The sequence below is a fragment of the Aquarana catesbeiana genome, linkage group LG13 (genome assembly GCF_042186555.1).
Source record: "Aquarana catesbeiana isolate 2022-GZ linkage group LG13, ASM4218655v1, whole genome shotgun sequence".
Taxonomy (NCBI): Eukaryota; Metazoa; Chordata; class Amphibia; order Anura; family Ranidae; genus Aquarana; species Aquarana catesbeiana.
This window is the reverse complement of record NC_133336.1, coordinates 176,959,017-177,031,105: the sequence shown is the minus strand read 5'-3', so window position 1 is coordinate 177,031,105 and position 72,089 is coordinate 176,959,017. Positions and strand designations below refer to the sequence as shown.

General features: G+C 41.3%; 1 long non-coding RNA gene across 1 annotated transcript; it reads left to right on the top strand.

The window, feature by feature from the left end:
* The first annotated feature begins 22,972 nt into the window (after positions 1 to 22,972).
* On the top strand, positions 22,973 to 57,360 carry LOC141117514 (uncharacterized). Its single transcript, XR_012237169.1, has 4 exons — positions 22,973 to 23,271; positions 36,702 to 36,821; positions 52,626 to 52,669; positions 57,163 to 57,360. It is a non-coding gene; the product is annotated as an uncharacterized lncRNA (long non-coding RNA).
* The last annotated feature ends 14,729 nt before the right edge of the window (positions 57,361 to 72,089 follow it).

Below are 72,089 nucleotides of genomic sequence, written 5' to 3'. Positions count from 1 at the left end.
CTATTTTAAAGGAATCTGATTTGTATTCAGCGTATTTTATGTATGCTTGTGGATTATCGTATAATGCACCAATCCATCTCATGAAATGCGGCCCGAAACCCCACTTTTGAAGGAAATAAGTTAAATGTGACCAGGAAACGGAATCAAATGCTTTCTTTTTTTTTTATTCTTTATTTATCAGAATTTTATCATATACAAAAAAGAAGAGAGAAAACATCTTTTACTCCTAACTTCATAGCAGGGGTAATACTAAGCAAATTGAATACAGTGCTATACTCCCTCTTACCACCCAGTTCCTCCCCTAATTGACCCTGCCTTATCGCCCCTCCCTCCCGAAACCACTCTTCCCCCCAATCCCTACAACCTTCTCACCTCACTATATTCCTTGGTTAGTTTGAACATTTTCCACTTTTCTCATCTTTTGTTGAATCCCTCTGTTCCTCCTTCTTCAGAAAATCTAAGTCCTTCCATAATATGTATTTCGTCTATTTTATCGAACCATTCTCTTATTTTTGGGCTATCTACTTCCTTCCATTTTTTCGGGATCAGGCTCTTTGCTGCATTAATCAGATGTATCAACATTGAGTTTCTGTATTCTTTCAGTGGGGTGTCAACCCCATGGAATAGACATATCCAAGGGTCCTCGGGCAGCTCTATACTGTAATCTCTTTTATGTACCTTAATATTTCCTTCCAATATGTCTTGATCTTGGGGCAGCTCCACCAAATATGGGCCATAGATCCTGTTTGTTTACATCCCCTCCAGCATTCCATTGTTTGCCCCGTTTGATATTTTCCTCCTATGTCCAGGGTCCTATACCACCTAGTTAAACATTTCTAATTCATTTCCATCATTCTGGTGTTTACAAATGATCCGTGTACCAGTCTCAAAAATTTCCCTACCTCTTGATTCTTCCCCCGTTGTCGGGACTTCCAGCTCATTTCCCTCCGCAAGAATTTTATATATCCACGAGATACTCCCCCGCGCTAATTCCGTATCACATAATCGCTCCATTGCTGTCAAGTCTTCCCCTACTCTCACCGGGTGTGGCAATGCCGTTACGAACAAAGTGCCTGAGCTGAAAGTACCGCCATTCATTCATTTCGAACAAATCTTTTTTCACTTTTAATTCTTGCAGTAAGCTGATTTTCCCCATATGTGTTATGTGTCACAATTGTACATTATCTTTCTTAATCCAGTTTCCCTCTATTGAACTTTTACCTGGTGCAAAATAATTATTCTCTTTTAGTGCCATTAGTGGAGAGTTATATTCCCATTTATTCTGTTTGTGCAACAAATCCCATACCCTCATAACATTTTTAGTCAATGTAAATGTATTAACCCCTAGTGCCCCATATTGTGGTGGTGTCCATATATTCCTCCCTAAATTTGTGTTCGCTGTGGTGTGCTTTATTTTTTCCCATCTTTTCTCGCTCTTTAGCTTAGGAAAGAAGTGAAATGTTATTCAATGGCCAAGTCAATAACCTGACCTAAATCCAATTGAGCATTCATTTCACTTGCTGAAGACAAAACTGAAGGGAAAATGCCCCAAGAACAAGCAGGAACTGAAAACAGTTGCAGTAGAGGCCTGGAAGAGCATCACCAGGGAAGAAACCCAGCATCTGGTGATGTCTATGCGTTCCAGACTTCAGGCTGTAATTGATTGCAAAGGATTTGCAACCAAGTATTAAAAAAGTGAAACTTTGATGGATGATTGTTAATCTGTCCCATTATTTTTCAAAAGTGGGAGGCACAAATACAAATTGTTTTAATTCCTACACCGTTCACCTGATTTGGATGTAAATACCCTCAAATTAAAGCTGAAAGTCTGCAGTTAAAGCACATCTTGTTCATTTAATTTCAAATCCATTGTGGTGGTGTATAGAGCCAAAAAGATTAGAATTGTGTCGATGTCCCAATATTTATGGACCTGACTGTATGTAAATGGGTAGCATCTGAAATTTATACAATATTTTGGGTAAGTAATCATCTTTAGGGCATTAATCCGACCAATCCAGGACAAGGGTCTTGTTGCTGTTCTCCTTATTTCTACTTTTAAATCCTCCAACAAAGGTATATAGTTTGCCTGGTAAATTTTCCCCAAGGATGCGGTTAATTTTACCCCTAAGTACTTTATTTCCATCTTCCTCCAGGGAAACTGAAATTCCTGCTGGAGTCATGCTCTTCTTTTAAGGTAATGTTTATGTTTAATACCCCCAATTTACTTGGGTTAATCTTGAATTTGGATAGGTCCCCGTATTCCTTTAAAGCTTTCAATAGGTTGGTCAAAGAGATGCAGGGATTAGAGATATAGAATAAAATATCGTCTAAAAACGCAGCTAATTTGTGTGTCTCCTCTCCTACCTTTACGCCCCCTATATCCACGTTTCCCCTCACCGTCGCCAAAAGTGGTTCCAACGCCAACACAAATAATAACGGCGACAGAGGACAACCTTGTCTCGTCCCATTATACATCCTAAAGGGGTTGACAATGTTCCATTTACCTTTATGGCCGCAGTGGGGCTCTTAAAAAGTACTTGTATCCAGTCCATCAACCTTGGGCCTATCCCCATACTTTCCAAGGCTCCCATCATGAATCCCCAGTCTACCCTGTTGAAAGCTTTCTCAGCATCAATCGACAGGAGTAGACTGGGGGTTCTCCCCTCTCTTATTTTCTGGAGCCGCAAGAGCGATCTCGAAGTACACTCCATTCCCCACAACTTCCCTTTGAGAAAGAGGAACCTTCCCTCTGGGTCACATAATCTATCCTCCAGGGAGAAACGGACCTCTCTGTCTATTCCAATAGCTACCCCCTTTGATTTATTTGTCTTCGAGTCACCGTAGTATCACACAGGGTACTGTGGGGAGTACAGTTTGACTTTTGTTTCATGTGACATGTGTGTCTCCTGGAGAAAAACCACCCCTGCCCCATAGTGCTCAATCTCTTTCAGAATTTAGTGTCTCTTAGTTGGCGTGTTTAACCCTCTGACATTGTAATTCAAAAAATGAATTGTCATATTAGGTTAAGAAGTGCCCACTGTTTTCCTAAAGGTGGGTTCAGTGCCCATGTTTGAGGTCGTATTCTGGAAGGTCTAGGTCTCCTACCTCCCACTGTCCTAAAATCTCCCGCCCCTCCCTCCCTTCGCACCCCCCCTCCACCCCTCTCCCCCATCCCCTCCGAAGGGAAGGAGTGGCAGGAGCGGGCACATGGAGAAGGCCCCAATCCCCCCATGAACCTCGAGCCTCCCCACTTCATCTGATCATGTTTTACATTTTGAAACCCTCTTCCCCTCCCCCCACCTCCCCTGCCCCCCAGTCTCCTTAAATTCCTAATTTTCCTTTTAAATTTCTTTAGCAATTCTTTATGATCTCTGCCACTGTCCTTCTTCTCCTGACGTTCTTCCTTTTTCTTGCCATCTGGGGACATTTGGAACTGGGATATCTAATTTTTTGCAGAAATCTTGAAAATCTTCCATAAACTTTAGCCTCGCTGTTCTTCCTTCCTTGTGGGCTATTAATGCTGCTGGAAATCCCCTAACATTTGATGTTAGCCTCTCTCAATTGTTCCAGTAGAGGTTTTAATTGTCGTCTTTGTGCCAAGGTTCCTGCCGATAAGTCACCTGCCGATAAACACCTGGAGATCCGTCCTCTCATACTGCAATGGGGGCATTCCTCTGAGTTTACTCCATATTTTAGCTTTGTGCTCGTACTGGTGGAATTTGACGATTACATCTCGGGGAACATCTTCTTTCAAGCCTGGGGGTTTTCTGACCCTATGCGCTCGGTCGACCTTTAAGTCGTCTCCTTCACCTCTACCGAGAACTAGGTTAAATATTTTTTTCATTTTTTTCTCTAGATCTTCCCTGTTCTGTTCAGGTAGTGCTGTAACCCTCAGGTTTTGGCATCTATTTTGATTTTCTTGGTCTTCCAGCTTATATAGGATATCCCTGTGCTCTGTTTGGAGTTTTCTTATTTGTGTTTTTAGTTCTGATATTTCTTGGGCTTGTTTTACTGTTTTTTCTTCTGCTTCTTCAACTCTCCTCAGTAGATGGCCCATATCCGTCCTTACATTAGTAATCTCACTTTTAATCAAATTTTCCAGTTTCGCAAGCATTTCCATCATTTCCATTTTAGTTGGCATTTGAGACATATTCCTTTGTTCTTCCATTTTACTTGCCACAAATTCCTTTTCTGTTCCAATATCTTCCCTGGGTTTATCCCCTTGGGCCCCCTTTTGTTTTGCAGACTCTTTCTTTTTCTCTTTTGTTCCTTGTTGCTTTTTTTCCACTCCTGGGCTTGGGTTGGTCTGTAGGTTGGTCTCCTCTTACATGAACCCCCCAAGGGAAATATTGCACTTGTTGTGGGGATATACTCTTTAAACACAGTCCTTATCCCCCCTCCTCCCAACTTTTTGACTTTCAAAAAAGGGGTTTGCGTCTACTATGAGACCACCTGCATCTTCAAGCAATCACAGAGTCCGCTTTTAGTATGGAGACCAAGGCGAAACACCAGTAGAGGTATGTCTGATCAGCAGAGGTACCCAAAACAAAGTCCTTCAGACTCTTTACCATGACCTCCAGAATGTAATTATTTTGTATACCCCAGGTAAAAAGGAACAGGAAAGAAAGAAGAAGATTCTAGCACTTTATCCTCACTTTAGCGTTTTCAATAAACAGCCTATCTACAGATTGCTTCCTTATATATTTGCAAAAATACATATGGTTTGTATCCCTCTGGCTGAGCATTAACCAACAAGTGACAGTTCAAGAGGACATTTACCTGGGGGGAGGTGATTCATCAATACACCATCCAGTCGCTTGTTGCCAATCCTCCGGAGGAACTCTTACTTCTACTCCGTAGCTTCTGGTTCATATGTGTGACTCCAGGAGTGTCCTGGTCCGCTCGTTAAGCAGTCCCCACACTTCTCAAGCAGCTACCGCTGTACTTCTGTCTCTCCCCAGGTCTTATACCTTGCTGAGGGTTTTCAAGGAAAGTGGAGGGGGAGGGGGGGTATCCAGCTCGAGCCGGTCCAGGCGGGCCCGCAGTGCACTCCTCCGCTCGGTTCTCGTACACCGCTCCTCCCACCAGCCCGCTCCAGTCCATCGTTCCTGAACAGTGGGTATCAGGGGCTTTCATCTGCCGGGGCTTGGTGGTCTCTCACCCCGCTCTGCTCCCGCTGGTTCGCTTGAGCCTCCTCCATACACTCTCACAGGCGCCGCTGTCCGGCCCCTCCCCTATCACGTGCGGATCACGTCAGCATCACTCGGGCTACTGGCTACTGCTGTAGCCATCAAAGGCTTTCTTGATATTGAGCGAGAGAAAGCAGGATGGGATGCTGCGAGTTTTAGCAATATGGGCTAATAAGACTGCTCGACGGATGTTGTCATTGGCTTGATGTGTAGGCATAAATCCTACCTGGTCATGGTGTATGAGTTTACCAATGATTTTATTGAGGCGATTAGCTAATATTTTAATATCGAGGTTTAAAAGGGATATAGGACGATAGTTTGAACAGGGGGATTCATCAGAATGGGGTTTCGGGATCATGCAGTTGGTTGCCATTAAAGATTCCTGTCTGAAGGATTGGCCATCTAATAGAGTATTGAAGGCGTCTGCCAACATAGGGGATAATGTTTCTGAAAGGTTTGATAATATAAGGCAGAGTATCCGTCAGGCCCAGGTCTCTTGTTCTTTTTTTAACTCTTTAATTTTGGCCACATCATCAACTAATATGGGTTCATCGAGTTGTTTTTTTTGGTCATTGGATAACTCGGGTAGATGTATTTGGGAAAAGAGGGTATCTGCTGTTTTAGAGCAGAAGTTGTTAGTTGTGAGTATTAGGAGACTAAGTGAGAGCGAAAATATCGTACAATTTTGACAGGGTTACAATTGTAGGTATTTGTAGATAATTTGATCCTAATTGGTTTGATTGGTTTATTAAAGTGGTTGTAAACCCTTACAGACCACTTTGACCTAGAGGTAAGCCTAGATTAAGGCTTACCTGTAGGTCCAAGTAATATCTCCTAAACCTACACGGTTCAGGAGATATTTGCAAAAAGACAGGCACTGCTGTCTACGGCTCAGGCGCACTGAGCATGCCGCTGCTAATGGAGATATGCCGTTAGCGGCGGCTCCCGTGCGCATGCGCGGGAGTGACATCATCGCGGCTCCGGCCAATCACAGCGGAAATATATAAAAATATATAGAACCGGCAGCCTGTAGCGCTGTTCTATATATTTTTATATATTTTACATATGTTTTGGGGTAGCACTGTTAGCTATACCTAACTTGGAGTATATATCCTTTTGGTACTTTTTCTCTTGGTACCTTGTTGCTGAATTATTATAGCCAGTGGTACTGGACTGTAGTAGTTTTTTATTGGAAGACTTTTTATGTTGCAATAAAATTTTTAATTTAATTACTACACTATGGGAGTCCACTATTTTTCCTTTTGGAGTGATCGAGTTCCACTTCCTTATGAATGCTGAAGACTACCCCGGGAACCCCAGTGACCACGCTGATAAGGAGATCGTAGAGGCCATATCTATATGCACATTGCCCTTAGGGGTGATTGGATTTGGTGAGTGGGGACCCTTGAGGGGGAGCACTGAGTCAGCAGGATATTGAGAGCACTCAAGTCACGTTTTTGAATATTCTTTTCACTGCGTTGGAGACTACTTTATTATTGACTTTTATTACGGACGATTAATTAATTTTGTTTTTTATGGACTACTAATTAAGCCATTTTGAATAATTTTATGAACTAAAATCACTGAAGTGTATTGTTTATGTATCACTAATTGTTGCATGTATGCTGATAGGTGTACACACATGTGAGTCACATTTTGGTACTTATAGGGATACTATTTATTGTACAATTCCACACACGATGAGTGTATAATTCTGGGTTGGTTACACATATTTGTGTTATTACCATCAGTATAATTAACTACTCACTGTGGAGAGATTGCACACGCAACAGCACACTTGGTTTTTTTATATATATATATAAATCTTCAATTTGGTGGGGGACCCCCCGCTGTGGAGCTAGCATATTGGCCCTCCTTTACCATGTAATTAGCCTCTATTCTTACACTCAATTATGCCCACTACAATCAACTATAGGGAGCACCATTACCCCATTTACCTATCCATTTATCTTTGAAGTACCCCTAGGGGAGCTTCTTTAGGGGGCAGCATACCTATATATTGTCTTAAGCGCAGTCATTACACCATATACATCGAGCCAGGAAGGTACAGTGGGGCACATGGGAGTACTGTGGGCGGGGGAGAGCCTTTATCAGAGAGACATCTTGAAGATGTAATATTGTGTTGGCCACCGGGCTCTCTGAAAACATAATATTAATTTCTAAGAAGAAAAAAATCTTAAAGGGGTAGGGTGTTGGGTATGTAATAGATCTGTATTTTGAGAGCTCATGTGTTATAATAGAGAACCATTAAGGATGTGGGAGGGGGAGGGAAGGGGAACGGGGGGGGGGGGATAATCACCAGGGAGAAAGCAAAAATAAGCAATCTTACAAAGGTGGTCAGGGTAGGCGTGGGTTCTCTAATCAAATCCAAGTACCAGAAGTAAGGGGGTTACATGAATATTATCTTATAAGAATTTGCTAATAGAGAAATTATCATCAAATAACTTGATAATAACGAAAAAGTCAAACTATGAAGGAAACTTAACTGTCGGCATTTGTAAGGAGGGCAAAAGATGTAAAGGGAAAATGATTAGGCCCACATGGAGCTTATCTGTGACCTAAAGGAGACTCTTGGAATGCCCAATCAGGTTTCCTAAAACCTGTCATAGATGTTAATCTCTAAGAGAAATAATGTAGGAACGTTCAGAGGAATAGAACATAGTCAATCCATAGAATCTTCCTGGTGCAGGGGAGGGGATCCAAATCAACCTCTCTTGTGGGAATGTTGATTGTCGATTTTCCTCAAAGATAGGGAAGAGTTATTCAGCGAAAATTTGATAATTATGTCCCTGGGCTGCTGCTAGAAGTTGCTCTTTTGTTCTATAGTAATGGAATTTTGTGATTATATCGCGTGGGGGGCCATCCATTTTTCTGGGTGTAAGGGCCCTATGAATTCTATCCATTTCAAGACGTTCAATTGGTATGCCTGGTTGGAGTTCCTGGAATAATTCAGTTATTGTAGCATTAATGTCAGTAATACTTTCAGGGATTCCTCTGATACGTAGATTGGAGCGTCTGGCTCAGTTTTCAAAATCTTCCAATCTGGTTTGCAGCGTCAGATTCTCTTCTTTTAAGTTATCAATTTCAGTCATAAAATCTTGTGTAGTGTTTTCCATCTCCTCTACCTTGAGTTCTAAAGTAGCTGTACAGTTACCAAGCTCTCTAATTTCCTTAGTCAGGCTGTTAGTGATATGTTCAGAAGTTTGTTTCAAAGCTTTGTGTAACATTTGTTCAAATTGTTTCAACAAAGCTGGGGGAGTGAAAGAGTTTTGAGAGATATCTTGTGAGATTATTGTTTCTGAATCTGATACATCCACAGAGTCAGCCAGGAGTGCCTTCTGTTTGTGGGAGTGCGCTGAGGTAACAGAGGCTGAGGGGACTGACGCCATTTTGGCTGAAGCGTCTGTCCCTCCTTATGTGAGGTATTTTTACCTTTGAAGCGGCTTCCTCCTAACACCATAATGATTTAAAAAGCTGCTCTGTTGTCTCAGGTGATAGTGAGAGAGAAGAAGACAGTGTTGGATCCGGCGGGAATTTTCTTTACCGCGGCTCTCCTCACCCACAGAGTGGAGCTCTAGCTAGGCATAGCCACCAGGCTAGGCTTCGTGCATGCGCCCCCAGCACAGCAAAATTCAAGCCTACCATGAAACAACCATTCTGTTGTCAACCCTCTAAAGTTTGTTACTCCTTGCAGCTAAACTATCCAGCACAATTAAATTAGTCTTCTGTTAGACTCTCACTGGCAGTTCATGGTAGCTTCCACTACTAAATATTGATTATAAGCCAACCTAAAAACCCTAGAGGCATGCAGCAGCTGAAAAGTTGGTGAAATTTAGAGAAAACTAGAATGAGATAAAGAAGGCAAAATAAGTTGTATGTATTTATAGAAGGGCAGGGTAATGGATCTCATGTTTAGGATTAGCGCTTAAGGAGACCAGAAGCCAAAATTGGGGCATCGACCAGTGGGGTAGACAAACAGTGATAAACAAAAGAATGCTAAATGCTAGTCACTGTCTCCCCGTCACCTACCCAAAGGTCCATGTTATATAAAATGTATAAACAATATAACGCACAGACAGAGACCGAGATCTGGAATAGCAATTTTCCTGATTAGAAAATTCTAATTAGTTACAAAATCTGTAGCTAAAGTAAGACTCAAATGCACAATTAACATTATAGCACTAACTAATTTGATTTTTGGAGATTTAGGGTGACCATAAACATAAATTTCCAGTATTCAACGGGCAGGAATTTTATTTGTCATGGAACAAGTTGTACCAGTGCTGAGACCTGATGCAATTCTCACCTGATAGTGACATATCCATGTGCTATACTGTGAAGCACAGAAAAGATAAATGTTTATTACTTAATTATATTGCTTTTTTTATCATGATACTGAACAATCTCCTAACAAATTGCTTGGATGAGGAAATGAGCGGCACAGAAAAAGTTGGATGAAGAAACAAAGTCCAGAAACTAGATGACAAGACTTCCATTGATTCCTTCCTGACTATGTTGTTCAAATATCTGACTATCTAACCCCTTAGGGCTGCCATGGTCACATGCAAACCATGGCAGCCCATGGTTGGAGTAGAGATTAAAGAAATCCTAAGCAAGTATTAAGGTTCATACTTATGCACCTCACCTACATTTTTCATCCAGAAAGCATTAGTGGGCTTTAGGATGCCCAAATTCTTCTGTTACAATGTTGAATCTCCTATTATATGAAAGATATATCTTAACGGGGGATTGTAAATTTTGCGGTAATCCACAAAATTCAAACAAATGAAACAATGAACCATTACAGTATATGTTATCTGGACTTTGTCCCTGTGTTCTCTTGAAATTTTTGTTGGACATTTTAAAATGCAGAGGAACACTGATCTGCACTGCTGATGAAGGTCCCTGTATGAAGGTCCCTGGATGAAGTCCCTGGTTGTTGTGGTCTTCTAAGCGTGGTCAATTTTTTTTTTTCATAAAATGCCTGGAGATTACAATGTCCTATTTCCTCAAAAGAGTCTCCCTTTCTCTCCATTGTCTTGTGCTGAGATGGAAAAATAAAAAGGAAACATTTGGTTTGGTTTCATAGGCAAGACCATTGATTCCCTTTGACATTTTGATAAAATATGTGAAATTTAAGTTCTCTTATTTGATTCCTTTTAGCTAAAAATACAATTGAAAGTGTTCATTAAAAGTGTTAACCAGTTCTCACCCGGCCCATAGTAATTTGATGGCCGACTTTCATCGTTCTGGGTGGGTGTCATGTGACTTCCTCCTTGAACAAGCCTTGCACGCAATCGTGTGGCCATGCTCTGGGCATGGTCTGTCACTGGCTGTGTCCACCTGACACAGCCGATTACTGATCGGTGTACAGGTCCACTGCCATTATCATGAGATCGCTGTGACCAATCACAGCAGATAAAATGACAGTTGTAAACAATGAAGGGCTTCCTTTTATGCCAATCACTGTTACAATTGTGTCGTTAGCTGTGATTGGTCACAGTGATTACATGGTACACACAGGGCCAATCACAGCCCATCTGTACCATGTGATTAGCTGTGGCCAATTACAGCTAATCACAACAAAAAAACTGTGGCCATGCTCTGGGCATGGTCTGTCACTGGCTGTGTCCACCTGACACAGCCGATTACTGATCGGTGTACAGGTCCACTGCCATTATCATGAGATCGCTGTGACCAATCACAGCAGATAAAATGACAGTTGTAAACAATGAAGGGCTTCCTTTTATGCCAATCACTGTTACAATTGTGTCGTTAGCTGTGATTGGTCACAGTGATTACATGGTACACACAGGGCCAATCACAGCCCATCTGTACCATGTGATTAGCTGTGGCCAATTACAGCTAATCACAACAAAAAAACTGAATGAATCTAAGCAACCATAGTTTGTAAAATGAAAAAAAAATCCTGATCCCTTCCCCAGAGTAGTAAAATGTTACTATGGTAACATAATATTGCTCTGGTCACAGCATGTTAAAAAAAATATTAAAAAAAGAAAACAATGTAAAAAAAAAAATATATATATATTTTTGGTACTGTCACTAGTCAGTGTCCCTTATCACCGACACACCAGCTATATGATGACACAGTACTGCACTGGTAACAATATTTTTTTTTTTTAAATTGCAAACATTTTTTTTTTCTTCATTTTCCAAAAAATTATGACAAGAAATTAAAACTGCCATGCCTCTTACTAAATACCTTGGACTGTCTACTTTCCAAAAAGGGGTCCTTTGGAGGATATCTGTACTGTCATGCAAACAAAGAAAGACATGTTTTTTTTTCAACACTTTTGGTCTTTTTTAATTTATTTAGCAATGGTGATTGTATACCACCAAAAGAAAGCTCTATTTGTGTGAGCAAAATGAAATTCTTGCATGATCGCGCAATTGTCATTCAAAGTGTGACAGTGCGAAAAGCTGAAAATTGGCCAGGGCAGGAAGGGGGTAAAAGTGCCTGATATTGAAGTGATTAAATATGTAGAAAAAATATCTGTTGAACCTTCCAGAAATATAGTAAGCTGATATATTCCTATATGCCCTATCTCAAACAGCATTATCAGCCATGTCCAGATTACTTCTCTGAGCCACAGGACTTCTTATAGCGTTGCTCCTCCATAGATTCAGTACAGTGCCATCACCATAGGATGGGAAGGGTGTTGCTGGCAGGATCACTAGGTGAAAATAAAGGAAAGAAGTCTGAAATAAAGAAAACTAATGGAGCCAGTACATAGAAGTACTGTTAAGGAACAATATATAACATTTTTGTTCTTTGGTCTGGCTACACTTAAAGTGATGAATATAGCTTTCCTAGGTAGGTTTACTCAAAATAGGTTGACTTAAAAATCTTATTGTGATGAACATCAATCACATTAATTCCCTGAGCTAACTTTTACCACTATTTAATTAAAGCTCAGGTTGCTACTAGGAAAGCAAATAGGTACATTTAACATATACTGTATAGCTTATCTTGCAGTACCTGCCACCACAAAGGATACTAGGCTCTTTTCATAAACGTAACACACAAGGATGAGGGTCCCTATTAAAAATGACAGCTATTTTAACCACTTCAGCTCTGGAAGATATACCCCCTTCATGACCAGGCCATTTTTTGCGATGAGACACTGCGTTAATTTAATTTAATATTGCGCAGTCATGCGATGCGGTACCCAAATAAAATCTATGTAATTGTTTCCCCCACAAATAGAGCTTTCTTTTGGTGGTAATAGATCACCTCTGTGTTTTTTTTTTTTTTTTTTGCGCTATAAACAAAAAAAACTATATTTATTACTTTCTGCTATAAAACACATCCAATAAAAAAAATTTGAAAAATCAGAATTCTTCATAAATTTAGGCCAATATGTATTCTGATACAGATTTTTGGTAAAAAAAATCCCAATAAGATATTGAATGGTTTGCGCAAAAGTTATAGCATCTAAAACTTTGCGATAGATTTGTGGATTTTTTTTTTTTTTTATTAGTAATGGTGGTGATCAGCGACCTATAGCGGGACAAATTGGACACTAAGTGACACTTTTTTGGGGACCAGTGACACTAATACAGTGATCAGTGCTTAAAATATCCACTGTCACTGTACTAATGACACTGGCTGGGCAGGGCTTAACATCAGGGGCGATCAAAGGGTTAACTGTGTGCTTTGTCTGTGCTTGTGTAAACTGTGTGGGAAGTGCTTGTACTATGGGAAGGCAGAGTTCAGTGTTCCTGCTTTGCAGGGACACAGGATCACACCCTTCCCTCATCACAGAATGGTGAAACCACTGACAACAAAAGTGAGTACCGAATTGGGCCCAATTAGCCATTTTCCCTCCCTGGTGTCATGTGACTCGTTAGTGTTACAAGGTCTCGGGTATGAATGGGGAGCAGGTGTGTTAAATTTGGTGTTATCACTCTCATTCTCTCATACTGGTCACTGGAAGTTCAACATGGCACCTCATGGGAAAGAACTCTCTGAAGACCTGAAAAAAAGAATTGTTGCTCTACAACATGGCCTAGACTATAAAAAGATTGCCAAGACCCTGAAATTGAGCTGCAGCACGGTGGCCAAGACCATACAGCGGTTTAACAGGACAGGTTCGCCATGGTCGACCAAAGAAGTTGAGTGTGCATGCTCAGCGTCATATCCAGAGATTGTCTTTGGGAAATAGACGTATGAGTGCTGCCAGCATTGCTGCAGAGGTTGAAGGGGTGGGGGGTCAGCCTGTCAGTGCTCAGACCATACGCCACACACTGCATCAAATTGGTCTGCATGGTTGTCATCCCAGAAGGAAGCCTCTTCTAAAGATGATGCACAAGAAAGCCCGCAAAACGGTTTGCTGAAGACAAGCAGACTAAGGACATGGATTACTGGAACCATGTCCTGTGGTCTGATGAGAACAAAATAAACTTATTTGGTTCAGATGGTGTCAAGCGTGTGTGGCGGCAACCAGGTGAGGAGTACAAAGACAAGTGTGTGTTGCCTACAGTCAAGCGTGGTGGTGGGAGTGTCATGGTCTGGGGCTACATGAGTACTGCCGGCACTGGGGAGCTACAGTTCATTGAGGGAACCATGAATGCCAACATGTACTGTGACATACTGAAGCAGAGCATGATCCCCTCCCTTTGGAGACTGGGCCGCAGGGCAGTATTCCAACATGATAATGACCCCAAACACACCTCCAAGATAACCACTGCCTTGCTAAAGAAGCTGATAGTAAAGGTGATGGACTGGACAAGCATGTCTCCAGACCTAAACCCTATTGAGCATCTGTGGGGCATCCTCAAATGGAAGGTGGTGAAGCGCAAGGTCTCTAACATCCACCAGCTCCATGATGTTGTCATGGAGGAGTGGAAGAGGACTCCAGGGGCAACCTGTGAAGCTCTGGTGAACTCCATGCCCAAGAGGGTTAAGGCAGTGATGGAAAATAATGGTAGCCACACAAAATATTGACACTTTGGGCCCAATTTGGAAATTTTTTACTTAGGGGTGTACTCACTTTTGTTGCCAGCGGTTTAGACATTAATGGCTGTGTGTTGAGTTATTTTGAGGGGACAGTAAATTTACACTGTTATACAAGCTGTACACTCACTACTTTACATTGTAGCAAAGTGTCATTTCTTCAGTGTTGTAACATGAAAAGACAGAAGAAAAGATTTACAGAAATGTGAGGGGTGTACTCACTTCTGTGAGATACTGTATATGCAAAGCCAGAAAAATGCGAATTTGAACAACAGAGTATACCGTTTTTGGGACTAATTATTTCAGTTGAAGGCATTAAAATGGACCCTCAAAAGATTTCCGCTACCCTTGAGTGGCTTGTTCCTGAGCATATAGACCTGGGACAAAGTACACAAAACTGGTTGCCTTGTCCCGTATGTTTAACGACCCCAAAGTACCTACTTCTCCAGATACTCTCCTGCCGGCTGAAAATTTTCTCTTATTACAGGAATATCTTTTAGGCTAAATTAAGCAAGCTTCTGTTGAAAGTCCCCCTCCTGCAGAAGCACGGTTGCTAACAAAAGACGGTCTGTTCTGGCTCAATGATAAAAACTTCATTCCAGAAAGTCTACGGGTCACAATACTTGAGCTCTGCCATGATCATGTACTAGCCGGGCACTTTGGCGCATCCAAAATTACTGATCTTGTGCAACGCACATTCTGGTGGCTGCAAGTTGCAAAGGACCGCAAAAAATACGTGGAGTCATGTACCATCTGTACTCGCAAAAAAAGTAATAGAACCAGGGCTTGGGGCTTGCTCAAACCTTTGCCTGCCCCAGAGAGACCTTGGAAATTAATCTCCATGGACTTTATTGTTGAGCTTCCCCCCTCAGAAGGCCATACTGCCATCTTCGTAGTAGTGGATCGGCTGTCCAAGATGGCACATTTCATTCCCTTGAAAGGAACATCCTCGGCACCTGAAACTGCACAAGTTTTTATCAGGGAAATTGTTAGACCTCATGGAGTACCAGCCAACATCATTTCGGATAGGGGAGTTCAATTTACCTCTCGGTTCTGGAGAGCCCTATGCAGTTCCCTTGGTATCGATTTATCTTTTTCTTCTGCATACCACCCTCAGACGAATGGGCAAACAGAGAGGACTAACCAGACTCTCAAGCAGTGCATCCGCTGTTTTTCCTCCTTTTCTCAGGACGACTGGTTCTTTCTGTTGCCGCTGGCCGAGTTCACTTATAACAATTCCACCCACTCTACCATTAAGCAGACCCTGTTCTTCGCCAACTATGGTTACCACCCATCATGTCTGCCCAACTCTGTTCCCGAATGTTCTGTACTGCACTAATAAATTGTTGCAAGAAACCATGACCAGAGCACAAGGTCTTAACAAAGACATTTCATAAAGAGACGGGGGGAATTGATTCTGGAACCTGGAGACCAGGTATGGCTGTCTACAATTAATCTTCGACTTGCTTGCCCTTCAAAGAAATTGGGCCCTAAGTATTTGGGTCCTTTCTCAGTAAAGAGAAGAATCAATGAGGTGGCCTACGAACTGGAACTGCCAGAATCACTTCGGGTACACTCCGTTTTTCATGTTTCACTCCTAAAGCCGGCTGTTTCCAACCCCTTCACAGGATGAGCTACAGGTCCCCCCGCTCCTATAGTGGTCAATGGTGAGGAAAAGTTTGAAGTGGAGGCGATAATGGATTGCAAGAAGAGAAATAACCAGTGTTCAATACCTCATCAAATGGAAGGGGTACGGTTCCGAGGAAAACTCGTGGGAGCCTGAAGGTAACATTCACTCCAAAAATCTGATCCAGTCTTTCAAGAAATCCCATCCTGAAAAAATGGCCCGGTTGGGCATCCAGAGGCTGCCCCTTGGGGGGGCAATGTCAGGAAAGGCTGGCTGGGAACAGTGGTTCCTCACCTGCCTGTGCGCGCCTGCAGACGTCTAGACGCTTGCGCGTGCATTCGCCTGGGAGCGTGTGCACGCAAGGTTACCGGCGCCAGACAGGCTATTTAAACACAGCTCTCCCCTCAGCCCTTGCTGCCTGATCGACAGCGTTCCTGTGCCCTATTTGTTGACTTGATCTGATCCTGTGTTTACCCAGCTTGACTTGTGACCTTCTCTCCCTTCTGCCTGCCTCTGACCTTCAGCTTGTCCACGACTCTGCTTCTGCTTCAACCTCTGGTCCATCCATGCCTGCCTGCTACTGACCCAGCTTGCCTTGTGACTCCGCTCCTGTCTTCTGCACTTGTTACTGTACTGACCGTCTGGTGTGACCCGGCTTGCCTGACCCTTCTGTGCATCATCTCCAGTGCACCTTACCTGCTCCTGTGTGATTCGTGGTTCCAGCTGGTTCCTGTCTCCTGCTGCCAAGACCTGCTGATCCAGTTACAGCTCCTTGAAGGCTTCCAGATCCATCCACCGGCTGTTGATCCTGCCAGGCACTTGTGCTACCTTAGACTCCCATGCCTCCTGTTTCCTCTATCAGGGGCCGCGAGTCAGGGATGCAAGAGAGGTCTCCTTCTGTATTCCAGGCTCATCACTGGGTACGTGACAGAGCCTGTATCCCTACTGTGGAAACAACAGTCTCTCCCCACCTTAACCTAATGGTTTGGCAGGGTGAATGATATACAATGCATGAAACAACTGACCTTTTCCCCTGGAACAAATTTGAGAGACACAAGACCAGGTGGCTGTATTGGGACCTAGTCTACTTCTCTGATAAATACACTTAAGATAGCCTGTATGACCTTCCATCCTACTTGACCCAGTGGTTTTTGCTTCCAACGCCTCCCACCTGAGGGTCCTTCCCTGGTCCTTACCACTCCCTGTCACATCTTCATCCCTTTCATTTCTCCTCTTCCTTCCTTTTTTGTTTTATAAAGACCTTTCCTTACTCCTTCTTTCTTTGATACCTCTTCCTTCACACTTCTCTATTATAAATTGTAAAATTTGGTTTACTCCAACAAATTGAAATTACTGATGGAACATTCCTCTTGCAGGAAACAGCTTGCTATAGCTCAATTTCTCTCTGTGTGCATGATTCCGGCACATGCTAGGCTTTATGCTTTATGCAATTGTCTTTGATATTTTGTTTAGCATACAATTTGTTCATTTATCTGGGTGACTTGACCATTTTGACCTGTACTTCCCAATATTTGGACCTACCTTTACATGTGCCTTTATATCACACCTCCCCAGTTGCCTGTCTATTAAGATACTTTATTTTTGTCAATGTATCATAAGCTGTGCTGTTTTCTGTCACACTGTGAATCCCAAATGTAAACCTTTAAATAAAGAATAAAAAAAAATAAATAAAAAGGCACTTGTGTTCTAAAAACATCCTCTAGTGCTACTGTAACAATACAGACCAGTAACTATTGTTCAGAGAAAATCTAATTTATCAGTCCATTGGCTGTACTGTTAGAGGGGTGGAATTTAGTTTTGCTTTCTCAAACCCACAAGTTTCCGGTTAAAATAGATATAAGGACAGTGTACATACAGAGATATAAAAGGTATCTTAAAAATCTCTTCTGGAAAGTTCAGATGTCTGTCTTCAATGTTCTCTTTTTTTCTGGAGGTAACAAAATACCTTTAATCATATTTTTTGTAAAAATTACATTACTTATGCTTAGAATTGATTAAAGTACTTGTAGTTTTGTTTTCATCTTCAATTGGCACAGGTTTTCTGTTATTTTGTGATATGATAAGGGAATAATTATAGAAGTTGATTGTAGCATTTTTTTTACACATACGTATACAAAAATAATTTGCACACTAGTTAAATTGCATAAAATTTATGTAACTAAACAGTTAGGATGTTGAGTTATGCCACTGTTTAAAAATAAATACATTTAATTTAAAATTAATAAATACATTTACCATTCCACATATACAAAGGTATCTGACAGAAGGAAAATAAAATTTTCTGAAAGATCAAGTAATGTTTTTGCTCTTTCATAAGAACAGCTGCTGTTTTGTTATCTGGCAAGAAAAAGCTTTTCTCCAAGCAAATCTTAGAAATCTTAAAATTGTTTGTAACAAAATATTACATTTTTCAGAGTGAATAACATATGTACTGTGCTTTTACAAAAACAAAGCCATATGCCATTATGTAGTTGAGAAATATGATGAATATACAAGTGTTATAAAAAAGCTTTCTTATTTTATGCTGTTTGTAAAATGCTTAAAGGGGATTTTTACTATCAAGAAAGAAAAGTAGAAAGCCTATGTGATGATATATGATTTATGTTATTAAGATATATTGATGTATTTAATTATATACATTTATTTTATTAATATTTATTATATAGATTATACTTCAGTATTCTTACTTTTACTAATTTACAGTATTTATTTTACAACTTGTTTCTTATTTATCTTTAGTCAACCTTCATTTGATTATTTATTTTCTTATTCTGTGCTAAAATAAAAAAAAATAAAAAAAAGATTTAAACGTTTATTAACCTAACAAGTCTCCTCTGTATGTTTTTAGCAGTTGTTAACTAATCATCCAATCATGTGCAGGGAAATAAATCGACCTTGTATATAACTAAATGATTAAAGTGATTAAATGAACATTATCTCATGTTTTAGTAAAACAAATATTAGAATAATGTTACAGTTAGAGTACAGAATTTGTCGCATTGGTACTTACTGAATAAAAAAATAAATATAACTGATGTTCACTGATGTTGACTGGATTGTACGAATCTTTGAGAATGCTGTATTCCAGTTACTACAATGAACCTCCGAGATTCCGTACTATGTATTTTTAAATGGAGAACTCATTCTAAAGGACTAAATTTGTTTAGTAAATATTATTTATGTTGATTTTATTAATATTGTTAAGTATTTTTTTAAGTTAAGTATTTTAAATATTTTTTATATTTTTATAGGTTTTAAATATATTTTTGTCTATGTTTTACCTTACTTTTTCCCTCTCTTTAAAAGTAGGGAAGGGGCAATTGCAAATAAATCCTTAAATTAGAAATGTTTTTTGCTGACAAAGAGAGGTGTATTAGGACCCATTACATCTCACGATTCCAAATTGTGTGGCAATCACTGCACAATGTGCAGCATGCCTTTGGGTGCCATTATCCCTTCGGAGCAGATGCTTCGTTTTGGGTGACAAACACATGTAGGGCAGCCTATTGACCTTCACTATGTGACATGCAGAATCATATGAAAATAGCGTATCGGGAACGCTCATTCCGGCTACATGATAATATGAACATGGCCTAATACATTGATAAAGATTCTGCGAGTTGCTGCATGCATTGTGATAATACAATCACTGTAATCCCACAGTTTCCTGACTTTCTGGCCAGAGTAGACTTAAAGAGTGTTATACCAACAGGCTACCTTTAAATGCACTGACCACACTGGAGGCAAAACAGGGAATCCCGGGTTACAAGTGATCCTAATGCCGCGTACACACGAGCGGACTTTACGGCAGACTTTCTGAATGAACGGACTTGCCTACACACAATCCACCAAAGTCCGTCGAATTCGTATGTGATGACGTACGACCGGACTAAAACAAGAAAGTTCATAGCCAGTAGCCAATAGCTGCCCTAGCGTGGCTTTTTGTCCGTCAAACTAGCATACAGACGAGCGGACTTTTCGACCGGACTCGAGTTCGATGGATAGATTTAAAACATGTTTCAAATCTAAGTCCGTCCAACTTTTGAGAAAACAAAGTCAGCTGGAGCCCACACATGATCGAATTGTCCGATAAAATCCCGTCCGCCGATCAAAGTCTGCCGTAAAGTCCGCTCGTATGTACGCGGCATAAGGTTCAGGCAAGACAAACTCTGTGTTTCTTTTACATTAAACTCACAATAGCTGTTCAATTTTTAAATTGGATCGATTTTGAATAAGTTGTGATTCCTCAAACCATGTATTCACATATCTGCTAGGAATTTTTCAAATCTATTTATTTTTGTGTAATGCAATTTTGAATATGTATTTGTGGCTTTACTGGTTTTGTTTACGCAATGAAGATCCAGATATTTTATAGCTGATATACTTCATGGAAGTTTTATAATTTAATTTTAAAGTTTCTCTATTTTTATATTAAACAATAAAACACAACTGAATATCTACTGCTTAAATATCAGTAGCTGCTGCCAAAGGAATTGTAGGAGTTTTAAAAAAAGTCTTTAAGGTTTAATGCAATTTATATGTAGTTGCTTTATGCTATAAGTTAACCTTGTATCAGAAAGTATGGATTTGCTTTAATGCCTATATTTTTTTTTTTTTTTTACAATATATTATACTGTATGTGTTGTTAAGTTATATTATATTTCATTATTTTATATTGTAATGTGATTGTATACTATAATGTTATTTTATATTATATTGTATGATATATTGTATTATATTGGCTTATATGTCACTTTTAATTGTTTTATAGTGTTGGTTGTTGGAGAAGTTCTACACCAGCCTCAAGATGTCCTGTATGTTCCAGCTGGTGGTACAGCAAGAATTTCCTGTATATCGGATAATCTGGATGATGCAAAGAATTACATTGCTTGGTACAGAAGACCCCATGGAGCGGACAAAGCTCCTATATTTGTTAGAGGCTGTGTATGGAAAGATAATACCCATAAATACGATTGTGAATCGGGTTATATGGCAAGAAATGTGAATCTGTTGCTATACAACCTTCAGAAAAATGATTCTGGAAAATATTTCTGCAAAACAAATTATAAAGCAGCCAGTGCCAAGCAAGTGATATCTGTGAATGGGACAACCCTAATTGTTGGAGGTATGAAAAACATGCTCCTATGAGTCATATATACACATGAATGCTTTATAGATAGGAACAATATTTATTCTCAAATGTTTTGCCTTTGTGTTAGCTTTAGATACCTGTATTTGACATTATTATTTTCTAGCATAGAGCTTCCAGCACAGATAACAGGACCCTGCTTGAAGTCTACCCTCACCGTAAACTTCTACTCCTTACACTATCCTCCTATATGTACATTTAGCTACTTGTTTTCCTACAAATGTCCCCTACCGCTGGCCCAAAATCTAACGGCCTTTTGTTTAAATACCAAGATTCCAGCACTGAGAGCCCAATCAAGAAATTCATGATTTGCGAAATACGATTGTTCCATTCACCTGTAACCCCCATTGTAAGGCCTACCAGAACTCTTGTCCTATGGCTCCTTATCTTTGTACAGTAAATTATTGTGGTTGCTGTGAAAAAGAAAGATGGTTTTGTATGGTTTGCCATTTTTATCCAGTATTATTAATATTATTATACAGGATTTACATAGCGCCAAAAGTTTACACAGCGCTTTACAATATAAAAGGGAGACAGTACATTTACAATACAATAAAATACAAGAGGGTTAAAAGGGCCCTGCTCATAGAAGCTTACAATCTAATAGTGTGGGGCAAGTGGTACAAAAGGTTGTAACTGTGGGGAGTGAGCTGATGGAAGTAATAAAACATCAATTGAATGCGTGATAGGCTATCCTGAAAGATGAGTTTTCAGGGATCGCCTAAAGGCAGCCAGGGTAGGAGATAGTTGGATAGATTGAGATAGAGAGTTCCAGAGGATGGGAGAAATTCTTTAGAAGTCCTGGAGATGAGCATGGGAGGAGTAGACAAGGGAGCTTGAGAGCAGGAGGTCTTGAGAGGAGCAGAGGCTGTGGATGGCTTTGTATGTTGTTGTTAGTATTTTGAATTAATTCACTGGGCAATCAGAAGCCAGCGTAAGGATTGGCGGAGAGGGGTGGCAGACACTGAGTGGTTGGTAAGGTAGATGAGTCTGGCAGCAGCATTCATGATAGATTGAAAAGGGGATAGCCTATGAAGAGGTAAGCCTATGAGAAGGGAGTTGTAAGTCAAGCTGAGAGATAATGAGGGAGTGAATGAGTAACTTGGTGGTTTCATTAATTAAAAAGGGGTGAATTTTAGATGTATATTTTTTGTGGCAAAGGACTTAAATCATCCACCATTTTTATCCTGCCAACTGGAAGAATGAGCTTTGATAGCATATAACACAACTCAGGAGGCTGTGATTTTTGGTCACAGATATTAGGCAGAAAGTTGGTTTACTGGTGTAACCATTGCCCTTCAATCTTATATTAAGCAAGCTGAGTAATAAAGGGCAACTCTATAAAACTATAACTTGCATTTTTCGATTCTTTAGATGCACTATTCAGTGAAGTGTTTAACAAGAAGAACACATCTGCAAAGAGAGTGTAACATTCAGCAAACTAATCAACGTGTGGCCTTCAAAGTGTATCCAAATTAAAAAACAAAAATGTATTTACAGCTTAAATGTGGTGATGAAACAATGTGACAATGCTCAGTCCACCACTGCTTGTATGGAGGACCAGAAGAAGAGTCTTAGTGGCGGCATCATGGGGACCATCAGGGACCATCTGGCACAGGCACATCCATGGCAATTGATTTTCATTCCCTCACACACAGAAATGGCACCAGCAAGGGGCCTCAATGGTGGACTTGGGTAATAAGGATCTTTTAACATCTGACTAATATGTCACAAGGGTAGAATTATCTGTGTGAAGCAACTGAGTGGAATCTGGACTTCCCAAAGACTCCTCTAACTTTCCTGAACTGAAATTCACTAACGTTAAATATTTGGTACACTTTCTATAAGATGATACCTAATATCTAGCTTTTACTGTAGTGTCAGTATTTAGGGACACACTGCTAGATTTTTACAACTCTCAGCTTGTTTTTCATGTGGATTACAGTACTAACGTATATTTTATTACCTTGTTATTCATTCACAGACAATTATACAACCTTAATTTCTATCCATCTTCTGGCTGTTTCTCAATTTCTTCCTTCAAACAATGCCATCCAGCTGACTTGTATAGTTAGCGCTTCTCATCCTACAGTTCATATTACCTGGAACATCTCAGGAACGCATCACAAGGGCAGAATCATTTCTAGGGAGGAAACTGGTGGCTCTTGGACTTTTCAAAGCCTTCTCTCACTTCAAAAGGATATTGTGCACTACGGATGTCATGTGATCTGCGAAGTCTGGCTCAGTTCCTCTCCTGTCCAGATACACTGGACAATAAAAGGCAGAGGTATGTGTATATCTTTTTAAGGTTGGCATTCATTCACTCTACATCAATGCATTGCTGAAATTGCTACATGCATGATTTTTGTCAGGTGTGGTGCATTGGGCATTCAAATGAATGGGCTGTCCTCCGCAACTTGCATTAACATGCATGTGTTTAAAGCATTGCAGCAGATTGGGCTGAAATGAATGGGTCTTTTTACTATGTCTACATTGTTTGATGGAAAATGTGTGATAGGACCTTGTTGTCAGAAATTCCCACCGTGTGTAGGCTCCATCACACATTTTCCATAGGAATTTACGACACACAAAGTTTGAGAGCTTGCTATAAATTTTCCTACAACAAAATCCGTTGTCGGATATTCCGATCGTGTGTACACAAATCCGACATACAAAGTGCCACGCATGCTCAGAATAAAGTAAGAGACGAAAGTTATTGGCTACTGCCCCGTTTATAGTCCTGACGTACGCGTTGTACGTCACCGCGTTCAGGACGATCGGATTTTCCGACAACTTTGTGTGACCGCGTGTATGCAAGACAAGTTGAGCCAACATCCATCGGATTTTGTTGTCGGAATGTCCGATCAATGTCCGACCGTGTGTACGGGGCATTATTGTGCCCCATTCTGATTACAGGCTTGACCCCTGTTTTTAACAACCAATTTAAATTTCAGCCAGAGGGTCATAGCAGACAGTAGTCAGGGTTTTAACTCTGCCTAGGTGCTTACTCATAACTAGTGAAGGAAATTATTCATTAAATAGTCTTCTGCTACATAAAAGATTTGGTTTATTTTTTTTGCCCTTCCTTTCATTTTCTGTGCTTTCCATTCTCTTTTTCCACTTTATGTATTTTTAATTCTGTCCTTCATAATACATTTTACTATGAAGAGTATGAGATGTGGATACAGTCATTTGTAAAGCGCTATAGGTCAAACTGATCTATAAAGGGACTGAAATGTCAGTGATCTCATGCAGTGTCAGTTCACTATCTGCAGTCTCTAACCATCTTTTGCAGCATGCCCGTAGTCTCTGAAATTTTTTTGTAGCATTACATACAATAAATAATAGATTGCTCATATGGTAATGTTAGGGGCCATACTTTTGGCCCCTTATATCAAGCAATGAGTCTATCACTGCCCTTCACCCTTGAATGCTGATTCTGACCAATGAACTGATAAGCCTTTATCTCCATCTGGTAATGATGCCAGTAACATACTTCTTATAATAAGGTGACAACACTCACTCACTGCTACCGTATCGATGGAGGAACAGTATTGTGACTCTGGTATGCCCTACAGATTTGGATTAAGATTATGTTGGGTGACTAACATTTGATCTTTGGGAGTAGTGTTGGGCGAATGGTTTGGGCCAAGCAAAAGTTCGGTCCGAACATCGCCTGTTCGCCCATTCGGCAAATAACCAAATTTGTAGGGAGCTCGGCGGGATGATCTGCCGAGTGCCCCACAATGCTCTGCGCACTGCTCAGTGCATTCTAGGCCCTTAATTGGATGAAGTCTTGCACCTGACCTCTGGGCACAGAGCACTGTCAGAGCCCTGATTGGACAAAGCGATGATGATTTTTTCCAATCATGGCTCGGTGCTCATAGTGCCACCCCACACTATAAAAGACCACCTTGTAGCGATAGTGCACCACCACTATATATATATATATATATATATATATATATATATATATATATATATATATATATATGCACTTACCAGAGGCAAGCTGAGAGCCTGTGGCTAATACCCAGCCAGGGCCTTTTCCACAAGGAATTTGAATCACACCACCAATAGGAGGAAGCCTGGACCACACTTCAAATGGCTCGAGGATAGAACAACAGCCACCAAGCGTTAGTAAGGATATTGCCCAAAAAATATCTGATTCCGAGACGACGTCAGACGACAGACTTATGGCTGTATTAGATCAAAAGGGTGCTTCTACTAAATACTGAGGAAAGGGTCTGAATACTTAGGACTATGTGATATTTCAGTTTTTCTTTTTTAATAAATCTGCAAAAATGTCAACAATTCTGTGTTTTTCTGTCAATATTGGGTGCTGTGTGTACATTAATGAGGAAAAAAATGAACTTAAATGATTTTAGCAAATGGATGCAATATAACAAAGAGTGAGAAATTTAAGGGGGTCTGAATACTTTCCGTCCCCACTGTATATATATATAACCATAATCCCCAAAGACGGGAACGACCCTCAGTATTGCACCAACTATAGGCCTATTTCTCTGCTCAACTCAGACACTAAACTGCTTGCCAAAATCTTAGCCAGGAGACTGCAAGAACATATAGGGGATTTGGTGCATCCAGATCAGACAGGTTTTGTAAAAGGACATGAGGCAATGGATAATACTATCTGGGCACTTCACTTGCTCCACTGGATACAACATGGTCCAGAGAAAACCCCAAAGATCGTACTATCGATAGATGCAGAAAAAGCCTTCGATAGGGTGAATTGGGGCTTTATGAAGGAAGTTCTGAAGGGAGTGGTTCTAGGTGACCATATGATGGGATGGATAATGGCCCTCTACGCAGATCCAAGAGCAAGAGTTAAAGTGAATGGTACAATCTTTGACTATCTCAGCATACGAAACAGAACAAGGCAAGGGTGCCCACTATCCCCATTAATATTCGCTATAATATTAGAACCATTTCTTTGTAAGATTAGAGGCAATGGGGAGATATTGGGAATAGGTGTGGGGGACGTGGAGCATAAGGTATCAGCCTATGCTGATGATCTGCTGTTCTACCTCTCAGCACCTCAGACTTCCTTAGTGTCTCTCATACAGGAAGTAGGTAGATACGGTATCTTATCTAATTTCAAAATCAATTATGAAAAATCAATATTTCTTCCCAGTCATGTCCCTCAAGAGATGGCAAAGATGTTGAAGAGGGAATACCCCTTTGTGCGGAAGAAAGATTCACTGTTTTACTTAGGGGTTCATGTCACCTCAGATCAAAAAATGTTATACGATCTTAATTATACTCCCCTAATAGCTGGGTTAAAGGAGGACTTAAAGAAGTGGACAGGACAATATTTAACATGGTTTGGAAGAGTGAGTGCCATTAAGATGTGTATACTACCTAGAATTATTTATATGCTACATACAGTTCGGATTAAATTATCAGGAATCTTTTTTAAACAGATACGGAAGGCTTTTATAGCATTTGTGTGGAATAATAAAAGACCAAGGCTGACATATGACATCCTGCGTAGAAGTAAGGCTGAAGGAGGATTGGGTTTGCCTGATATATTAATATACTATAAGGCAATGTCGCTGGTCCGTATCCTAAATTGGTGTCATGATTCCCCTAGTAAAATGTGGGTCCCACTAGAGAAAGCTATAGCGGGGAGGAACCTGGCAGGAGCTCCATGGATTCTGAGCGCGGAAAGAGGACTTTCGAAATGGACGTCCCCCCTGACTTGGAACGTACTGATGAGATGGGATAACCTGAATAGAACAGGAGAGTACTCCTCCCGGGTGTCCCCCTTAGCTCCACTGGAGGGTTTCCCATGGTTCCCACCGGGGGAGGGAGGAGGATTCCTGGGGGCATGGGGGAGGGACGGAGATGTCACATGTGGCAAGTTTGTTGTCCCAGATGTACAGCCTGATACTTAGTACCCAAAAGAAAATAATCCCATACTTTATCAGGGAATGGGAAAGAGAACTAAATAAAGTATTGTTAGATGAACAAATTAAAAAAATGATCCAATCAACTTATTTAATGTCCATAAGCTTGTATGCTCAGGAAATGGCCTATAAATTTCTGACAAGGTGGTATAGGACACCAGCAAAATTAAATAAGATATATCCAACAGCAGATGCCCATTGCTGGGGAGGGTGCGAGCAAAGGGGTACATTTCTTCATCTGTGGTGGGAATGCCCCAGGATTAAGGAATTCTGGGAAGCAGTTGCACCATGGATCGAGAGGTTAGCCCCCAGACCTATAGAGTGTGCACCTCTGGACTTCCTATTTCATGGAACAACTGGCCCAATTAAGGCCTATAGGAGGAGCATTACACCACACTTATTAAATGCAGCCAAAATATTAATTCCGAGATTCTGGAAGCAGACCGCCTGCCCAACATTAGAAGATTGGAAAAGGGAGGTCAACCGGACAATGGAAGCGGAAAGATGGATTCATGTAGTAAAAGATAAAAAAGGGGAATTTGAGGACATATGGGCAGGCTGGATACAGTGTGTACAGGGAATGGATTAAGAGGGAAACACGAAACGAGAAGGTGTAGGGAGCTACGGCCATATAAAGACCTTGAAATAGCTACATATGGGTTTAGCCGGGGAGGAAAAGGAAGGAATTTTTTTTTTTTCTGCTGTCTCTTTCCCCCTTCCCGTCCCTTTTACCCTTGTATTGATATCTGGTCTGGTGAAAGGGGGGAGGGAGGTGGTAAGCCAATTTGTAGAGAGTTTGATACTCGAAAGTGGGGAGTAGGGGGTTGTGAAGTCTGTTTATGTATAGGTAGGATACAAGACCTTTTTTTTTTTTCTTACATGTTGTTAGGGTTTGTTTAATGTGTTGGTTTGAAGGCGCTTGGTGTAGGGAATGTCACTAAGGAAAGGGGTATGAAGAATGAAATACACAATCAATGGGAATTACGTTAGTCACATTTTTTTTTCTTATTAACTAAATTTTTTTTTCTCAGATGTTATATTTTAATATGGCCGTTAATGGCCTCTTACATTATAGGGGGTTTGGTAACACATGGAGGTAGGAGAAGGTTTTTCATTTTAGGTTTAATTGGGTCACTTCAAGTAAAATTTTTTTTTTTTTTTTAGAAGTGAGGAATTAGGCCATGAATGGCCAATATATACAATTATGGAATAGTTAATAATAATCACAGGATGTGTATGGGCGGGGTTGAGGGTTTTTGTTTTTTTTTGTGTGTTTTACGTGTTGTTGGGGTCAATGAGGAATTGGATATACAGATTGATACGCACAATCATTGGGAATTTCATCAGTCACAGGATATAGTTGGTTGTTGTTTTTTTTTTTTTTGGGAGGGGATAGGTTCAGTTGTAAGAGAACGATGTTACCAGTTTGTCTCTTGTCAATGTCTAATATGTTAATCATGTGTAGTTACTGTAAAGTATGAAATTAAGGATGTATAATTGTGAACTGTGAAAAATATAACAGAAAATAAAAAAAATTTGATTATAAAAAAAAAAGATTCATGTATCAAAAAAATATATAAATTATTCACCCTCCCTCGCCAACCTATACATGGTACCATATCTATGGAGATGAAAACCCCTATAGACCCTACATCCACACATTCTTTCGCTACATAGATGACCTCTTGTTCATTTGCGATAGGCAAATAGGTGATCTAGAATCTTTTCTGTCTTATTTAAACTCCAATACCATTAATTTGACATTTACTGGACAGATGGAATGTAGTGAGATTTGTTTTCTGGACATACTTTTGGTTGCCTCACAGAATCGTGTGATCACACCTCTATACAGGAAACCTTTGGCTGGCAATAGCCTTCTTATGGCATTGGCACAGTCCAATCACCCAAAACATACTGTTAAAGGGGTGACAGTGGGAAAATTCATCCATTAATGTTGGATATGCAGTGAGGACATTGATTTTGACAGAGAGGCTAAAGCACTGTACAATAGATTCAGACAGTGGGGCTATCCTATTTGGACATTGGAACGTGCAGAAACCATTGCTAAAAAATAAAAATAGGGAGGAGCTTTTAATAGTAGGCGAGGTTGAAAAAATTCACAAGTCCATCAAGTCCAACCTATGTGTGTGATTTTATGTCAGTATTACATTGTATATCCCTGTATTTTGTGGTCGTTCAGGCACTCATACAGTAAAGGACCCTCTACGTAGTTTAAGGTTAAACCGATTTTCTTCTAATTTTAGTGAATGGCCGCGTGTCTTATTAAATTCCCCGCGGAAAAGCTTTATCCCTATTGTGGGGTCATCTGTACAGTATTTGTACATTGAAATCATATCCCCTCTCAAGCGTCTCCTCTCCAGAGAGAACAAGTTCAGTGCTCGTAACCTTTGCTCATAACTAAGGTCCTCCAGTCCTTTTATTAGTTTTGTTGCCCTTCTTTGTACTCGCTCCATTTCCAGTACATCCTTCCTGAGGACTGGTGCCCTTAACTGGATAGCATACTCCAGGTGCGGCCGGACCAGAGTCTTGTAGAGTGAGAGAATTATCATTTTATCTCTGGAGTTAATCCACTTTTTAATGCATGCTAATATTCTGTTTGCTTTGCTTGCAGCAGCTTGGTATTGCATGTCATTGCTGAACCTATCATCTACTAGGACCCCCAGGTCCTTTTCCATCCTAGATTCCCCCAGAGGTTCTCCCCCTAGTGAGTCGATTGCATTCATATTTTTGCCACCTAAATGCATTATTTTACATTTTTCATCATTAAACCTCATTTGCAATGTAGTTACTTACCCCATTACTTTGTTCAGACCTTGCAAAGTTTCCACATCCTGCGGAGAAGTTATTGCCCTGCTTAGCTTAGTATCATCCACAAATACAGAGATTGAGCTGTTTATCCCTTCCTCCAGGTCAATTATGAATAAATTAGATAGGATTGGTCCCATGACAGAACCCTGGAGGACCCCACTTTCCACCCGGACCATTCTGAGGTGGAACCATCAACGATCTCAACGCAAATATAATAATAAACCGGCTCTAGTTACCCCATTTTGTTAAGTGTTCTATCAAATTAGGGATGTAGTCAATAGATACCTGCCACTTTTGTTTTAAGATGAGTCATTGATGGAGATTTTACATGAGGGAATTCATTTTTTACCCAAAAAAGCCCCCCCCTGACACCCCCGCCGCCCTCCCTATTCATGTGCCTTGCCCCTTTCAGGACGCCGGACACATTAATTACTATGGCGGGGATAGGCGGGGGGTGTGTATTTTGAAGCACGTGATTAGAGCCAGAGGCTCTAGTAGGTTTCAAAATAGGGTGGGCTCGGGGTGCAGAGAACTGCGTCCCGATCCCACCCTGTTGTGTGACATAGCGAATGAATTTTTCGCTATTTTCACACTAACATTCCTCCCTGCCAATCAGCAGGTCAGTGAGACCTGTCTCTCGATTGGCCAAAGCATTAGGTGATCCTATTGGATGCCTAATGCTTTGGTGGAAGAGGACACATGGCGGAGGAAGAGAGCTGCCAAGCAAGAGAGCCACCAAGGAGGAGAGCCGCTGAGCAAGAGAGCCACCGAGGAGGAGAGGCACTGAGCCACCGAGCAAGAGAGCTGCCGAGCAAGAGAGCAGCCAAGGAGAGCCTCGTCACTCCAGCAGAGGACCGGCCGCAGGGGAGGGGGTTAGTGAAGTGATGGCTGCATTTACTGGGCACAATGGCTGCATTTACTGGGCACAAGTGGCTGCATATGATGGGCACAAGTGGCTGCATTTACTGGGCACAAGTGGCTGCATATGATGGGCTCAGTGGCTGCATTTAATGGGCACAAGTGGCTGCATTTACTGGGCACAAGTAGCTGCATATACTGGGCACAAGTGGCTGCATTTGATGGGCACAAGTGGCTGCATATGATGGGCACAAGTGGTTGCATTTACTGGGCACAAGTGGCTGCATTTACTGGGCACAAGTGGCTGCATTTGATTGGCACAAGTGGCTGCATTTGATTGGCACAAGTGGCTGCATTTGACAGGCACAAGTGGCTGCATTTGACAGGCACAAGTGGCTGTATTTGATGGGCACAAGTGGCTGCGTATGACGGACACAAGTGGCTGCGTATGACGGGCACAGTGGCTGCGTTTGATGGGCACAGTGGCTGCATTTGATGGGCACAGTGGCTGCATTTGATGGGCACAGTGAGGCTGCAATTGATGGGGGGGTCAGTATTTTTCTGTTTGTTTGCGCCCCCCCACAAAAAAATTTTGAGCACCAACCACCACTGCTAGGTACCTCCCTTTCCCCTAGTCTTTTTTGTTCTACACCAAAACAATCTACTACTTGGTTAAATTTCAAAGGTAACTTTAAATGTGGGGCGAGGGATTGTCCTTGCTGCCCACATATTTTTGGAGGGCATTAATTGACATCAAGTAGCAATAATAAGACTTTCCAACTAAAAACAATTTTCAACTGTAACACCACATATGTTGTATATTCTATCACGTAAGTCCTGCAATGTCCGATATGTGGGACATACCACCCATAGGTTACGGAATCGTTTCTGTGAACATCTGAGTGACATCAGAGTAGGTAAATCTACCAATGTAGCGAGACAGTTCAATAACCATCACAGCGGGGATGTTAATTTAATACTTGTTCAGGTTATAGAGAATGTTAAACTTCCAGCTAGAGGTTGAGATTTGTTTAGACTTTTATGCAAGAGAGAGTTTTTTTGGATTTTTCATTTAGGTACTTGTATTCCATCTGGGTTGAATTATGAATAGGATTTTTCCAATTATTTAGAATAGGTATAGCCCAATGAATGGTAACATATATATATTGTTATTATATTGTTTATATTGATTGCATTTATTTTTTGGGTTTGATTATTTACCTAGTTGGTGAATAACCTTATGTATTTGTTGGGTTTATACTTCTGCTCGTTTGTGTCGCCTTTTGTTCTTTTCTTTTGTTTTCTTTTTTGTTTACAAGACTGATTAGGCATGTATAGGTTATTATGGCGGATAATGTTTTTGTTGATATATTTATTGCCCTTTGACATTTTGATATTCTGATATGTATATACAACATGTGGACACTCGTTTTTGAGTGCATATGTGTGTAGGCATATACACCCATTTTGCTGTTACCAATATATTTTTTTGGAGGGTACGTTTGTTTATTTTTACCAAACTTTATGATGGGTAATTTTTTCAGGGATGGCTCATGTCACATTCTATTTCATTTAATTTTATTTCTGTTGTTTGAATATTTTTTTCTTGGGTGTTGTTTTTCAGCCCCTAATACTTTCTTTCTTTTTTTTTCTATAATTGGTTTATATCTATTCTATATATTTACATATTTTTTCCATGCATATATTTTATTATATATATATTTCTCCTTCATGTATATTTATATATTATTATTTTTTTATTATATTTTGATACATGAATCTAATGGTTTAATATATATCTATATATTTCTATATATATATAGATATATCTATATCTATATATATATAGATATATAGATATATCTATATCTCTATCTATCTATCTATCTATCTATCTATCTATCTATCTATCTATCTATCTATCTATCTATCTATCTGTCTATCTGTCTGTCTGTCTGTCTGTCTGTCTGTCTGTCTGTCTGTCTGTCTGTCGATCGATCGATCGATCGATCGATAGATAGATATATCTTTATATATCTATATAGATATATATATATATATATATATATATATATATATATATATATACATCTATATAGATATATAGATATATATATATCTATATATCTATATATCTATATAGATATATATACAGTGGGGACGGAAAGTATTCAGACCCCCTCAAATTTTTCACTCTTTGTTATATTGCAGCCATTTGCTAAAATCATTTAAATTCATTTTTTCCTCATTACTGTAATGTACACACAGCACCCCATATTGACAGAAAAACACAGAATTTTGACATTTTTGCATATATATTAACCGGTTCCCGACGGCTCCTGTAGATATACGTCGGCAGAATGACACGGCTGCTCAAAGTAACGTAGCTGTACTTTACTTTGAATTTGCCGCCGTGTGCGCGCATGCGCGCCGCCAGCATCTCCGTGAGTCGGGTCGCAGGTCCCGCGGACTCGATCGCCGCGGGCATACCCGCGATCACCTCACGGAGAGGATGAATGGGGAGATGCCGTTAAAACAGCATCTCCCCATTCTGCCTAGTGACAGTGTCACTGGATCTCTGCTCCCTGTCATCGGAGCACATACACAGCCCATCCCCCCTACAGTTAGAATCACTCCCCTAGGACATACTTAACCCCTCCCCGCCCCCTAGTGGTTAACCCCTTCACTGCCAGTGTCATTTACACAGGAATCAGTGCATTTTTATAGCACTGATTGCTGTATAAATGACAATGGTCCCAAAAATGTGTAAACAATGTCCGACATGTTTGCCATAACGTCGCAGTCACAATAAAAATCGCTGATCGCCTCCATTACTAGTAAAAAAAAAATAATTAATAAAAATGCCATAAAACTATCCCCTATTTTGTAAACACTATAACTTTTGCGCAAACCAATCAATAAGCACTTATTGCGATTTTTTTTTTACCAAAAATATGTAGAAGAATATGTATCGGCCTAAATTGAGGAAAAAAAATGGTTTCTTATATATTTTTTGGGGATATTTATTATAGCAAAAAGTAAAAAATTGAAAAGTTTGGAGTATTGAGCAGTAAGGAAGCATGGAGATTTTTCAGTTTGAGATGTACATCAAGCGGTACACTTAGACTAGCGCCACATAATTTTGACCTTTATTAAAAAGTAAAAAATAATGCATTTTTTTCAAAATTGCCGCTCTTATTTTGTTTATAGCGCAAAAAATAAAAATTGCAGAGGTGATCAAATACCACCAAAAGAAAGCTCTATTTGTGGGAAAAAAAGGACATCAATTTTGTTTCAGAGCCACGTCACACGACAGCACAATTGTCAGTTAAAGCGACGCAGTGCCGAATCGCAAAAAGTGCTCTGGTCAGGAAGGGGGTAAATTCTTCCAGGGCTGAAGCGGTTAAAAAAGAAAAACTAAAATATCACATGGTCCTAAGTATTCAGACCCTTTGCTCAGTATTTAGTAGAAGCACCCTTTTGATCTAGTACAGCCATGAGTCTTTTTGGGAAAGATGCAACAAGTTTTTCACACCTGGATTTGGGGATCCTCTGCCATTCCTCCTTGCAGATCCTCTCCAGTTCTGTCAGGTTGGATGGTAAACGTTGGTGGACAGCCATTTTTAGGTCTCTCCAGAGATGCTGAATTGGGTTTAAGTCAGGGCTCTGGCTGGGCTATTCAAGAACAGTCACAGAGTTTTTGTGAAGCCACTCCTTCGTTATTTTAGCTGTGTGCTTAGGGTCATTGTCTTGTTGGAAGGTAAACCTTTGGCCCAGTCTGAGGTCCTGAGCACTCTGGAGAAGGTTTTCATCCAGAATATCCCTGTACTTGGCTGCATTAATCTTTCCCTCAGTTGAAACCAGTCATCCTGTCCCTGCAGCTGAAAAACACCCACACAGCATGATGCTGCCACCACCATGCTTCACTGTTGGGACTGTATTGGACAGGTGATGAGCAGTGCCTGGTTTTCTCCACACATACCGCTTAGAATTAAGGCCTAAAAGTTCTATCTTGGTCTCATCAGACCAGAGAATCTTATTTCTCACCATCTTGGAGTCCTTCAGGTGTTTCTTAGCAAACTCCATTCGGGCCTTCATGTGTCTTGCACTGAGGAGAGGCTTCCGTTGGGCCACTCTGCCATAAAGCCCCAACTGGTGGAGGGCTGCAGTGATGAATGGCTTTCTACAACTTTCTCCCATCTCCCGACTGCATCTCTGGAGCTCAGCCACAGTGATCTTTGGGTTCTTCTTTACCTCTCTCACCAAGGCTCTTCTCCCCCGACAGCACAGTTTGGCCGGACGACCAGCTCTAGGAAGGGTTCTGGTCGTCCCAAACATCTTCCATTTAAGGATTATGGATGCCACTGTGCTCTTAGGAACCTTAAGTGCAGCAGAATTTTTTTGTAACCTTGGCCAGATCTGTGCCTTGCCACAATTCTGTCTCTGAGCTCTTCAGGCAGTTCCTTTGACCTCATGATTCTCATTTCCTCTGACATGCACTGTGAGCTGTAAGGTCTTATATAGACAGGTGTGTGGCTTTCCTAATCAAGTCCAATCAGTATAATCAAAAACAGTTGGACTCAAATGAAGGTGTAGAAACATCTCGAGGATGATCAGAAGAAATGGACAGCACCTGAGTTAAATATATGAGTGTCACAGCAAAGAGTCTGAATACTTACGACCATGTGCTATTTTAGTTTTTCTTTTTTAATAAATCTGCAAAAATATCAACAATTCTGTGTTTTTCTGTCAATATGGGGTGCTGTGTGTACATTAATGAGGAAAAAAATGAACTTAAATGATTTTAGTAAATGGCTGCAATATAACAACGAGTGAAAAATTTAAGGAGGTCTGAATACTTTCTGTCCCCACTGTATATAAATACATATATGAATACAAAGCTCATATAAGTGATAGTTAAAATAGAATCGTTGTATAGTGAGTTTGTCGAATCAGACCGAATCAGTAAGAACTTCCTCCATGACTCTAACAAAATATGGTTAATCACCAGTAATACATTTCAGATTTTACTGTGTACAGCTGTAGCTCAAAACTTTATTTCCATCCAACTCTGCCAAGGAGACACCAGAATACATCCAAAAGATCTCTAATCTTGTTACAAGTGCACTAAATTGTAGCCCCAAGCCGTTGTTTACTAAATAAAGAAAGCTTGCAGCCAAAATATATTTAAATGTCATTTTTTTCTTTATAAATGTCAGTTTTGCTGCAGCAGGTTCTATACATGGTACAGATGTGCCACTTTACAGGCATACTAAGAGGACCCCACAGACACGATATTTAAAGGAATTTTTCATTTTTATTGTTTCACTTTAAGCATCATTAAAATCACCGCTCCTTTAAAAACATAGTTTGCATTGTTACATGACCCCCAGGTCAAGTTTGGGTCCCATAGACTTTAATAGGTTTCACAGTTCGGGTCCGAACTTTTGCGTTGTTTGGGAGTTCTGGTGCGAACTGAACCGGAGTGGGGGTATTCGGCCCATCTCCCAAAATCCATGTTATGTCAGGTTTCAGTGAATAGTGCCTCCGTGAATTAAAAAGAGGCTTGAAAATAAAATGTGCCCATTTCTTGGGTTGTTTTATTCAAGGTTGCTCATCTGCACCCTCTACGACCAGGAACAAAGACCTAGGATTAAATCTTGTGGATAAAACATTGTTTGCAGCACAGCCATGTAATTATCAGTTCAAATCCCAACCATGCCACTACCTGCATTGAGTTTGCATGTTCTCCCCGTGCTTACATACACTGACACATACTCCAAAGACATGCTGGTAAGTAATGGGCTTCTGTCTAAACATGGATGCATGTGAGATAGGTAACCTAGATTTTAAGCTCTTTGAGGACAAGGACTGATGTGAATGTACAATATAGGGGGAATTTACTATAACTGGAACACTCAGAATCCGGTGCATCTGTGCATGGTAGCCAATCAGCTTCTAACTTCAGCTTTTTCAATTTAGCTATGTCAATAAAACCTGGGAGCTGACTGGTTTCTATACAGAGTTGAAGGGGATTTGTGGGAACCTTATTTTACTATATTTGTTTCAGCATGTTTTCATTCTCAACATTCCTCCCTAGGTGCAACGAATGGTGGATATATCTCGGCGTGTTCAAATTTCCTTATATCTGTCCTGACTGGAACAATTCTGCTGCTGTTGGTCCTTTGCGCTCATATTGTTTGGACTTGCAACTATCAGGGTAAAGTAGTAGTCTAAGTTCATAATCCAAAACAATGAGGTTGACTTACTAAAGGAGTAGAGCGTTTTCACTTTCAAAGTGAATTTACACTATTCCAATGAACGAAGTGAAGTGTGCTGACTTAAAACATCAAATCATGCAAAAGATTATTATTTTTTTTAATTTTCCTTGCAGTTGATTGGGAATTCTTTGCAAGGTGTATTTTCACTTTGTTTCACTTTATTCCCTAAGATGAGATAAAATTCACTTTCCAAAGTGAAAATTCACATTAAAAGTGAAAACAGTCTACTAATTCTGAAAATGAGGATCAATTTCAGGAACTCAAGGAAGGTTACATAGTTACATAGTTGGTGAGGTTGAAAAAAGACACCAGTCCATCTAGGAGCCACAAATAAAGTCACTAATAAAATATATAAAATGTTCAAATGTCGGTTTAAATAAATACCTGAAATGATTCTGCCCGCTTTCCCCCTCAATTTCAGCCACATGACCATTGCTTTAACATTGGCCATATCATCTCTGAAGCTTTCTCTTCCCGTACACACGATCAGACTTTCCGACAACAAAACCGTGGAATTTTGTTTGAAGGTTGTTGGCTCCAACTTGTCTTGCATACACACGGTCACACAAATGTTGGCCAACAATTACAAACGTAGTGACGTTCAAGACGTACGGCGAGCCGATAAAAAAGAAGTTCAATAGTCATGCGCCACCCTTTGGGCTCCTTCTGCTCATGTTGTGTTTGGTCAGCATTGATTCCGACCATGCGTGTTTGTACTTTGGGCTTTTGACCGACGGACTTGTGTACACACAATCGGAAAGTCCGACAACACACATTTGTTGGCGGAAAACTTGAGAACATGCTAGACAACATTTTTTGGCGGAAAGTCCGACAACAAATGTCCGATGGAGCATACACACGGTCGGAATTTCCACCAACAAGCTCACATCCAACATTTGTTGTCAGAAAATCCGATCGTGTGTACGGGGCATAAGTCCTTTGGCAGAAATCATGCAACCAGTGGGGCAGTACCAATTGTGTTATTGGTGCCAGAAGGCAGAGCTCCAGGAATTCAAATGCTAAACTTGGGCAAACATTTTAGTCCGAGGAATGATCTATGATTTTCAGATAGTGTGTACACAACTTTCAACAGTTGTTTCTGACCTTCTGAATGAAAATTTCCGAAGAGACAAACGCCAAAATTTTTCTTGTACAGGACCAGAACAAAAGATTTTCGTTTAATGCATACTGTTTACATATGATTTTTCGTACGAGAAATATCAAAGACTGCACATGATCAGAAACAACAAATAATAATAATAAAAAAAAGCCTTTGTCGTACGAGAATTTTTGTACATTATTTTTATCCTCGGTTCCAACTTGCTGTGAAACAGCGAGGAAAACCCGCCAATCATTCCCCTGATTTTATCATAGTGTGTACAGCGCTTTACTGTGTTACTGACCGCTGCTGTTCACTCAAGAAGGCCAAAATTGGCCTGTTGTATGATCACTAATTACTTATACCACAGCGCTGTCATGGAATCAAACCAAATATATTCATAATGTTATTCAGCGCAATATTCACTGCCAATTTATTGCACTGAATAACATTTTGAATATATTTGGTTTGATTCCATGACAGGGCTGTGGTATAGGTAATTATTTAAAAAATTGTGCAGCTTTGTAAAATATTCTTAATTTTATTGTCATACCTGTAAGCCTGTTGAAAAAAGCTCAGCAAGCAATCCCGACATCCTGCATAGATTGCTGCTAGTGTGCAAATCATTCCTGTAATGCTAGGAGTGTCTACAGTTTTCATGTCCTAGCAACAAGACAAGATTTGGGGATTTCAAAGGTGACCCAAGTGGCCTAAACTTATGACAATAAAATGAGTGAACATTTTACAAAGTTGCAGGTTTTTTTGGCCCCTTGACTGCATGGGCTAAATTTTTGGAAAAGGTGAACTTAGCCATTAAAGACACAATTATTTATTGGGGACTCCATCAGTGAGATTTCCTGCTTTGGTCCTGGATTTCTTACTGACCATCTCAGTGTTTTGGGCATTCATAGTATAAAATAATTAAAAATCCAGTAGTGAGAGTAGGACATTGCAATGGCTATGGCAGTGCTGAAGGCTTGGCAACCCAGATACAGAATGCCCAAAACATATAAAAACAGTAATGGAAAATATCACTTTTGGATGGATTGACAGTTGTAAGTGTAATTTCTTAGAAATACTGTAAGTGCTGCAAACCTTACAGAGGAAACAGCAAACGGGCAGCGATGTGGCTAAGTGGTTAGCATGTCTGCCTAGCAGCACTAGGGTTGTCATTTCAAATCCCAACCACAGCTCTACCTGTCTGAAGTTTCCATGTTCTCACTGTGCCTGTGTGGGTTTCCTTCCACACTACAAAGACATGCTGGTAGGTTAATTGGCTCCTATCTAAATTGGCCCAAGTATGTGTATGAATGTGAGCTAGGGACCTTGGATTGCTTCTTAAGAGTAGGAACTGATGTGATCTTACATTGTAAACTATATTACCAAAAGTATTAGGACGCCTGCCTTTACACACGCATCCCAGTCTTATGCCCCGTACACACGATCGGACATTGATCGGACATTCCGACAACAAAATCCATGGATTTTTTTCAGACGGATGTTGGTTCAAACTTGTTTTGCATACACACGGTCGTACAAAGTTGTCGAATTTCCGATCGCCAAGAACGCGGTCACATACACCACGTACGAGGAGACTATAAAAGGGCAGTTCAAAACCAAGCGCGGCACCCTTTGGGCTCCTTTTGCTAATCTTGTGTTAGTAAAAGTTTGGTGAGAGACAATTCGAGCTTTTTCAGACTTGTGGTTTTCAGATCGTTTTCTGCTGTTCAGTTTGTGCTTGTGGGTTTGTATCTGTTCTTCAGTGCGTGCAGCGAGTACAATTGACTTGTCATTGTGTTCGTGTTCGTTCGTTACTGATTTTCAGGTCGCTCTTCACAGGCCTTGCTGTTCTTCAGTGCGTTCTGTTACTTCGTTCTGAGCAGCCGACCGTTTTCTAGCCATGTTGCGTATACGTACTCCTCGTAGAGTTCGTGCTGTGCGGGGGCTTGGTGTTGGGGTCCTTACCTTGACACAAGTCCAGTCCATGAACAGGGTGGGGAGGAGTTCATGGACCAAGAATTGGTTGCTCCAGCGTGACCAGTTCTGTCATATGCCTTTGCTCCGTGAGATCCGTGAGAATAATCCTGACGATTTCAGGAACTTTCTCCGGATGATGGACCCCGTATTTCACCGTTTGTTGGCTTTCCTGACCCCTTATATCAGCAGGAAGGATACCTGCATGAGGCAAGCCATCACTCCGGAGCAGAGGCTAGTCGCCCCCTGCGGTACTTGGCGACGGGGAGAAGCCTGCAGGACCTTAAGTTCTCCACAGGCATCTCCCCCCCAGGCTCTGGGGATCATTATTCCGGAGACCTGTTCTGCCATCATCCAGGTCCTGCAGAAGGACTATATTAAGGTAAGATTTTTATCCTTTAACATCACATTTTATTGTATATAATGTTTGCTAATGTATTGTATTTCTTTCCTCATTCCCTAATTACCATGATTGTAATATGCTGTGAATGTCCCCTTTGTCCTCATGCATGCAGGAATTTTAGGTATTTTTTTGTTCTTCATACATATTTGCCTTCACTAACCTCCCCAGCATGCTCTCCTGGGCCTATATTCACCTTGTGTAGTCACTTAACAATGTATTTTGTCAGATCCATAGTAGTGCTTTATCCTAAATACCCCCTAAAATGTGTAAATTTGTGATGTGTGCTTTAAATTCAGGCAGAGTGCCAGAGGCTTTTTTTTTGGTCTCCCAAAATCTTTTTGAACCCTCCCTCCCTCCAACTGCTAACTCAGCTGATACCAATCCTCTATCTGCTGACTTTGCCAAACCCATACACACTATCCCCACCTCTTTAGTGGTCAGATTTATGGATGAATTCCCCAAAGCATGTAGTGCAAGGGCCTGCCTGAATACTTTCAAATGGTACTGTTTCAAGTTTTTGTATCCTATTATTATCTTGATAGGTATTAGCAGAATGTAAAAATGTGTGCAAATGTGTACAGTGTGTATTTATATCTTTGTATTATGACACTTCTTACCTGTCCAGTGGGCTGCCAATAGTGTAAAGTAAGGAGGGGCTGGCCGAAGTAATACACATTATTTATGCATTCATCTCTCAATGAAGTGGAGAGGGTGACCTGTCCAAAACATCTCCCCCCCCATAAAATGTATAAAATGGCCCATGGGGGGGGGGGGATCTGATAGGTGGACCTTATACTTTTGTCTTTAAATACTACCTAAAATAAATGTTATACTGATGTTGGCCAAGAATGTTTGTGTCTAATCTGCTTTCCATGTTTATGTGCAAAATGATTAATTTATTTTTCTGGTTTTACTCCACAGTTTTCTTTCACGCCACAGGAATGGCAGACTGTGGCCTCCCACTTTGCCCAGCGGTGGGACTTTCCTAACTGCGGAGGGACAATTGATGGGAAACACATCCACATCATCCCACCACACAACTCGTGGTCATACTATTATAATTATAAGGGGTTCAATAGTATTGTGATGTTGGCGGAGGTGTCGGCTACTTATGAGTTCCTGTACGTGGACGTGGGGAAGAATGGCCGGATGTCAGATGGTGGAGTCATCGCCCAGACAGAGTTCTACAGGCGTCTCCAGAATGGCAGCTTGGACTTGCCACTTCCAGAAGACAATGTGGAAGGACTCCCATTCGTCTTCGATGAAGCATTTGCGCTGGGGAACCATCTTATGCAGCCATTCCCGATGAGGACCCTCACCCCGGACCAGACGGTTTTTAATTACCGGCTGGCCAGAGCCAGAAGAGTGGTGGGGAACACGTTTGGAATCATGGCCAGCCGGTTCCGCCTATTTCTTACACCCATACACATGGCGGAGTATAAACTGAATCATATCATCCTGGCGTGCTGTGTTCTCCACAACTTTTAAGGTGAAATTCTGCCAACTATGCTGCCTCAGTGGGGCCTGAGGCCAGAATTCATGTAAATTAACCAAACCTGGCGGCGCTTGAGGCTGGCCGTCCTGGCTTGCCCCCCCTGAGTGCCCGCGAGGTCCGTCTAACATACCTTGAATACTTTGCGGGTAGGGGGCCATCAATATGCCAGACAATGTCTGAGCCTTTTTTTAAATAAAAAAATTAGTTTACCTACTAAAATATTTGCTGACATTTACTGCTTGTGTTTGTTTTAGCTGACCCTGACTGAAATGTGGGTAGTCCTGAGAATGGCGTGATTGTGTAACATTAGAAAGCACTGTTGGGTGTTATTTACTAAAGGAAAATCCACTTTGCACTACAAGTGCACTTGAGACTGAACTGAAACTGCACTTGTAGTGCAAAGTGGATTTGCCCTTAGGAAATAACCCCCATTGTCACAGAAACCACCAATTTTACCACAAAAAAAGTTTTGGAGCATTGAAAGAAGAATCCACACATTCTTGATTATCAATCTTTTTAATACAAGCACAATAACATGTGCATTTATAAAAGGTTTTTAAAACAAACCAACATGTTTGTTGTATAACAATTTTTTGGGTTAATAAAAGTAAAAATGTCCATTTAAGGTAAAACAGGCATGTTTAAAACCAAAAAGAAATACACAAATCTGGAACTTACAAAGTTCAACTTTGATAGAAATGGAAGGCAATATCAGACATGAGTATTTATAAACTGTGTTTGATATAGCGTTCAGATGGGGTGAAATCACTCCTGGAAAAGCCAAATTTTGAAGTTGCACACAAATTGCCAAATGTCAACATGTGCTAGCTGCCATCATGGGGGATCAAGGGACGTGTTTTGGGGGTGCAACCCCTTCCTCTCAGCTACTTTATTATTGAGGAATAGGGATGAGCTTCGAGTTCGAGTCGAACTCATGTTCTACTCGAACATTGGCTGTTCGCAAGTTCGCCGAACAGCGAACAATTTGGGGTGTTCGCGGCAAATTCGAATGCCGCGGAACACCCTTTAAAAGTCTATGGGAGAAATCAAAAGTGCTAATTTTAAAGGCTTATATGCAAGTTATTGTCATAAAAAGTGTTTGGGGACCCGGGTCCTGCCCCAGGGGACATGGATCAATGCAAAAAAAAGTTTTAAAAACGGACGTTTTTTCAGGAGCAGTGATTTTATTAATGCTTAAAGTCAAACAATAAAAGTGTAATATCCCTTTAAATTTCGTACCTGGGGGGTGTCTATAGTATGCCTGTAAAGGGGCGCATGTTTCCCGTGTTTAGAACAGTCTGACAGCAAAATGACATTTTGAAGGAAAAAACTCATTTAAAACTACCGCGGCTATTGCATTGCCGACAATACACATAGAAGTTCATTGATAAAAACGGCATGGGAATTCCCCACAGGGCAACCCCGAACCAAAATTAAAAAAAAAAAATGATGTGGGGGTCCCCCTAAATTCCATACAAGGCCCTTCGGGTCTGGTATGGATATTAAGGGGAACCCCAGCCAAAATTTAAAAAAAAAATTGACGTGGGGTTCCCCCTAAATTCCATACCAGACCCTTCAGGTCTGGTATGGATTTTAAGGGGAACCCCGCGCCAAAAAAAAAAAAAAAAACGGCGTGGGGTCCCCCTAAAAATCCATACCAGACCCTTATCCGAGCACGCAACCTGGCAGGCCGCAGGAAAAGAGGGGGGGACGAGAGTGCGGCCCCCCCCCCCTCCTGAACCGTACCAGGCCACATGCCCTCAACATTGGGAGGGTGCTTTGGGGTAGCCCCCCAAAGCACCTTGTCCCCATGTTGATGAAGACAAGGGCCTCATCCCCACAACCGTGGCCGGTGGTTGTGGGGGTCTGTGGGCGGGGGGCTTATCGGAATCTGGAAGCCCCCTTTACCAAGGGGACCCCCAGATCCCGGCCCCCCCCCTGTGTGAAATGGTAAGGGGTTACTTACCCCTACCATTTCACTAAAAAACTGTCAAAAATGTTAAAAATGACAAGAGACAGTTTTTGACAATTCCTTTATTTAAATGCTTCTTCTTTCTTCCTTCATCTTCTTCTTCTTCTGGTTCTTCTGGCTCTTCTGGTTCTTCCTCCGGCGTTCTCGTCCAGCATCTCCTCCGCGGCGTCTTCTATCTTCTTCTCCTCGGGCCGCTCCGCACCCATGGCATGAGGGGGGAGGCTCCCGCTCTTCTCTTCATCTTCTTCTTCATCTTCATCTTCTTCTTCATCTTCTTCTTCTTCTTCTTCTTCTCTTCTTCATCTCTTCTTCCTTCTTCATTTCTTCTGCGGGCCGCTCCGCATCCATGCATGGAGGGAGGCTCCCGCTGTGTGACGGCGTCTCTTCGTCTGACGGTTCTTAAATAACGGGGGGCGGGGCCATCCGGTGACCCCGCCCCCCTCTGACGCACGGTGAATTGACGGGACTTCCCTGTGACGTCACGGGGAATGCCACAGGGAAGTCCCGTCATGTCCCGTGCGTCAGAGGGGGCGGGGTCACCGGGTGGCCCCGCCCCCCGTTATTTAAGAACCGTCAGACGAAGAGACGCCGTCACACAGCGGGAGCCTCCCTCCATGCATGGATGCGGAGCGGCCCGCAGAAGAAATGAAGAAGGAAGAAGAGATGAAGAAGAGAAGAAGAAGAAGAAGAAGAAGATGAAGATGAAGAAGAAGATGAAGAGAAGAGCGGGAGCCTCCCCCCTCATGCCATGGGTGCGGAGCGGCCCGAGGAGAAGAAGATAGAAGACGCCGCGGAGGAGATGCTGGACGAGAACGCCGGAGGAAGAACCAGAAGAGCCAGAAGAACCAGAAGAAGAAGAAGATGAAGGAAGAAAGAAGAAGCATTTAAATAAAGGAATTGTCAAAAACTGTCTCTTGTCATTTTTAACATTTTTGACAGTTTTTTAGTGAAATGGTAGGGGTAAGTAACCCCTTACCATTTCACACAGGGGGGGGGCCGGGATCTGGGGGTCCCCTTGGTAAAGGGGGCTTCCAGATTCCGATAAGCCCCCCGCCCGCAGACCCCCACAACCACCGGCCACGGTTGTGAGGATGAGGCCCTTGTCTTCATCAACATGGGGACAAGGTGCTTTGGGGGGCTACCCCAAAGCACCCTCCCAATGTTGAGGGCATGTGGCCTGGTACGGTTCAGGAGGGGGGGGGGGCCGCACTCTCGTCCCCCCCTCTTTTCCTGCGGCCTGCCAGGTTGCGTGCTCGGATAAGGGTCTGGTATGGATTTTTAGGGGGACCCCACGCCGTTTTTTTTTTTTTTTTTTGGCGCGGGGTTCCCCTTAAAATCCATACCAGACCTGAAGGGTCTGGTATGGAATTTAGGGGGAACCCCACGTCAATTTTTTTTTTAAATTTTGGCTGGGGTTCCCCTTAATATCCATACCAGACCTGAAGGGCCTTGTATGGAATTTAGGGGGACCCCCACATCATTTTTTTTTTTTAATTTTGGTTCGGGGTTGCCCTGTGGGGAATTCCCATGCCATTTTTATCAATGAACTTCTATGTGTATTGTCGGCAATGCAATAGCCGCGGTAGTTTTAAATGAGTTTTTTCCTTCAAAATGTCATTTTGCTGTCAGACTGTTCTAAACACGGGAAACATGCGCCCCTTTACAGGCATACTATAGACACCCCCCAGGTATGAAATTTAAAGGGATATTACACTTTTATTGTTTGACTTTAAGCATTTTTAAAATCACTGCTCCTGAAAAAACGGCCGTTTTTAAAACTTTTTTTTGCATTGATCCATGTCCCCTGGGGCAGGACCCAGGTCCCCAAACACTTTTATTGACAATAACTTGCATATTAGCCTTTAAAATTAGCACTTTTGATTATTCATGTTCGTGTCCCATAGACTTTAACGGTGTTCGCGTGTTCGAACGAATTTTTTTCCTGTTCGCATGTTCTGGTGCGAACCGAACAGGGGGGTGTTCGGCTCATCCCTATTGAGGAAGGGGTTGCACCCCCAAAACGCGTCCATTGATCTCCCGTGATGGCAGATAGCACATGTTGACACACTGTGTGCATCTTCAAAATTTGGCTTTTCGAGAATATGTCAAAAAAGGTGCAAATAATGTTTCTATTCAAAAAACAAAAAAAAAAGTTAGGGATTTGGAGGTGTTTTAAATTCTCCCTAAAACATCAGTGATGTTCTTCATTTTGTTTTGAACATCATTGATGTTTTTCTGGATGTTTTCCAAGTCCCTATTACACCCCATGATCTCCCCGATCAGAATCTGTGCACTTTCACTGGTGAAATGTCCTTCATCCACAACATCACGATCACCTAAAAATATAGAAACAAAAACACACCATGTATTATAAATATGCCTTCATCCATCTCTTACCTGAGCCTGTGGTCGCAGACATTCACCTGTTGTGGTGACTATTTCGATTACGTCTCCTTCCTCCTACTCTTGTTGGCTTTGGGGGATTTCTCCTTCTTCCTGAGGTGGGGGGTCTGTTGTTTCTTCTGATGAGTGGTGTCCTCCGAGTCTTTTCTCCCCTATGTAAAAAAAAAAAGGTATACTTTGCACAAAGATATTTGATGGCACAAATAGGAATATGAAACATTGCTTGGAAATGGGTTCAATTGTCTCTTTTGGCAGAGTTCCAAGATGAAGAATTATTTTTTTTCCTTTGTCAAGCTTGAATACTTATCTGTTTTGTACAATCTTCACAGATGGAGTCACCCCTATAGTATACACTGGAGCACCTGTGTGGGACCCCCTAATAAAAAGGGTGTTCTGGTGTCCCACACTAGTGCTCCTGAGTCCAAATGTGTAAACAGCTGCTGAGTGTCCTCTCCTTACACAGAATCTAGTTTGCAGTTCATTCTAGTTACAAACCCATCTAGACACCAAAATTATTTGTAGAGAACTAGGCTAGCAAAAATGTATTCAAAATGCATATGTCCAAAACATGGTGTTTTCTATGCTGAACGAACAATGTTTCATAAGAACGAATAATATGCCCATGAACATGAAAGTTGCCATTTTTAACTGTACAACAGTAAAGAAAAGCACATGGAGCAGCACGAACATTAGAAAAATCAAGAATAGGAACACAGGACAACTACTTACTTTTTTGCAGCACTCTCCTGATCCTTCTATACTGATCGTGCTCCCTTAATTTGAGGTCCGACCACCGCTTCCTGAGTTGATCCTTGTATCGTCGTACCCCAAAATTCCTGTGCAGACTCTTGACTACTTTCGCCATCATCTTGGCCTTTCTGACATTGGGGTTGGGGTAAGGTCCATACTTCCCGTCATAGTCGGCCCTCTTCAGTATGTCGACCATCTCCAACATCTCCCCAAAGGACATATTTGAGGCCTTAAATCGTCTCCTCTGGGATCGGGAGGTTTCTGGCTCCGGGCTTTAATCCTCCTCCTCCTCATTGCTGTAATTAGCACGCACCTGCTGTGTCTCCGCCATGTGCTCTTCCCCCACTGCGCCAAACAAGAAGGGGGCGGGGAATAGACTAGAAATAACGTTAGGGGCGGGCGGAGTTTCACGCATGCACAGTGTATATAAAGCATAACACGCATGCGTCTTACGTATGATCTGTGAGCGGAGGAAGGAGTAGCGGAAGCGCCGATTGTGATAACGAAGGTAATATTTAAACTTGGGCCTATACTGCTTAGAAATTGAGGCCTATTTTGGGAGAAGATTAGGAGACTTTAGCCTGACCTTAGGGTTTGTCTTGTGTTGTGTCTTGCAGATAAAATGGATGGCTTCAATGACCACAACTTCCTCCCCTTGTTCATAGACAAGTACAGGGAGCTGCCCTGTCTGTGGCAAATCAAACACCCCCAATACAATAAAAAAACAAAAGAGGCAGGCAGCGCTGGAGAAACTGCTGGAGTTGGTGAAGCCGGTGGTCCCCACGGCAACCATCCCCTATTTAAAAGCCAAAATTGGTGGGCTGAGGAGCATTTATCTTAGGGAGCGCAAGAAGGTCTCAGATTCCCAGAGGTCCGGAGCTGCAGCAGATGACATTTATGTCCCCAGGCTCCGGTACTATGAGAGACTGCGATTTCTGTCAGACCAGACTGAAGACAGGAAATCCATCTCAACCCTTCCTTCCACTCTTCCTTCCACCCTATCTTCCACCCCAGCTGAGGCTTCCGATGTCCAACCTGGGACTGGAAGGAGTGGAGGAGCCCAGCTGGAGTCAGGTATAGCATTCTTCTACAGATTTCTGGTCAATAAATAAATGATGTTTACTAGATGTTATTATTGATCACTAATTGCTGATTTAATAAAGTGTTTTGCATATCAATAGACAGTAGTGGGCAAAAATAATTGAGACAAGAATGAAAAATGCTGGGCTCAGAATGATAGTATGTTATATTTGCTAACATTCAATTTGCAACAGTCATGAGATGAAAATTGTGTGTGATTGATAAAGAAAAACTAAAACTATGTCCCTTTTTCATACACAGGAAGACCTCAGCCAGGACAAGGCTCTGGAATGTGGCACACAGGAGGAGGCTGTGGAATGTGGCAGCCAGGAGGTGGCAGGGGTTAGTGGCAGCCAGGAGGAGGCGGGGCTAAGTGGCAGCCAGGAGAAGGCCGGGCCCAGTATGAGCCTGACAGAATCGCAGGTCCCTCCCCTCCGCCTTCCAAACAAAAGACCCAGGAAGGGGAGCAACATGCAGGATTCAGCACTCAGGCTGATACAAGAGGCTTCTGCTTCCCTCAGAGCCTTCCCCACTCCTGAAGAGGCCTTTGCCTCCATGGCTGCCACAAAACTGCAGGGCATGCAGGAGTGTCAACGCCTCATGTGTGAGGACATTCTTTATAAAACCTTAACTAAGAGGGTGAGGGGCGAAATCACACCCAATACCCACCTGTGTGAGTTGGACCATCCTCCTCCTACTCCTCCTGCCACAACTCCACCACCACAGACACAGCGTGGAAGGAAGCGTAGAAGGAAGACCAGAGAGTGATGGCCCTGGGTTCAGTCTGGACTGGAAAAAGATGCAGCCTCTTGTATGACCAGAGCCTGGGGACACAGATGTCATCTGCTGCTGTTCAGGATTCTCTTGGACTTCTGGACCAGACTGCACTCCCTTATATATGAACTCCTCAGGCCACCAATTTTGGCAGGAAATAATTGATGTGTGAACTGGGGGCCAAAGGCTTCACCAATTTTGGATGTTTCTCCAGCGTTGCCTCCCTCTTTGTTTGGTTCAGATCCCTTAATAAAGGTTTTTTGGTTTCAGCCCGGGTTCACACCTATGCGAATTAGATGTGTGTTTCCCCGCATCTAATTCGCATAGTAGGAGAATGTGACTGGCTCCCTATGGAGCCAGTTCACATATCTCCAGGGCGGCTGCGGAGCGCACTGCACAAAAACGCTGTGCGTCTTTGGCTCTGTTTCAGGGCCGAATTCAGGCATAGAATCAGCCCTGATTTGTCCCTGAAATGGGGAACAGGGACGCACAGCGCTCCTGTGCGATCTGCAGCCCGGTATAGTGTGAACCCGGGCTTAATTATACTTGCCTATGTGTGTTTTCCTTCAAAAAGGACAGTTTGTTTGTGAGGAGGCAGGTACATTTCAAAAATACAATGTCAAATTAACAAGAGACACCGACACCAATCTCCTTGAGATTAAATAATACAAGATAATAATGGTGCTGGGGTAACTTGACACACAAAACACACCTAAAAATATTCTGGAGTAAAAAAAAAAAAAAAACAGGCTTGAAAAAAATAATAACCCAAAAAAAAAAAAAACATTTTTGGGTCAGATGTGACAAATAAAAATATTATATTGATGAAATCACAAGAAATAATAAAGAAAGAAGGTTGTGCGAAGTCTGTGTGAATATGAGCAGCAAAACAACTTCATTCTTCTCACATTATAAAGAAGAAGAGAGTGCTCTGTATTAAACAATTTAAAACATTGCAGCCTGACGAAAGTGCTATACCCATTACGAACACTAATTTTACCAGACCGAGCAGTTCCGTCTCGGAATTTCTTCTGAGCATGCGTGGCACTTTGTGCGTCGGAATTGTCCACACACGGTCGGAATTGACGCGATCGGATTTTGTTGTCGGAAAATTTTATAGCCTGCTCTCAAATTTTGTGTGTCAGAAAATCCGATGGAAAAAGTCCGATGGAGCCCACACACGGTCGGAATTTCCGACAACAAGCTCCGATCGCACATTTTCCGTCGGAAAATCCGACCGTGTGTACAGGACGTTAGTCCGTACGGTTAAATATTGAGTTGGCCCACCCTTTGCAGCTGTAATAGCTTCACCTCTTCTGGGAAGGCTATCCACAGTGTGTCTATGGGAAAGTTTGATCATTCTTCCAGAAGCACATTTGTGAGCTCAGGCACTGATGTGGATGAGAAGGCCTGGCTCACAGTCTCCACTCTAATTCATCCCAAAGGTGTTCTATCGGGTTTAGGTCAGGACGCTGTGCAGGCCAGTCAAGTTCCTCCACCTCAAACTCACTCATCCATGTCTTTATGGACCTTGCTTTGTGCAGAATCATTTGGTGGAGGGGGGATTATGGTGTGGGGTTGTTTCTCAGGAGTTGGGCTTGGCCCTTAATTCCAGTAAAAGGAACTCTAAGGGCTCATTTACACTTGCTTCGGCTTCAATGTACATTAAAGCTTCTAGTGCTTCAACAAGATTTTATGATGTGTTTTTGAGGCTCCGGTGGTGCTTCGATAAGGCTTCAGTGGTGCTTCAGTGATGCACTTTTGAAGCTTTGTTGAAGCTTGGCAGATGCCCTGTGTGTTTGTTGATATCTCACACCTGCAATTTCTCCAAAACCAAACGAAGCTAAAGCTGAATTAAAGCCTCTCAAAAGCCGCAGTTGCTTCAATCGAGCTTCAAACAAGCTTTGTCATAGACTTCTATTGAGGCTTTGAAGATGCTTGCGCTACATGGGGTATAATTTTTGAAGCGAAGCCGAAGCAAAGCAAAGCAAACACAAGGTATAAACAGGACTGTAAGCTAATCATGTTCTTTACATGAGATTTGACTGGCGTTAAGAGAGCTTTAACAAAGCCTGTCTCGCAGTCTCCTCTCTAATTCATCCCAAAGGTTGAGGTCAGGACTCTGTGCAGGCCAGTCAAATACATAATGTAAAAGGTAACAATCAGCGCAAACAACTGTAAACAATCACCCAATTGCAGTTGCAGTTTACATATTATCATTTTGCACTTCAAAGTGCGCCGGCTCGCACGTTCGGTTAATGACTTTTCCGGCGCACCAATTAAGGCCCGATATCCCTGGGGCTGGCTCATCCCTTTGGATACTTGGATCCTCAGACTGCAGTGTTCCTCTTCAGTGACATCACCAAGGAGATCGTCATCCCCCTGGGGATACACGTGAGTTTGACCCCTGCTGTGCAGAGGTCCACTTTCTCTGGTAAGCGCAATTGAATACTGCATGCAAGATTGTTTCTCTGGTCGTTGGAAGTTTTATGTGGACCTGCCTTGATTGACTATTGGGGAATTCGTCCATTTTATTAATTGCGCTGCACTTACCCACTATTAATTTAGTCAAATACCTAAACCCCAAACTCGCTCATCCATGTCTTTATGGACCTTGCTTTGTGCACTGGTCCATATTATTTGGTGGAGGGGGAATTATGGTGTGGGATTGTTTTTCAGGACTTGGGCTTGGCCCCTTATGCAGCGTACACACGGTTGGACTTTTCGACCGGACTGGTCTGACGGACCGAGTCCGGCAGACAATCCGATCGTGTGTGGGCTTCATCGGACCTTCCGCGGACTTTTCCAGTTAGAAATCTGATGGACTTTAGATTTGGAACATGCTTTAAATCTTTACGTCATAACTCCGCCGGACCCAGAAATCCGCTCATCTGTATGCTAGTCCGACGGACAAAAACAGACGCTAGGGCAGCTATTGGCTACTGGCTATCAACTTCCTTACTTTAGTCCGGTGTACATCATCACGTACGAATCCATCAAACTTTGGTGTGATCGTGTGTAGGCAAGTCCGTTCCTTAAAAAATCCGTCGGAAGTCCGTCAAAAGTCCGCTGAAAGTCCGTCGGAAAAGTCCGTGGGACCAGTAGGGTCAAAAAGTCCGCCCGTGTGTACGCGGCTTTAGTTCCAGTGAAGGGAACTCTTCAGGCGTCAGCATACCAAGATATTTTGAACAATTTCATGCTCCCAACTTTGTGCGAACAGTTTGGGGATGGCCCCTTCCTGTTCCAACATGACTGTATACCAGAGCACAAAGCAAGGTCCATAAAGACATGGATGAGCGAGTTTGGGGTGGAGGAACTTGACTGGCCTGCACAGAGTCCTGACCTCAACCCGATAGAACACCTTTGGGATGAATTAGAGCAGAGACTGCGAGCCAGGCCTTCTCCTCCACATCAGTGCCTGACCTCACAAATGCGCTTCTAGAGGAATGGTCAAACATTCTCATAGACACACTCCTAAACCTTGTGGACAGCCTTCCCAGAAGAGTTGAAGCTGTTATAGCTGCAATGGGTGGGCCAACTCAATATTAAACCCTACGGACTAAGACTAGGATGCCATTAAAGTTCTTGTGCGTGAAGAAGGAGGAGGAACTTGAAGCGATGTGTACATTTGCAATGCTATGATGCAATGATCAATGCAATGATACCATAAAGAATGTAACCAAACAAAACATTCCATTATTTAAAAAATAGTTTGTATGTAATTTATGCTGGGACCAACAAGCAGATGTTTAATATATATAATTATAAGTTTATTGATTTTGCTCTTTTGCAGGAAAAGAAGCAAATATATCAAGGAACAATGACACCAATGATGAGGTAAAAATCAGTTTGCTAAAGAAAATTCCCTTTGATTAGTTCTGATTCACGTAAATAATAATCTGTGGACCAGCTGTGAATCTTTAAACTGTGGGTTTTTTTTATTCCTGAATTAGCAGAAACGTATGCAATTTAAGAATCCAAGCAACAGTGATTCATGAATTGTGTAAATTACTACAGACCAAAAAGATCTACATCAAGTATTAAGTAGGATCAAGTGCTGAATTGTCTTGATTTGTTCATCACCAGGGCCTTTTTTCAGCGGATCTATTTTTTCTGGAAAGGTCTATTGTTGCTGAGGGATCTATTTTTGCTGGGGGTCAATTGTTGCTGGGAGGGATCTACTGATGAGGGAGGGGTATATTGCTCCTGGCTGCTGGAGAGTCTATTGATGCTTGCTGCTAGGAGATCTGTTGTTGCTCTGCCAGGTGTTTCTTATTGCTGGGGTGTTTTTTTGTTGCGAGGGTCCAGTGTTGTTGGGGGGGTCTATTGTTGCTAATGGGATCTACTGTTGCTGGGGAGTCTAATGCTGCTGGCTGCAGGGGATCATTAACAAATTCCATACAAATGACTTAGCACTACAAAATAATACTTGGCTGTGTGGCGGTATTGAGATGTAGGTAGGGGGTGGAACAAAGGGACGGTGCTCGGAGGTAGGTAGGGGGGAGTTCCTGCACCTTTTTCCTGAGAAAATAGCCCTGTTCATCACTATACATAGACATCCATTATTGCTATTTAATTCAGCTTTTCAATGGCCCATTTACCCCTCTATCGGATGTTGATTTAACACCTTAAGGATATAGAGCCTTAAGGTGTCAAACTCAATTTCATCACGGGCCGCATCAGCACTATGGTTGCCCTGTTGTATCTGTAGGACAATAAAAATGTATCTACTCTTTATCATAGTAAATAATTGCCTCCGTATTTGATTATTACTGGTTTTAGAAATAAGGTGCAGGTGCAGACCGGCATGGAGCCCACTCACATTCCTGTAGCAAATTATTTGAGTCTAAAAAGGAGGGTTGCACACCGCTGGTATCCTCCACAAGAACCTTTATTGGACACTGCTCAGACAAAAGATGGCTCTTCCATGGTGTTCTATCTGAGCAGTCTCCAATAAAGTTTCTTGTGGATGATACCAGCAGTGTGCACCCCTCCTTTTCAACTGGCATTGAATTGTATTATTCTCATAATAATTAAGCAGATGCCCAGAGCATCCCCCCCTTACATCAGATGTCAAGAGCCCCCCCCACCATCAGAAGTCAAGAGTCCTCCACCCTCGCTTACATCACAGTGCACCCCCTTGTACTGCTGCTTGGAAGAAGCTGGGGCCGGAGCTGGGAAGCAGAAACTGCAGGGTCTGAAGGAGGACCAGGGGAGGGCTGAGGTCTGCTGAATGCCTAGACGAGGGGAGGCAGAGATGAAGGGGTGCTGCGGCTGCACAGAGAGGCAATGGATCTGTAGAAAGAGTTCTCTACTCCTCTCTGCTGCCGACTGCAGACACAGGGGGTGCTAGAGACTAGCCTCTCTGCTGCTACATAGAGAAGTGCAGGATCTGGCACAAACAAGGTCCATAAAAACATAGATGAGCGAGTTTTGGGTGGAGGAACTTGACTGGCCTGCACAGAATCATGACCTCAACTCGATAGAACACCTTTGGGAGGAATTAGAGAGGAGACTGTGAGCCAGGCCTTCTTGTCCATATCAGTGCCTGACCTCACAAATGCACATCTGGAAGAATGGTCAAACATTCTCATAGACACACTGCTAAACCTTGTGGACAGCCTTCCCAGAAGAGTTGAAGCTGTTATAGCTGCAATGGGTGGGTCAACTCAATATTGAACCCTACAGACTAAGGGGTTGATTTACTAAAGGCAAATCCACTGTGCACTGCAAGTGCACTTGGAAGTGCAGTCACTTTAGATCTGATGGAAGATCTGAAATGAGGGGAAGCTCTGCTAATTTCTATCATCCTATCATGTACAAGCAAAAATGCTGTTTTTTATTTTCCTTGCATGTCCCCCTCAGATCTACAGCGACTGCACTTCCAAGTGCTCTTGCGGTGCACTTGTAAGTGCACAGTGTATTTTAGTAAGTGCCTTTAGTAAATCAACCCCTGAGACTGAGATGCCATTAAAGTTCATGTATGTGTAAAGGCAGGTGTCCCAATACTTTTTGATAATATAGTGTATAATGAAGTAAATCCATGTGGACTTCAAAAATCCAATCATTTGTAAGTGAATTTAAAACAATTCCTGCACTTGATTGGATGTTTGATGTTCTGATACCTTCTCTTCATTACCCTTTAATGATTTTCAGTTCATTTCATATGATGGCAATTCCTATTGGAAGACAGGGTCTTATGTTTGCAATATTTAAAGCCTCTGTAGGCATTATTTCCAGCATTTGGTAAAACTGGTACTGGACCTCAACCTACCCCAATAATCATTCTAGCTGCACCTTTTTCAAGTTAGAGTGAACCTGAGATAAAAAGTGAAGATTTTTTGTCTTGAATCTTCTAGGGATCATCTAGAAATGTTAATTGTGCCAAAGCAGTACCCTGTAAAATCTACCCTTTGTCTTGAATTCCTTCTGATAAATAGCAGTGTACTTCCTGTGCCTAGGCTGCGCCTATAGCTTCAGTCTCATAGTATTATATAAAAGTAAGGATCAGCTGGGTTTGGAGCTGAACTTGGTCCAAGCTTCACAGGAAGCTGCCACATAATCACATCCGTTCCAATGATTGGGATGGGATTGAGATGGGAGATCCATAGCCATGTAGGAATACTAGGTCAATAATATTAGGAGCATCCCCATCCCTTTGTATACTTACATCTGTGTGGTGCACAATCTCCTGCCCGCATCCTATTGGGTCAGCAATTCAGCTAACCTCTGGGTTCAGAATGAACCTAGGCTCATCCCTAATTGTATGGCAGTGTGCTACTATTCCTATGAGATTTGGAGTGAGATTTGGCAATGTCACCACTGTGCTGCTCACTGCTCTCCGTGTTGGAGAGAAAGCTGAAATGCAAAAATCTCCCTGCTTCTTCATTTATTTTGTGGTTCTGAACAGTTTTGAACTTTCTCTGCTGCTTGATTATTTTTTCATCTGTCATAAGATTATCAGGCATCAGGGGGCAGTTCTACAAGAGGAAGAAAGAAAGGGCACACCAACCTAGTGCATATCCTTAAAACCATACATCACATGCTACCGTATTAGACAGTTTGACTAATACTGTATCATGTGATGAATTTTGATGTTGGACCATATGATGAGCTTTTACCCAATTGTAATCTTGTGAGCATTATGCCCCGTACACACAAACGGACTTTCCGACAACAAAACTGTGAAATTTTGTTCGAAGGTTGTTGGCTCCAACTTGTCTTGCATACACACGGTCACACAAATGTTGGCCAACAATTACGAACGTAGTGACGTACTACGTGGTTTTTCAGCTCTTTAGCGCCCCCCTTTGGGCTCCTTCTGCTAATTTCGTGTTAGTAGAAGTTTGGTGAGTGTTGATTTGCGCTTTTTTTTTTGCATTTTAAATTTGCGCTATTATTATTATTATTATTCTTGATATCACTTGAAAAAAAAAGCCTTTGAAAATTTGTTTGCAAAAACTCCATCAGTATCACCAGCAAAACAGCTTCAATTATATCCCATTAAAGAAGTAGAAAATTGTGCGTTGCATTTGGAGATTTCATAATTTGCCAAGTCACGAATGTTAATTCTCCATTATGAACGCTAGTTTACAAGACCGACCGCCGCTACTGAGCATGCATGGACTTTTGTGCGCAGACTTGTGTACACATGATCGGACTTTCCGACAACAAAGTTTTGTTGGCGGAAAATTTGAGAACCTGCTAGAAAGTCCGACAGCAAATGTTCGATAGAGCATACACACGGTCGGACTTTCCGACAACAAGCTCACATCCAACATTTACCGCCGGAAAATCCGACCGTGTGTACGCAGCATAATATTTACCACTTTTTAAGGATAATGCACTAGGTTGCTGCGCCCTTTCTTTCTTCCTCTTGTGGTTTCAGAATACCAGACTCCTTAGTCTTTAGAGGGCATCAAGACATGGCTTATCCATATTAAACCAAGATGGAAGTATAACACACTTACTTTGGTCGGTCTCACTCCCAAGCGCAGGAGCATTTGTGTCTGTGTCTATCATGAATAGCTCAAACATGAGGACACAAAGTCCTGCATTTAAAAAAAAAACGCAAGAAACGCAAGCATGACTATTCAGTCCTGGGGAAAAGATCAGCTGCCGGGTGACCACAGACAAAACTGGTTCCTAGCCCTTTGCTCTTTGCCTGCCTTTTTTGGGTACAGCTTTCAAAGTTCAGGCCTTGTTTAAATTCTCTCCATTCAGACTCTAAATGTAACAGTCCATTCATACCGGAGACATTGGGCAACTACTATATATGATATGGTTTGCATCTTCTTTCTGTCATTTCAATGTTATTTTTATTCATATAGGATGGAATCAATTATGCAGAACTGCGGATACATCACTGGAATCGCAAAAAATAATAACAAGACCCCATCAGCTTTGCACCTGATTTCAGTGGAACCCCGAGATACATTTTTGTGCATTTTTGCTTCTGCTGCTTATTTTTTCATGTGATGCTTTATAGGAAAGCAAAAATAGGCAATACAGTATACAACATTCAATAATTAATAAATCATAAGATGAGGTACCTTGTATCTGTGTTTTATTCTTGAATGCACTGTTTTGTAAGAATAACTTATGAATCTTGTTATATTTTGACCTTTTTTTATAGCCTAACTCCAGATTTCATTTCACTTTAACCCCTTCACACCTAAGGATAAAACAAATCTAAATAACTATGCTCAATTTTGCAATTTTGACACGTTAGTAAAACGGTACATATCATTACAAATACTTTGTGCATCCAGATAAATTATACCTTGTTTTTTTCAGGAAAAATTGGGATTTCATTTGGTAGTAAATAGTTATGGATATCTCCTGATTTATTTTGTTTTTTTTTAAAACTGGCCCAAAATAGTAAAACAAATATATATATATATATATATATATATATATATATATATATATATATATTTTAAATTTAGCTGTATATTTCTTATTTCTTGTTACTACCATAACCTACCCCCAAATAACATTCAAAATCAATTCTTTTGCTCCTGGCGATCTCAACAATACCTCAAATGTGTATGTTATTTGCACCCATAGTATAGCCCCAAAAGCAATAGTGCATATTTTGCTTTTCTTTCTTTTTTTTTTTTTTTGTCCTACCTAAAACACACTGACACTGATGCCAAGTAAAAAAAAATATATATATATATATTTATACTGTCAAAAATATGCTGACCCTGTCCTTTGACCTTGGCTTTTGACCCTGACTTTGGACCCTGACCTTTGACCCAAACACTAACCCTGGCACTGACCTAGATTAACCATTAGCATAAAGAGAAGGTTTGGGACTTTATATGAAGTATGCAACCGAATTGGCAATGTGAACATGAAGTGTCTGGCGAGTATAAAATATAAAATAAACCTAGTAACATTGTGTCATCTCATATATACAATGGCATAACATAAACATTTGTTTGATCCAAGTATCCTTGGTTTAGCTGCATATCTGCAGAGAACTTGGGTGTCACTATCAAGTTATAACTACTGGTCACTAGTCCTCAGTATGATTGTATGTATGCCTGTGAGCCCGGGTTGTTTTTTTTGCAATTTTCCTGACAACGCTGTAATGAAGTTTTTAATATGGATTGGTGACGGTTTATATGTGTTCATTGGCAATTCTGCCACTTTTTGCTATTTATATCAATAAACTTTGCACCTATGCCGCAGAGTGTTTCTAATTGAAGCCCCTGTTTAATCTTTCTGGTTCAATCCAACTGTATATATGGTATTTTTGGCTTCTGAAACCCCACCCTATCAGTTGAGTCGGCTCATTCCCTCTGTCGCCTCTGGGCGCGTCCATAGTCCACGGAGCCACGTATTTGGACCCAGTAGGGAAGGTGTAGGGCGAGGCACCTGTAATTTGATATTTGTAAAAATTAGTATATAGTCAGCGGGTGTCTGGTGAGTGTTCCGTATTGTCCTATATAGCCAGACTGCTTAATATTCAAAACAATTAATAGAGTGGTCGCGACTAATATTGTCCCTTTGCTCATATTTTAATAATTTTTGGATCTAAATTGTGATATGTGAATGTATGATAGGTTAAACTTAGTGTATAGAGTACTTGATGAAAAAAATCACTTTAAACAAGCTCTATATTTTCATGTCTCACCTTACAAAGGTGATGATACTGGGTGGTGGGGTAGTGTGTGTAAAAAAACTAAGTGAAGGGATCTATGTGATAAAGTGTGACATAAATAAAATGTTGTTGACGAGTGCCAAAAGCATGGGGTCTGTGTAATGAAATATAGCACAAATAAAGTGTTGTTGATGTGTGCCAAAGACAAAAAACAAACAAAAAAGACTTGTAAAAAAAAAAAATATAACAAACATGTGAAAAAGGGAAAAGAACTAAGAAGGCTAGTGATGTGTGATGGTGAAAACAAGGAGAATGCTATACCTGGCTCAAGCTGGGCTCCTCCACATGTTGCTGCCTGGAAGGCCCAGGTTGGACGTCAGAAGCCTCAGCTGGGGGGGAAGGAAGTGTGGAAGGAAGACTGGAGAGTGTTGGCCTGGGTTCAGTCTGGCCTGCCAGAAAATGCAGTCTTTCATAGTACCACAGCCTGGGGACATAAATGTCATCTGCAGCTCCTGATCTCAGGGAATCCTGGACCTTCTTGTGCTCCCTTAGATAAGTGCTCCACATGCCACCAATTAGGGCCTTCAAATGGGTGATGTCTGCCGTGGGGATCATCGGCTTCACAAATTCCAGCAATTGATCCAGCGCTGCCTTCCTCTTTGTTTGATTCTTAAATTGTGGGTGGTTTACCTGCCACAGACAGGGCATCTCCCTGAACATATCAAGGAATATGGGGATAAAGTCCTGATCATTCAATATATCCATTTTCTCTGTAAGACACAACACAAGACAAACCCTAATGTCAGGCTAAAGTCTCCTAATCTTGTCCCAACATAGGCCTCAATTTCTAAGCAGTATAGGCCCAAGTTTAAATGTTACCCTCGTTATCACGATCAGCGCTTCCTCTACTCCTTCCTCCGCTCACAGATCATACGTACGACGCACGCATGTTACGCTTTATATACACTGTGCATGCGTGAAACTCCACCCGCCCCTGACGTTTTTCTAGTCTATTTCCCGCCCCTTCTCATTCGGCGCAGTGGGGAAGAGCACATGGCGGAGACAGAGCAGGTGTCTGGTAATAACAGCAACGAGGAGGAGAAGGAGGAAAGCCTGGAGCTAGAAACGTCACAATCCCAGGGGAGATGATTTAAGGCATCAAATATGTCCTTTATGGAGATGGTGGAGATGGTCGACATACTGAAGAGGGCTGACTATGATGGGAAGTATGGACCTTACCCCAACCCCAATGTCAGAAAGGCCAAGATCATGGCGAAAGTTCTGAAGAGTCGGCAGAAGAATTTTGGGGGAACGGCGATCCAAGGATCAACTGAGGAAGCAGTGGTCGGACCTCAAATTAAGGGTGCACGATCAGTATAGAAGGATCAGGAGAGTGCTGCAAAAAAGTAAGTAGTTGTGCTGTGTCCTATTCTTTATTTTTATTACGTTTGTGTTGCTCCATGTGCTTTTTTTTTACTGTTGTACAGTTTAATATGGCAACTTTCATGATCATGGACACATTATTCATTCGTAGGAAACATTGTTCGTTTGGCCAATAAAACGCCATGTTTTGTCCAGATTCAGTTCAATACATTTTTTTCTGGTCTACTTCTCTTAAAATAATTTTGTTGTCTAGATGGGTTTGTAACTAGAATGAAATGCAAACTAGATTCTGTGTAAGGAGAGGACACTCAGCAGCTGTTTACACATCTGGACGCTGGAGCACTAGTGTGGGACACAAGACACTCCTTTTTATTAGGGGGCCCACACAGGTGCTCCAGTGTATACTATAGGGGTGACTCCATCTGTGAAGCTTGTACAAAACAGGTAAGTATTCAAGCTTGACAAAGGAAAAAAATATTTCTTCATCTTGAAACTCTGCCAAAACAGACAATTGTACCCTACTTTCAAGCAATGTTTCATATTCCTATTTATGCCATCAAATATCTGTGTGCTAAGTATACCTATTTTTTGTTTACATAGGGGAGAAAAGACTCGGAGGACACCACTCATCAGAGGAGACAACAGGCTCCCACCTCAGGAGGAAGGTGAAATCCCACAAACACAACAGGAGGAGGAGGGAGACGTGTTGGAAATTGTCACCACAACAGGTGAGTGTCTGCGACCACAGGCTCAGGTAAGAGATGGATGCCGGCATTATATATATATTATTATACATGGTGTGTTTTTTTTTTTCTATATTTTTAGGTGATCGTGATGTTGTGGATGAAGGTCATTTCACCAGTGAAAGTGCCCGGATCCTGATCGGGGAGATCATGGGGTGTAATAGGGACTTAGAAAACATCAAGCAAAATCCCCGAATCAAAATAAAAAAAAAAAAAAGGGGGCGTGGCCTAACTCCGGACCTGAATGGACGCTTAATCCACTCTCTCCTGCACACAGGGGCAACTAAACTGCGATACAGGAGACACTAAAGCAATCCCAAACATGGGAAAGGGTGACCGGATCCCCTCAACAGCCCGAGAACCCCTGGAACATAGTCAGATGTCTCAAGGCAACATCCCAGCAATGTTCCGGACGCCGCAGGGAGAAGGCCTCAAAGCCGCGGCCTCGCCTAAACCACCCGGCCCGCCAGGCGGCTCCGGCCTGGCGACGGACGGCGCGATCGGCGCTCAAGGCCACACTCCTCAGCCTCCAACCCAGCACCCTTCTCCCCATCCCTGCAACCCATCAGCCTCACAAACTCTTTGCCTGGCAGACCTACAAGCAGTGGCTATGGACATTAAAGCCACGCTGTCTGCAGCCATCACGGATCTAAAGACAGAGATGCAGGGCATCGCAACAAGGATGGGATCGGTGGAGCAGGCCTCATCACGCCATGCAGAGGCAATAAGACAGGTACAAAAATCTTCTGATATACATCTAAACCATATCATTGAGATTCATCGCCACTTAGAAGACCTCGATAACAGAGGAAGAAGGCATAACATAAGAATTAGAGGGGTACCAGAAACAGCAGACCAAAACCCTGTAGAACACACTGCCACGACCATATTCAATGATTTATTAGACAGACCTCCAGACTCCCCTATTGACTTCGAAAGGATTCACAGAGCCCTCAGACCGAGAGGAAGAGACACAGATCCCCCCAGGGACATAATATGTTGCTTGGTAAACTTCCCCCTAAAAGAAGCCATCTTAAAAAAGGCGAGAGAAAAAAATAGAGTGTTGTTTAATGGAACTGAGATAAAATTATTTCAAGATTTATCAAACATCACACTACAACAACGCAGGGCTCTGCGTCCGATACTTGACCAATTGCGTACCAGAGGTATACCATACAGGTGGAAGTTCCCATTCTGTCTATCAGCCACCTGGAGAGGTCACACAGCACTGCTACGCACACCCGAAGACTTACAATCATTCTGTGAAACACTCAATATCCCGCCAACTGAAGTGCCAGATTGGTATAATACATTTATGCTAAATGAAACATGGATCGAAGTAACAAACAACTATACTCCTAGAGCTCAAAGAAACAGAGATAGACGTCGCAGATCACCATCATCACACCAAAACAGAAGAGGAAACAACCAAGGAAGTCCAGGACTCTCACCTCCTAGACGCAGAGATCGCATGGATAGACAAGACCAAATGGACACCTGAATTGCATTCAACCATAAGAACCGCAGAAACCACCCCACGCACGAATATCTTCAATCAAACTCCAGCTATCAAGTCAGCCATTGGACTTTCAGTTGTAACAACCTCAGACCACTCAATAAGAACTTATTCAACCACAGAGATTAGAATTCTTGCTTAAAAGCTAAAAGAACGTTGGCTTTCACACCCCCCCCCCCTATATTTTGCATCTTTTTCCTTTTTTTCCCCCCCTTATTCGTCTTTATATTTTTATTTTTTCTTGCTCTCTTCTCTCTCCCCCTTTTTCATCCCCCTTTTCTACTCTTCAATCTACTCTCTTATTTAGCAACGGGGCCGTACAAGATCAGAAGCACATCAATACAACCAAGCCAAAGAAAATATGTACAGATATCCTGATCATAACTATCAACACAAGGGTATGATAAATATGTTTAAACTAAAAAATGTATGTTTGTAAGTAAGATACCTAAAGAATATTTACATCTTTACCCTGTAGCATATTAAGATACGGCTTTACCCTTTACTTCATTTACTACGAACCATTAACCATTCTTAAACTTTCACGATCGATATTATCCTCAGTGAATCTATTAATCTTTTACAAAAATTTGTTACATATAAAATACACCAAGTAAGCAATACATGATGGGGCGGGTTCAGGGAGGGGGGAGTGGGGGAGGGGAGGAGGTAGGAGTAAGGGGAGTTGGGCGGACGGGGGGAGGGGAGGGGGAGGGAGAGGGGTGAATTTCAGAGAGAAATGTATATATTCTTCTAAATATAATAGAACTGGTAACACACCTGCTCTTATAAATACCAAAAGTCGCAAAAAGTTACTGTGGTACTGAATATCATTGACTTTATTAGATCTAAAATGGCTGATTAACGTCTTGATTTACGTAAAAAGGGTTGAACTTAAACCAACCAAGGTTATGATAATTACAGAAGATGTTTATATTCAACATAAGGAATAAGCATGATGGTGGTTCACTCAAGACATACCTCAATTGAGTCCACATAAGGACACTTTCATACACAAAAATACAATATTTTTTCCAGATTTTGTAAAATAGGAGGAAATTAACAATGGTAAACAGCACTCCTAACATCAGCCAAAAATTTTTTTGGTAAAATAGGATCTGGCTATTTTTGAGGAAAAAAAGGAGGGGAGGAAGAAGGAAAAAAAAAAAGAAAAAAAAAAAAAAAAAAAAGGGAAAAAAAAAAAAAAAAAAAAGTTACGTTGACCACCATAATGCCTTATACCTGCAATCCCTATCTAAGGGAAAAATTTTCTTTCCTTTGAAAAAGGAGTTTTGTTTTTCTTTTCCAAGTTTGATTGTTACAGTTAAAGATTTATAGAATATGTAAACGCTATGGTACTAATTAATGTACACGAGGATTCTCCATATAACATACAGACCCCTTTAAACACAAGACGCTCTTAATTCCTATGACAAGGTCTCCCCCCAGTAGCTAACGAATATAATTATCTGGGGTATTATATCCTATATACACCCAGTAATCACATCAAAACCCAAAGCTCAAAAGGATCCTATAAAAAAAAAAAAAAAAAAAAAAAAAAAATAAACAGGATCCATTACCAACACATCTCTGTACATAATCATTAGAACGCTCTCAAATCCCTATCCACACACAAATTGCATACAATATTTCATTTCCTCCCATGCTCAAAATATCCTTCATACATCCTGTAAGATCTGATCACTACAATTAGGTAGTTGCCCCGAAGTGCTAAGAATTTTAGTAAACTAAATAAAGGAATAAGAAAAGAGAACATAAAGTCTCGAATTAAAATCCATTCGATCCTACTTAGACATTGCCCCCACACAAGGAGTGAAATAACTTTCACTCTTTGAACTTACCGGCTTTTCTTAACAGGGTAGATTAGTTGATCTAAATCTACCTCCGGTACATTCTACCACCCTATCCTTGAGGTAGGAAAACCTCTCCCCCCACCCACATCCCCCCTTCCCCCCCCCTTTTTTTTTTTTTTTTCTCTTCCACTTCCCTAACCCCACTTAGCTTCAGAGAACGTGTATCTGACCTAAAACAAGACACACATTTAAAGTAAACCTTTTTATGATCCTGAGCCTAAACTCCCTTACTTTCAGATACAGGAATACACTAAAAATGCCTATTCCTAAACACCAAACTGTCTCAACGACACTTAAGCTAATTTCAGTAAATGCCAATGGACTTAACATCCCTGAAAAACGAACCAAATTCCTCAATGAATTTCATAAACTCAAAGCTAATATCATTTGCATACAAGAAACTCACTTTAAAACTAATAAAGCTCCCAAACTACAAGATAAAAGATTTCCAACTGCATATCATGCCACCAATCCTGAGGGGAAATCCAAAGGAGTCTCAATTTTGATTTCCAAACAAACTCCCCTTCAGGTCCATGACACAATGCTTGATCCAGGGGGAAGATACATATTCATTAAAGGGAAGCTGGGACCTCATCCCATCACAATTGCCAACATATACACCCCTAACTCAAAACAGGTTACCTTCTTTCGTAAAATAAAGGACCTTTTAACAAACTTTGCGGCAGGTATGATTATCTTAGGGGGAGATTTCAATATTCCACTAAATCCGCTCATAGACACCTCGAGTGGTACATCTAGCCTTCCTTTTAAAGCACTGAAACAAATTAAAATTCAACTACAAGAGCTAATGTTACATGACACCTGGAGAATCCTTAACCCCCAAACCAAAGACTTCACCTACTTCTCCACAATTCATCAAAAGTACTCTAGGATTGATTACTTTCTGATCTCACAACCTGACCTTGACTTACTGACAGACTCTACAATTGAAACCATGACGTTATCCGACCATCACCCGATCACCATAACATTAACTTTCCCAGAAAAATCTACCATAACAAAAACTTGGAGACTAAACACAACGGTACTGAAAGACCCTTTAGACGTAATACACTTTAATGACAAACTAAATGAATACTTTTCACTAAATGGAAATGACGAGACATCTTTGATCACTCAGTGGGAAGCACACAAGTGTGTTATGAGAGGCGAGTTCATAAATAAGTTAGCTAAACTAAAGAAGGAAAAACAATCCAAAATAAGATCGTTATTAGAACAAATTCATAGATTAGAACTAACCCATAAAAGAACTGTGGCACTCTCTACATTTGAAGACTTAACTAAAGCAAGAACTTTACTCTCAGAAGAGCTGAGCATGAAAACTAAAAGACAATATATCTTGAGACATAAAATATATTATGAGCAAGGCAATAAAAGCGGAAGGTTGCTCGCAAAAGCAGTCCAAAACAAGAAAGTTGCTTCAACAATTCATCAAATAAGAGACAAACAAGGTGCACTACACTCTTCGAATGAGGAGATTGCCAAACAGTTCGAGCTCTATTACCAATCCTTATACAACATCCCATCTAACCCCAAATGCCCACAAAACTCAGACAAGAGAACAAAACTTATTCAAGAGTTCCTAGAAAAATACTGCCCACCTCAAATTTCGAAAATTTCAGCACAAGAACTAGAAATGCCCATAACTGGTCTAGAATTTGATAAAGCCTTAAAGGATATGAAAATTGGAAAAGCACCAGGCCCAGACGGATTACCCCTTCAATATTACAAAACATTTACCAACATACTAAAGCCAAGATTTTTAAAAACCTTTCAGTCTCTTCACTCTGAACAATATCCCCCCAAACAACTCTTGGAAGCACATATCTCGGTAATACCAAAAGAAGGCAAAGATACAACTCAGGTTACTAACTATAGACCAATTTCCCTAATTAACGTCGATATTAAGATATACGCCAAAATATTAGCAAATAGACTCTTACCCCTGCTCTCATCCCTCATTTCCTTAGACCAAGTAGGCTTTATCCCTGGAAGAGAAGGACGAGACAACACAACCAAAGCAATAAACATTAATCACTGGCTAACAACCCAAAAGAAACAGGGTTTCTTCCTCTCCCTTGATGCTGAGAAGGCGTTTGACAGAGTGGCCTGGGACTTCATCGATGCTACATTAAAACATTTAGGAATTCTACCTTTAATGAGGTCCTATATCAAAGTACTATACTCAAATCCATCAGCAAGAGTCAGAGTAAACGGCCACCTGTCAAACGCCTTCAATCTTCGTAATGGCACAAGACAAGGTTGCCCCCTTTCACCACTATTGTTCGTCCTCACATTAGAACCACTATTAAATAAAATTAGATCCAATCCAGACATCAAGGGAATCGATATCCACAAACGCACGTATAAAGTTGCAGCATTCGCCGACGATATGCTTCTATTCCTTTCAGAACCCCATATATCCCTACCCAATGTCATTCAAGACCTAGAATATTTCCAATCACTCTCAAACTTAAAAATCAACCATTCAAAATCTAGCGCCTTAAATATCACACTACCCCCAAAATCAGTAGAATTATGTAAAAAAAACTTTCCCTTCTCGTGGGCCAATCAAAGTATAACATATCTTGGAACTGAAATCCCTACAAATTTAAATGATCTCTATAAACTCAATTACCTACCCATCCTAAAAGAGACACAGGACGATTTAAAAAGATGGAATTCTCTAAATGTTTCTTGGTTTGGCAGAGCTTCTCTAATCAAGATGACAATCCTTCCTAGGTTTCTGTATGTAATGCAAACGATCCCCATCAAACTCCCATCCTCATTCTTTAAATCATTCCGTAAAGCATGCGCTTCCTTTATCTGGAGGAGCAAACCTCCCAGAATAAAATTTTCCAGACTAAACCTACCTAAAAATAAAGGGGGGATAGCCCTGCCGGACTTACAGAAATACCACCAAGCAGCCCTTCTGACAAGAATAGTAGACTGGAACATCCACGACAAAGTTAAAGACTGGGTTAATTTAGAACAATCCCTTTTCTCCCACCAATTGAAATCCTTCCCATGGATCTGTCCGAAGCACCACCCAAAAAACACTAAATCCCACCCACTTATCGGTTCCACACTTGAAACATTCAACAATACTTATAAAAAAAACAACCCACTCCCTTGGATGAGTCCTCTAACACCATTAAAGAATAATCCAGACTTTCTCCCAGGTACAGAAAAAAATTTTCTATCTAAGTCATGGCCACACAAAGAAATTCTTGTCAAACACTTCTTCAAAAATAGTAAACTACTATCAAGAGACGAAATAAACAAAGACAGCGAACCTCCCCAGATCTCTCAATGGAATTACATACAAATTAAACATTACCTGACCAGCAATGAGAAAACCCAACATTGGACTAGACCTCTTACGACTCTAGAAGACCTATGCACTAAAACATCCCCACAGAGACATATCATATCTATTCTATATAACTCGCTCTTTGTGAGCAATTCTGAATTCTCCAGCTCGTCATGCCAAACCTGGGAACAAGATCTCAACCTAACTCTGTCAAAAGAAAACTGGGAAAGAATTTTTATATACACTCATAAAGGCTCTCTTAACGTTGCCACTCAAGAATGTGGCTTTAAAATCGTCACTAGATGGTATAGAACCCCCACCCTATTGCACAAATTCTTTCCCCAGACCTCGAACAGATGTTGGAGATGCAAACGGGAGGAAGGCTCGATGATACACATCTGGTGGACTTGCCCACTAATCAAAAATTTTTGGAAAATGGTTCACGAAACCATCACTTCAATCACCTCAGTAAATTTAAGTTTCAACCCAGCACAGTACTTATTACACTACAATACTATTCCCAAAAAACAATACCTAAAATCTCTAACCATGTTTATGGTAAATGCTGCAAGACACTGTATCCCATGCCACTGGCGCTCTAACTCTATACCGTCAAAAAAAGAATGGTTCCGCAGATTAAACAATATAGAAAAAATAGAAGAACTCATAAGCATATCTCAGGAGAAAATAACTTATTTTGCTTCAACATGGTACAAATGGATAGAATTCAAAAATTCTCAGACGTACAAAGCACTCAACATTTAATAGGTTTCATAAGAAGGTTTAAGAAAACATAACGAAAATAACAGGTCATTTAAACAATCCCCTATCCCCCCCCTTTTTTTTTTTTTTTTTTTTTCTCTCTTTCCCTTAAAGCCAAAATCTGGGTCACTTATTACCCAAAACTCTAATTTAAGATTTCCATGATGTTACTTGAAAATATATTCAGCATAAATAAAAATGTTTATTTTTGTAACTTTCCATAACTATATTGTATGTATATACTGTCCTTTACTATATTTAAACCAAATCTCATATGTACCATTTTTATGCAAATGTACTATTACAATGCTACCATGTAATTACATGTTCAATCAATAAAAAACCTTTGTGAAACAAAAAAAAAAAAAAAAAGGTGTGGGGGGGGTCCCCCTAGATTCCATACCAGGCCCTTCAGGTCTGGTATGGATATTAAGGGGAACCCCGGCCAAAATTTAGAAAAAATTTAGAAAAAAAATGGGGTGGGGTCCCCCTCAAAATCTATACCAGACCCTTCAGGTCTGGTATGGATTTTAAGGGGAACCCCGTGCCAAATTTTTTTAAAAAATGGTGTGGGGTCCCCCCAAAAATCCATACCAGACCCTTATCCGAGCACGTAACCTGGCAGGCCGCTTGGGATGCGGTATCCATACCAGACATGAAGTGCCTGGCATGGAATTTGGGGGGACCCCCACGCCATTTTTAAAAAAAATTTTGGTTTGGGGTTCCCCTGTGGGGAATTCCCATGCCATTTTTATCAATGAACTTTTCTGTGTATTGTCGGACCGGCAGTTCATTAATAGCCGTGAGTAGTTTTAAATGACTTTTTTTCCTTTGAAATGTCATTTTGCTGTCAGACTGTTCTAAACATGGGAAACATGCGCCCCTTTACAGGCATACTACAGACACCCCCCAGGTATGAAATTTAAAGGAATATTACACTTTTATTGTTTCACTTTAAGCATTATTAAAATCACTGCTCCCGAAAAATTGGCCGTTTTTAAAACTTTTTTTTGCATTGATCCATGTCCCCTGGGGCAGGACCCAGGTCCGCAAACACTTTTTATGACAATAACTTGCACATAAGCCTTTAAAATTAGTACTTTTGATTATTCATGTTCGTGTCCCATAGACTTTAACGGTGTTTGCGTGTTCGAACAAACTTTTTGCCTGTTCGCATGTTCTGGTGTGAACCAAACAGGGGGGTGTTCGGCTCATCCCTATTCTTCAATAATAAAGTAGCTGAGAGGAAGGGGTTGCACCCACAAAACATGTCCTTTAAACCCCCATGAATGCAGCTAGCACATGTTGACATTCGGCAATTTGTGTGCATCTTCAAAATTTGGCTTTTCCAGGGGTGACTTCACCCCATCTGCTGAACGCAATATCAAACACAGTTTATAAATACTCATGTCTGATATTGCCTTCACTTTCTACAAAAATTTAACTTTGTAAGTTCCAGAGTTGTGTATTTCTTGTTGGTTTGAAACATGCCTGTTTTACCTTAAAAGGAAATGTCTACTTTTAATGTGACCTAAAAAATTGTTATACAACAAACATGTTGGTTTATTTAAAAAAACCTTTTATAAATGCACATGTGATTGTGCTTTGATTAAAAAGATTGAGAATCAACAATCTGTGGCTTCCTTCTTTCAATTCTTAAAGGCATTTTTTGTTGTAAAGTTGGTGTTTTCAGTGACAATGGGGGTTAATTACTAAAGTCAAATCCACTTTGCACTACAAGGGCAGTTTCAGTGCAGTCTCAAGTGCACTTGTAATGCAAAGTGTATTTTCCTTTACTAAATAACACCCAACAGTGCTTTCTATTTTTACACAATCACAACATTTTCAGGACTCCCCAAATTTCAGTCAGGGTCAGCTAAAAGAAAGACAAGCAGTAAATCTAAGCAAATATTTGTTCAGTTTAAAATATTTTTTTATTTAAAAAATGTCTCAGACATTGTCTGGCATATTAATGGCCCCCCTACCTGCAAAGTATTCCATGTATCTTAGACGGACCTCGTGGGCACCCTGGGGGGGGCAAGCCAGGACGGCCAGCTTCAAGCGCCGTCAGGGTTGGTTCATTTAGATTAATTCCTGCTTCAGGCCCAACTGAGCCAGCATAGTTCACAGAATTTCTCCTTAAAAAGTTGTGGAGAACACAGCAAGCCAGGATGATGTGATTGAGTTTATATTCTGCCGTGTGTATCGGTGTAAGAAATAGGCAGAACCGGCTGGCCAGCCGGTAAATACAAACCCTCTGGTCCGGGGTGAGGGTCTTCATAGGGAATGGCCGCATAAGATGGTCCCCTAGCGCAAACGCTTCATCCGCAATGAAGACGAATGGGAGTCCTTCTGCATTGTCTTCTGGAGGTGGCAAGCCCATGCTGCCATTCTGGAGACGCCTGTAGAACTCCGTGTGGGCGATGACTCCACCATCTGACATCTGGCCATTCTTCCCCATGTCCACATAAAGGAACTCGTAAGTAGCCGACACCACCGCCAACATCACAATACTATTGAACACGATGTGGACATGTTTCCCATCAATTGCCCCTCCACATTTAGGAAAGTCCCACCGCTGGGCAAAGTGGGAGGCCACAGTCTGCCATTCCTGTGGGTTGGAAGGAAACTGTGGAGTCAAACAAGAAAAGAAAATTAATCATTTTGCACATAAAAATGGAAAGCAGATTAGACACTAACATTCTTGGCCAACCTCAGTATACCATTTATTTTAGGGGGTATTTAAAGACAAAGGTATAAGGTCCACCTATCAGATTCATCCCCCCCTCTCATGGGCCATTTTATACATTTTGGGGGGGGGATGTTTTGGACAGGTAACCCTCTCCACTTCATTGAGAGCTGAATGCATAAATAATGTGTGTTACTTTGGCCAGCCCCTCCTCTACTTACACTATTGGCAGCCCACTAGACAGGTAAGAAGTGTCATAATACAAAGCTTTAAATACACACTGTACACATTTTAGCACATTTTTACATTCTGATATTACCTATCAAGATAATAATAGGATACAAAAACTTTGAACATTACCATTTGAAAGTATTCAGGCAGGCCCTTGCACTACATGCTTTGGGGAATTCATCCATAAATATGACCACAAAAGAGGTGGGTATAGTGTGGATGGGTTTGGCAAAGTCAGCAGATAGAGGATTGAGGATAGCTAGAGGATTGGTATCAGCTGAGTTAGCAGTTGGGGAGAGGGAGGGTTCATGATTTTGGACCCAAAAAAAAAAACCTATGGCACTAATTTTAATTAGGGAATGAGGAAAGAAATACAATACATTAGCAAACATTAAATACAATAAAATGTGATGTTAAAGGATAAAATCTTACCTTGATATACTCCTTCTGCAGGACCTGGATGATGGCAGAACAGGTCTCCGGGATAATGATCCCCAGAGCCTGGGGAGAGATGCCTGTCGAGAACTTAAGGTCCTGCAGGCTTCTCCTCGTCACCAAGTACCGCAGGGTGGCGACTAACCTCTGCTCCGGAGTGATGGCTTGCCTCATGCAGG